Source organism: Narcine bancroftii, chromosome 3 (assembly GCF_036971445.1).
Source record: "Narcine bancroftii isolate sNarBan1 chromosome 3, sNarBan1.hap1, whole genome shotgun sequence".
Classification (NCBI taxonomy): Eukaryota; Metazoa; Chordata; class Chondrichthyes; order Torpediniformes; family Narcinidae; genus Narcine; species Narcine bancroftii.
In genome coordinates, this window is record NC_091471.1 from 54246096 (window position 1) to 54318184 (window position 72089).

General features: G+C 41.2%; 1 long non-coding RNA gene across 1 annotated transcript; it reads right to left on the bottom strand.

The window, feature by feature from the left end:
* Nucleotides 1-29849: 29849 nt before the first annotated feature.
* On the bottom strand, nt 29850-50457 carry LOC138756110 (uncharacterized). Its single transcript, XR_011352752.1, has 4 exons — nt 50330-50457; nt 46293-46398; nt 42043-42117; nt 29850-30765 (listed from the first exon to the last, which is right to left on the bottom strand). It is a non-coding gene; the product is annotated as an uncharacterized lncRNA (long non-coding RNA).
* Between the last annotated feature and the right edge of the window lie 21632 nt (nt 50458-72089).

The window sequence follows — 72089 nt, forward strand, 5'->3', positions numbered from 1 at the left end:
TCCAGCAGTACCTGAGAGATAGGGGCATTGCGACCAGTTGCACTACAAGCTATAATCCCAGCGTGAGCGGACAGGTAGAAAGGGAGAACGCCACCATCTGGAAAAGGGTCCTGCTGACCCTAAAAGCAAACGACCTACCATTGGCAAGGTGGCAAGTTGTGTTATCGGAGGCCATGCACTCCATACACTCGCTATTGTGTAATGCCACTAACATGACACCCCATGACTGTATGTTTTCTTTCTCAAAAAAAGCTATGACAGGCACGGTGCTGCCTAGATGGCTGATAACACCGGGACTGGCGCTCCTCCAGAAGCACTGCAGACGCTACAGGATGGACCCTCTGGTGGAGCCCATGGAAGTGAGGCTTGCGAACCCTCACTATGCATACACTGCATTTTTGGATGGACGGGAAGATTCGGTGGCACCAGAGACCTCGCATCGGCAGGAATCAGGACGATGCAGGAGAGCTGCAGACCTCTACGGACTGGCAGGACAGGGCAGCGGATTTTGCAGGAGAGCCACAGGCCCCGGCAGCACCATGGAAGATGCGGGAGGGTTGCGGACCCCTACGGAGCAGCACGACAAGCGACAGATGAGCACACCCACAATGACCAACACGTGGGTGGAAAGCCCTACACCCCACAACATACCCTCGCCCAGGCTCCAATTCCCTCCACCTCCCCTGCCCCAGCACCCCAAAGATCTAGAAGGAAGAGGAAACCTCGTCAGATATTGGACTTATGAATGCGTGGAAAGAGACGGGGGGGGGTGGGGGATCCCAATTTTTTTAAGGGGAGGTGAATGTGGTGGTATGTTATTACACCACTAGGTGGCTCACCTGGTGACCTTGCATATATAAACCAATGGAGACCTATTCCCCCCTCATTCTGGCCTCGGCTTGTATATATTAGCCTATTAAAACTAGCGTTTTACCTGCACTCTTCTTTGTGTGATTTGATGCTAGTCGCCTTCAATAATGGAGGGTAGGGTCTTAAGGGCTCAGAGTTAAGGAGGGAAACAAGGATTATATATGGGTAGATGGGAGCGGAGCTGGAAGGCAGAGCCAGCTATCAGTATAACATGCCACGATTGAATCTTAGTTCACTGCAATTAGTTTCTCCACAATAGTCTTTCGATTGATTGATGTTGCATCACATAAGAAGATAGAAAACACACACTTCTGAATCAGTCCGAATCTGTCTTTTGTCGAGATCTGATTGGAAGTGTGACTGAGTGCCGAGTGCCAAGCTGCTTATATTGAGAGGCAGCCAGATGACCTCACTGACTCAATGGTAAATTGCTCACCACCCCACCCAAGGTCATCCGGGAGGATTGAGATATGTCCTCAGAACTGCCCTGATTTCATTGGGTTGGGAAATCTCTGAAGCCCACATGGAAGCACCCTGTGGCCCACCCACTTGTTAAACTATAGGATGGAAATCAAGAATCTAGTGGTGTGGTGCCAGAACAACAATCTTCCTTTCAATGTCAGCTAAACCAAAGAGCTTATTGTGGACTTTAGGAAGGGGAGGCCAGATTTCAGATTACAAACGTGACATCACATACAATCTTGAAATTATTTTTCCTGTGCCTGAGGCAAAATTACCACTTATTGGTGATGCAAAAACAAATAAGGAAATGTCAACAAACAGACTGTGCAATAGAGGGAGGAAAAAAAAATGAAATGCATAAGTAGGAGACCTTAAATGAGTTATCACAATCATGTTCTTTCATTCATCGGTTGGAGAGTGAGAGTGTCAGGATCACCCATGTGGCAGTGAGCCAATGAGAAGGTCAGAGGAGTTTAACTGTGTGGTGTTTGGGGAGTTGAAGAATGCAATGTTGAATCTAGTGAATAATAAAAGTAATCGCCAGGTCAACACTGGTCTCCATCTTCATGCTGGATGAATCGGGTGAAAAGTTAGTCTACGATATTTCCACAGGAATAATGAGGCAGGAGATTTTTGAGTCTCTTCACAATTTATTGCATCCCGGTAGAAGAGCATCAATCAAATTTTCCACCCACATACCACTTTAACCAATCCCTTACTAATCACAGAGCACCAATGGCATAGAGAATACTTTAGGTGGTATGTGAATGGAAAGAAAAAAGTTGAGAACCATTTTTCTAAACACTCTGAGGCAATTTTCATGTTGTTCAATACTCTATCAAACTTACAAAGGTGTGCTGCGGAAAGTATACCTGACTGGTTGCATTAAGGCCCATTTTGGAAGCGTCAATATCCAGGGTACAGAGGCTGCAAGCCTACCCAAGTCCATCACAGGCACCGGCCTCCCATTCACATCCATCTATGTGAAATGTTGCCTCAAGAAGGCAGCCAGCATCATAAAGAATCTCCAGAACCCTGGTCAAAATCTCTTCTCACTGTTACCCTCAGGCAGAAGATACAGAAGCCTGAGGTCCAGCACTTCTAGGTTTAAGTACAATTTTTATCCATCAGCCATCAGACTCTTGAATCTCCTTGTTGTACTCTAACCTTTCCCATGTATTATTTCGGGACGACTGAATGATTGGACTGCACCACTGAAACATCACACAATTTTTTCTTGTAATAACTGCAACTGTGAAGATATGTTTGTTCTTTCATATTTATAATTTCCTTGCCTGTCTTGGGATGTTATAGTAATGTAATTTTTACAATTATCTTTCTTACGTACCTGTTTGGTTTCAGCAAGTAATAATTTTGGAGCATCTGTACTTTTTATGGGATAATTACCTCACATTTATCATTATCATTAACATTGAAGATGCTTAAAGATTATTAAAATGCTGTGCAGATTTTTTGGCAGGCAAAGCTCCATTTCTAGCTCTGTTGACTTTGAAAAACAAATAATGGAAGTATACTACTCCTCCTCCTTTGTAGAGAGCAAGGACACACAATGCATGTGGAAGAGCATCCAAGACATCACCAAGCCCTGTGCTGGTGACGCCTCCCTCCCAGATGCACTGAACAACTTCTACGCGCAATTTGAGGCGAAAAATGGCGTTACAGCGAAGAAGACCGTCTCTCCTCCAAATGACTAGGTATTGTGTCTTGCAGTGGCCGACATGAAAAGAGAGCCAAGCAAGGTCAACTCGCGGAGAGCTGATGGTCCGGATAACATTCCTGGTAAAGTGCTCAGGGGATGTACGGCTCAGCTTGCGGATGTTCTCACTGACATCTTTAGCATCTCCCTGAGCAGCACCGTGTCCCAACGTGCATCAAAGTCACCACCATTGTCCCCATGCCAAAGAAGTCAGCTGTGTCTTGTCTGAATGACTACTGTCCTGTCTCTCTCATGCCCATCATCATGAAGTGCTTCGAGAGGCTCGTCATGGGCCACATCAAACTCGTGCTGCCCCATCACTAGACCCCCTGTAGTTTGCATACAGACCAAACGCTCTACGGGCGATGCCATCGCCACTGCCCTTCATCTAGCCCTCAACCACCTGGAAAATAAGGACTCATATGTTCAAATGCTGTTTATTGAATTCAGCTCAGCATTCAACACAATCATACCACAGTACCTGATAAAGAAGTTGAACCTGCTGGATCTAAACACCTCCCTCTCCAATTGGATTTCTGACTTCCTGTCAGGGAGACATCAGGAAATCTGGATTGGTAAGAGCACCTCAAAGACACTGAGCAGAGCCCCACCCCCCACCCCCCAAGGTCTGTGTGCTTAGCCCAATGCTGTTCACACTACTGAACCTCAACTATGCAGCTAAACACAGCTCAAACATGTTCATTGACAATACAACTGTGGTGGGCCTGATCAGTAAGAATGACGAGTCAGTGTACAGAGATGAAGTGCAGTCACTAACGGACTGGTGAACAACCAACAACCTGTTTCTGAACGTCAAAAAAGCAAGAGATTTCAGGAGGGCTCAGGGGGTCCACGGTCCACTGATCATTGACATTTCCACTATTGGGATCATCAAGAGTATTAAGTTCCTTGGAGTACACTTAGTGTAGAACCTCACATGGTCCCTTAATACAAGCTCCATAGCCAAGAAAGCCCAGCAGCACCTCTTCTTCCTGAAAAGGCTGAGGAAAGTTCATCTCCCATCCTCCATCCTCACTACATTCTACAGAGGATGTATCGAGAGCATCCTGTGCAACTGCATCACCACCTGGTTTGGAAGCTGTACCTCCTCAGTCTGCAAGACCCTGCAAAGGATATTGAAGTCAGTGGAAAAGATCATTGGAGCCTCTCTTCCTACCATGAAGGACATCTACAACACTCGATGCAGATGAAAGGCAGTAAACATTGTGAAGGACTCCACCCACCCTTCAAGTAAATTATTCTCCCTTCTGCCATTTGGTAGGAGGTACTGCAGAACTTGGACCCTTATGTTCAGATTGGGCAGGAGCTTTTCCCCCAAGCCATCAGACTTCTGAACTTCCAGAACATTTGGGGATTGGTTACTGTGGAATATTAATATATGTCTTAAATATTTTAAATGTGTTGAACTTCTATTCTAACCTATTCTTATGTAAATATGTTCTGTGGTCCTGGAGAAATGCTATGTCATCTTTACTATGCAATCATGGTATGAACAATAAATAAAGGTGACGACTTGATCTTAAGACCAGTCACAATTCACTCTTCTTTGCTGGACACAAGGGTATAGTATACCAATGAGTAAGATCTAGGTATCTGTGGGTGAATGAGGTCCATATATGATGTTTCTTGTCAATGGGCCTGATCTAGGATGACCCAGCCCAATTTTTCTAACAGATAAGAGCACATATTTTCATGTGTTCCATCAAAATACAGCATGGATATTCACTTGGTCCATGTAGAAAGTAACAGATTCAGCATGTTAACTTCTCCAGGTGAATGTTTTATGGAGTCAAGTGTATTTTTGATATTTCCAGAGGCTTCATTTAAAATTCCACATGAGAAGTTAGAAACATATAAAATTATGAAAGGAATATACAAGATATTACACTGATAGATTAAACTAAAACTAAAGGATATAGTCTCAAGATTTAGGGGAGAAAATTTAACACAAAGATGAGGAGGAACTGCTTTTCCCAGAAAGTAGTTAATCTGTAGAATTCTTGGCCCAATGATGCAGTATGCGGTGCCTCATTAAATGGATTTCAGAAACACATAGATTTTTGAATAGTAGGAGAATTGAGGTTTATGGGAACAGGCATGGAAGCAGAGCTAAATCCATTTCCAGATCAGCCAGAATTTTATTGAATGATGGGATCAGACTTGGTGACTTTGTGGGCAAGATGTCATATTGCTGTTCCTATTTCCTGCGGTTGTAAGTATGCAAAACTAAAACACAAGGGATGGGGTAATAAATTGCCATTGATTGAGAATTAAGAAACAGAGAATGGCATACAGGGATGTGTGGATATTATAGGGTTGAATGCATGCTATTCAAAATTGGGTGTTTGGGTTGAGAGTAGGAGGGACATGAATTGTGGATAACATGGAGATGTTGAATGGCTCCAATGTGGTTTCATCAATTATGTTGAGTGAATAATTGCATGGAAGGTGCAGTTTGGCATACATAAATGTTGCTTCTAAAACCAGAGAGGCCACAGATTGGAAGAAGAGAAGGTGCAATAAGACCTGGATATCTTTGTCTACCTACTACTGACAGGAAGTTTTCAGGTGCGTTAAACAGTCAGCGAGGCAACTGATATGAAGCAAAGATGGTTTGCTGCTGCTGTATAAAGTCTTGGTGAGACCCTGCATGGAGTATTATGTGCTGATGGGTCTCCTTGGCTTTGGAAGGAAGTTCCTGCCATGGAGGAAGTGTGGCAAAGTTTTACTAAATTGATTCCTGAGTTTGACGTATGGGGTAAGATTGGGTTGGTTACACTTATATTGAGATCTAAGAGTACAGGTAGAGAATTCCTTGAATGTGTCTAATCATGTTGGAATGTTCCATGAGATCCCCTTGCATTCTTCTGTATTTTAGAAAATATATTGTTAGAGAAATTTATATTTTACAGAAATAGGCCCTTAAGCCCCACTAGTCCATGCCACCTGAGTTCTCTTCCCATTTGCCTTTGTTTGACCCATATCTCTCAAGCATTTCCCATCCATATGCATTAAACATTATAATTGTAGCTGCCTCCACCACTTCCGCTGGCAGCTCATTCAATGTACCTACTACCCTATGTGTGAAAAAATTGTCTCTCCACATCTTTTTAAATCTTTCCCCTTTCACCTTAAATCTATACACTCTAATTTTAGACATCTCTACCCTGGAATCTCTACACCACGATTTTATATATCTCTGTAAGGTCATCCCTCAGTCTCCTATGCTCTGGGAAAAATATCCCAGCCTCTTAAGTTCTCTACTCCCAGTAACATCCTTATGATTGTTTCCAGATTCTTTCGAGTTTAATAACATCTTCACAATAGCTGGGTGACCAGAACTGTGTGGTCTCATCTGGCCAGCTGTGACATGATATCCTTCTCGTGTATGCAATGCCATGACCATTGACAGAAAGCATTCTGAACACTTTTATCACCACACTTAGAGAATCGTTTGAGGTTCTACCATTGCCATTTCTCCAGATCACAAAACATTTTGGGTGGTGGAGTATGACCTAGTAAGGGCTGTCGTAAACAGGCTGAAGTAGTCGACAAACAAAAAATGTTGAATGAACACACGTGTGCAGTGTTGTAAATCCTCTGACACTGCAGGTGAATCGTGGCGTAGGTGTTGGTCTGAGCAATCTCATGCTTTCCCATAGATGGTCAACATAATTTGATAGATCATACAGTTACCATACCTGGATCAACAAATTTGCCAGGCAGAGTCAACATGGTGCCATGTAATGTTTCTGCCACTGAACAACCAAGGTTAGCTTTTACGGCAGTATGCACAACAAGGAGGACCGTGGGCAAACATGTGCTTCATAGAGATGCATCACAACCCACTGTCAATGCTGCTTTTGATTGGTGATGGGAGCGCTCAATGAGGCCATTGGCCTGTGGATGACAGTCCATAATTTGAATGCAGGTGGTGCCCAAAAGATCAGTGAGAGCTTGAAACAACACTTACTCAAACTGAGACACTTTGTCCATTGAAATAGTGCCAAGGACACCGAAAGGTGGTACACAATGATCAATGAAAGCCTGAGTGACAATTTTCACAGAGATATTGGTGATAGGAATGGCCTCCAGCCACCTAGTAGCCTGGTCATCACACGAGCAAATAAGTATCTTCTTGATGGTGGAAGCGGACCAAACAAGTCCAGGTGCATGAGAATCTATAACAGTAAAATCTCCAAATGTGGATTTTGTGTGTCTGGAGATTTGGAACGTTGATATGTAACAGGTCCTTGTCCATAATCCAACATCCCACTTAATTTGAGGCCAGGTAAACTGTTCCATAATCAGCTTGTTTGATGCTCTCCTGCCTAAATGAGATAGGTTATGTAGGGCATTGAAAACCTCCCGCCACATTAGCATGGTCACCTGAGTTATCCAGTCTTTTAAATGGAGATCTATGTTGATCTGGTACCGGATGAGATTGGGATCGATGTGTTGTGCATGAGCCATGGCAGTCAAATCAATGATAGTCATTGTATGTAAGGCCTCTATGTCACTTCTGGCCTTGGCTCAGATGAGCTGTTATGTCCAGGGAAAATTGTAAGATGAAATCCAAGTGCCGAATTTCAAGTGGTGAGTAGTGGAGTGTGTTTGTTCATGTGGTATGCATAAGAGATTGGTGGTCTGTCTCACTGGTAAAAGGGTGACCACCCACCAGAAAATGGAAATGCTTCACCGTGAAGTAGATGGCTAGGAGTTTTCACCAGAACGTGTTGCATTTCCACTGAGCCAGTGACAGCTTGGCTGAAAGAATGCCAGAGACTCCAATCTCCAACCAATTCTCTACTATAACACCTCTCCCACAGCACTCACAGCGGCATCCGTGGTTAGAGAGAGCAAGGCGTTGGGCTTCTGGTGCATAAGCATCATAGCATTGTTGAAAGTATGAACAGCATCGTCACCCAAACTCAATGGTTTTTTTTTGGAAGCTGAATTATTGGATCTCTTCAATTAGTCAGTAAGGGGTAAGAGAGATGCAGCTGGATTTGGCAGGAAATGGTAGTAGAAATTCATCACCCCTAAAAAAATGCTGGCACTGGCTGAACGTAATGGGAGTTAGAAAATCTTGAATTTCTTGCACCTTCGTTTCATCTGGTAAGATAGTGTCCCTGGTAAATTTATGTACCAAATTGTAAGTTTTGCGGACCCAAAGACGCATTCAGCTGGATTGATTACAATGCCAAATTCATTGAGTTTCTGGAACAGTGTTTTAAGATGGTCCTTGTGTTTCTCTTCATCTACACTTGCCACAAGTATATCATCAAGGCTGGAGAGTATGTGGTCCATAAACTGCTGGAAGGTTTTAGCTGTATTTTGCAAACTGAAAGGCTTTGAAGAGGATCTGAAATAACTGTTTCCTGCTGACTTGGCAACATCAGAAGGTTCCACCGGAATCTGATAATCGCACGCACCAGGTCTATTTTTGCAAATACCCATTTGCCTTGAAGATCAAGAACCATTCTGGCATTTTGTTGGAAAAAAATGCAGGGGGGGGTGACCTTAAGCTTTACCTCCCCAACTGCCCCATAACCAGTTTATCCTCCTCACTTTCCGTTTTACTTAGAAGGTGTTAGAATTCTTGGGGTCACCACTTGTAGGAACTGTAAGTTATATGATACACACACAAAAGAAAATACTCACTCATTCTTCAGCACAAAAATGGTGTTGACAGTCTTTATTCTTCACTCCAGACACAACTATTCTTCTTCCCATAAAACACTACTCAGCAAAGACCCCCCCCACCCCACCTTTTTCATTTGCTCTCTGCAGGTGACCACATGCACGTGGTCAATCACGGTGTACACACTCCCCCATTCTAACCCGCGCATGTGCATTAGTGCATTACCTCTCTCGCACATGGGCCTGGATATGTCAAGAATGGTGACCAGCTCTCATACTGACCCACATAAGTACACAACCACGACAGACTGAAGAGCCTGTTTCTCTATTGTAAATCCCCCTGACTATATATTTTTTTTAAGTACAGAACAATGAGAGGGGATCTCATAGAACATTCCAACATGACAACACAGAGCAAACAGAGGAAATATGTTCCTGATGGCTGGTGAGCTTAGCTCATGGCTATGTACGTTGTACAATGGATATGAAAATAAATTCATTATCATTATATCTTATTATCTCATGGATATGTAATGCAGAACCAATATCAGGAGAAATCGCATCATCCAGAGGGTGGTGAGCTATTAGAATTCTCTACTCTAGAAGGCTTTGGACTCGTTAAAATATTCAGGTGCTGGATATACTTCCTTGTGCTAATAGGATCAAGATATACAAGGAAAAGATAGCTGAGGCTTCTGAAGTGAAATGCCCTGATTTTGTTGATTGGTTGAGAACTGAGTTAGCCTATTCCTTTCCTATTTTCTACATTTTCCATTGCAAGTTTTTCAGGGAAGAACTGGTGCTTGAACCAGTCAGTGTGTTGGGTACCCAATGAAAGTTTGTTCTACGACAATCCACAATTCCTTGACTGATTTTGCTGGAGGGCTTATAAAACGAGGGCTTTTCCCTTTTCTGTGTGCAAGAAACAGGAATGCATTTTTACAAGGAAAAGAAGAGGGGCATGAAAACTGGGATGTAGCTGTCCTGGTAAATAAGGGTGTCATGGTAAAAATAAATATTTGTATATTTTCAGATTTCGGCCCATGAACCTGTGCTACCCAATTACACCCAATTAACTTCAACGCTAGTACATTTTGAAGGGTGGGAGGAAACTGAGTACCTGGAGGAAACCCATGCAGACACAGGAGAATGTACAACCTCCTTACAGACAGCGTCAGATTTGAACCCTCGTCGCTGACGCTGCATCAACGTTGCACTCTCTGCTACACTAACCGTGCTTCCCTTGGATGTTAAATAAAGGAGAATCAAAGGGAGAAGGAACAGGCAAACAATGAACATGATTACAAAATATGGAAATCAAATCAGCAAGATGGAAAGAATACAAAGGCAGGAATGTAGCTCTACTTAGAAAGCATGAAAAAAATAAAAAAATCAATAAGACCAAAGGAAGCAAAAGACAAGGAGAGGCATTTCTTGTCTTGCATTTCTCCTTCACTATTACATCTGTTCATAAGTGTTGGCATGCACTGTGCAGTATGTGGATGGTAATCATCTCACTGTGCACTCTTGGGATCTCCTGAACGCTTGTGTGCATGCTTCCTTTATCAAGAAAAATAGTGAAATGATTAGTTAAATTGCATTTTGGCATAGAAATCTTGCAAAGATGAAGCAACGTGCTAAAACACATCAAACTTGGAAAAGAATACTTAGAGTGCAGTGGTCACCTTTACAAAACCTACTCCATCACTGTGAGACAGTCTGCACTTTGAAATTTACATTTCTGATAGGTAAGCAACATTGCAACTGAGGTGAGAATGTTAACTACAGACGTACTTAGAATTTGGAAATGTATTGGGTTTCCACTGCCATCATTCCATCCTGTGATAGCACAAAATGTACCCTGTGAAAATGGGACAAACTTAAGTACAGTAGATGTTCATGACTACTGATGTTTCCATCCAGTACGGTTCTGCATGTGAATGCACAAAATATTAATCCCATTGTGATTTACAGAATTTCTATTCGAAGACGTTTTCTGAATATACCACCATTTATTTATATTGAAGTACCTCAAAAATATTTGTAAAATTGAAGTTGAGACGGTTATTTCTTTTTCATTTAAAATCATTCTTAATTGAATATTTATTTACTGAAATATTCGCATTATTTTTCAAAATTAACAAGACTATTCCTTTAAAGGTTGCTCAAAGTGTAATGCACAATAGAGAGAGCAGACATAAAGGCAGAATTTGGGTAGGCAATATTTTCTTGAGGGGTAAAGGAGAAGACAACATTTGATTTGTCGTGAGGACGGTGCATATTACAGGCTTTAAAGGGATGTGAGAATCTTTTTTTTCTTTATATTCATTTTCACATCATTATTACTATTTACAATTCTAAGACTCCTATTCTGAGGAGCAACAGGGAAGAAGAGGGTATTAAGGTTCCAAGCATGTTCAAATGGTTCGAGATTAATAAATTATTTTAATTCCATTAATTTGCCTTTGCTCCATATTTCATGTGCTAACCTGACCATAATCTATTGGTCTCAGATTTTAAATTATCTCTAGACTTTAGCTCAATATCTTTCTGAGAGAGAGAATCTCATTACTCTTCAATAAATAAATGTTTTCTCACATTAGCCCTGAGCATCCTTACATTAATTTAAAGTTTTGCTTTCTTCTTCTGCACTTATTAAACAGTGGAAATAGTTTATCTCCATTGAAATGAATGCAAATAGTTTATCTCCATCTAAACCAATGGTTCCCAACCTTTTACTTTCCATTCACATACCACTTTAAGTATTCCCTATGAAAGTGTTCTGTGATTAGTAAGTGATTGCTTAAGGTGGGATGTGAGTATGTGAAGGGAAGGTTGAGAATCACTGCTCTAGACCCAATTATGACTGAAATATTTTGCTTGAGAAAAATTGTCATTGGCCCATTTCCTTTGGAGTTATGAAACTGTGCATATAATGAGTCAATTAGGTACGATTAAAACAGTGGTTTTCAAACTTTTTCTTTCCACCCACATACCACCTTTAGTAATCCTTTATTAATCGCAGAACACTTATGGCATAGGGAATACTTAAAGTGGTATGTGAGTGGAAAATAAAAGGTTGGGAACCACTGATCTAAACTAAAGCAGGTTCTCCTTATTTTAAATTTAAGTAACTTGATGAGAACACATTTTACACTCAAGGATACTTAAACTGAGTTTATTTTCCTTTTCTCCCCCCAATTACTTAACCCCTTTGATGCTGATATCAGTTCAATAAATCCCAGTGAAGTATACATACCCTTCATAAGCAGCAGAGCCTAGAACTACAATTCTAAGTTGATTCCAGTAAGAACTGTTTGTCTTACAACTCTCAAGAGATAAGGTCAAGACACTTTAAGCCTGGTTAAATAATATTTTGTAACTCTCTATGTCATGTAGGTGACCTTTCATAATACATTAGTGGAGCTTTTCTGTCAAATCTTCTGCTTGTGATTCTCTACCCATCTTCTAGACCTGATGTAGGCTATCATTTTTTTGACATGTCAAGATCAAAGCAATCTGTTATCATATTATTTATCACACGATTCAGTAGAGGAACATTCTAAAGTTTTGCTTTGCTGGATTGTTATAATGTCATGGCAGAACCTCAGGGATTTATTTCAAAATGCAAGGAAGCCAGCAAAACTTTTGAGCTCCTGTGACTTCTTGATTCTCAGATTAACTTTCACACATATATCAATCGACTAGAGCGGGTATATAGTGTAATAAATCCCTCTGGAATGTTTCATTATGAGCTGGTCTTATTATAAGGCTTTTGAATTTGATATATTTATAAAGATATTTTTTTCAGCATTATGTTTAGATTAAAATGTACAATTTTAGGGCAGTGAGAAAACTGAACATGTATTGGGATTGGAAGGATTCTGGAAGTTCTTGTTCAGTAAATTTAATCATGGTTTAAGCAAATCAAAGTGAGGAAATTGAGTGAAGTAAATGGACTCCACCCAATCAAAAAGAAATTTATTCAAAATATGATTTTATGATTAATAACTTGCTAAATATTTACATGTCAATTTCCATCTTACAAAATTATTTAGAGCATAGCCATCACTTTGCTGCCCATAAAATATTGCTTAAGTCTTCAACATGGAAAATTAGTTCTGCATCTCTCCGCACAGATGCTGCTTGGCCGGCTGAATATTTCCAGCATTCTGTACTTTTTGTTCGGATGGGCAGCAACTGCCATTCAGTGTCTTCCTGCAGATTGAGTCATATTGTGATTCTCACTCTTTCAATCTGAAATATCCTGGGAAATCTCACGAGCAGGGGGGTCTCCTAAGGAAGTGGCCTTGATTATTTATGGCTATTTCTCTGGAAAATTGTTACAATATTGGATCAGGAGGGGGAAAGAAACAGTAATTTAGGAACTTGATCTAAGCTGCAAAAATGTTAGATCAGTGGAAGAGAAACTTAGATTATTAGAATCAGATTCAGAATCAGGTTTATCCGTCATAAAATTTATTGCTTTGCAGCAGCAGTATTGTGCAGATCAAGCTGCAAAATTACTATAAATTACAATTCCGTAAATACAAGATTTAAAAAAAATAATTCATGCAAAAAAAATAAGTAAAAAAGTGAGGTAAAGTTCATAGGTTCATTGTCCATTCAGAAATTGATGGTGAAGGGGGAAAAGCTGTTTTTGTAATGTCGAGTGTGTGTCTTCAGGCTCCTCTACTTCCTTCCTATGGTAGCAATGAGTCAAGGACATGGCCTGGGCATTGAGCGTACTTGATGAATGAGGCTGGATTCTTGAGACACTGCCTCTTAAATATGTCTTTAATGGAGTGAAGGCTAATGCCCATGATGGCGTCGGCCTGGTTTAATACCCTCTGTAGCTGTCCATTGAATTGGCACCTCCATGCCAGGTGGATGCAACCAGTCAGAATGCTTTCCATGGTAGACCTGTAGAAATTTGCAAGTCTTCGGTGACATACCAACTCTCCTCAAAATTCTGATGAAACATAGCTGCTGACATGCCCTCTTCATGACTGCATTGACATGATGGTTCCAGGATAGATCTTGACACTCAGGAATTTGAAATTTCTTACCCTCTGCATTGCTGACCCCTCAATGCGGACTGATATGTCCCCTCCTGATTTCCTCTTCCTGAAGTCCACAATCAATTCCTGAGTTGTTACACCACTCATCCAGCTGATCTATCTCATTCCTGTACACTTTCTCATTTCCATGTGTGATTCTGCCCTCAACCGTGGTGTCATTTGCAAATTTGTAGAAAGAATTTGAATACTGCCTAGCCACACAGACATGGGTGTAGAGGGAATAGAGTAGTAAGCTAAGCACTTATGTTTACAAAACGGCACCAAGAATTTCTGCAAACACTTCTAATATAATGCATTCTGCACACTTTTTTGGCAGAAGGGAAATTTCAGCATCTTTTACAAGTCTCCAGAACAAGGAGATCATGACATTAATTACCATGTAATACTGATTAGAAAATAAAAATGTCACTCAGGAGCTCAATGCTTCTGCCATTGCACAATTGACTGCTCATTGAATATTGTAAAGAATTGCGATACCTCCAGTTTTACATGAAGAGGTCATCAGTCTGGGCGTTACTAAAATTTTCTTCTTAGTTCTGTTTTTTGATATTTTTCCCATTTCAATTTTCAAAATTTGGCAAGTGGTATGTCAAGTTCCAGCATGATTTTTTATTATTATTTCAATGTTCTTGGATAAAGCAAGTTATTTTGGATATGGGACAAATTGAAAACTCTCCTCTTGTTTAGGAGAGCAAGTAGAATCTAGGTAAACAAGGACCACTTAAAAGGGGGGGGGAGGGGGAGAGAGAGAGAGAGAGAGAGAGAGAGAGAGAGAGAGAGAGAGAGAGAGAAAGAGAGAGAAATAGAGAGATAGAGGAGAGAGGGAGAGAGAGAAACAGACAGACAGAGAGAGAGTGAGAGAGAGGGCAGAGGAAGGAGAGAGAGAGAGTTGTAACTGGTGGTTCTACCCTACACCAACAGGTATTGATGGAACTCGTCACACATGAAGGAAGACTCCTGGTCACTATGGATATAACTCTGGTACTTGAATAGGTTAAAAATGTTGTGCAGTGCCTTTATGACTGTGGTTGTGGTCATTTCCGGGCAGGGGATGACAAATAGGAACTGAGAATACTCATCATCGATATTGAAGCAGTATACATTTTGGTTCAGGAAGGGCAGAAGCCACTTGAAATCCACGCTCAGGCATTCAAAGGGGCAGGTAGCCTTGATCAGGTGTGATTTGTTGGGCTGATAGAAGTGTGGCTTGGACTCAGCACAGACGTGGCAGTTCCTGGTCAGTGTCCTGACATCGTCAATGGAGTAAGGAAGGTTTCAGGCTTTGACAAAGTGAAAAAGCCTAGTGATCCCAGGGTGACAGAAGTCATTGTGGAGGGCTTGGAGACAGTTGGACTACGCGTTGGTGCATGTCCCCTGGGTCAGGGCATCTGGAGGCTTGTTGAGCTTCCCAGGCCAGTACAAGTTATCATAGTTATAGGTGGAGAGTTCAATTCTCCACCTCAGAATCTTTTTATTCTTCATTTTACCGGAGGCATCTATCTCCATCTGGAACAGGGTGGATTCATCCATGGCATGCATCGTGGCCTTGGTGATGTCTCCTTTGATATGGGTGAAGATCGCCGAAGCCTCTGCCGACAGAGGGAAGGAGGTGGCTTTCACCAAGGGTCCGGCCTTGTCCACATAGTTGGGGATTCACGGAGCATAATACAATAGCTGTCATCGGCGGTGGTGATGTTAAAAGGTTCCACATGGTGGGCTGTAGCTTCTAGGGAGCAAACCCCTTCCATGATCCTGATGAGGGAGGCATTGTTCTTGTGAGACAAGGGCTGAGACTCCTCCAGCACTGACTCTAGGATCCCACTACCTGCCTCACTTGCAGTCACACCCTCTTGTCCCTGACCACAAGCCAAATTTGAGGCAGCTATTCTAATGGGTGTGACTGCCTCCTGAAATACAGTGTCCAGGTACCTCTCCTCCTCCCTGAGCTATTGCAATGCTTGAAGCTCAGATTCCAGGTCATTAGTTTTGAGCCTGAATTCTTTTCAGCAACCAACACTTGCTGCAGATGTGTCATCAGGAACACAATAGGGTCCACCAGCTTCCATATTATGCAATTACAAAGCAACACTTGATCCTGCATGCCTACTTTATTTAATTCAGTTACTTTTATATAACAATTCCAAAAGCCTTACCTGCTCCTCACCTGTGCCTCTTTGCCGAAGCTTTGAGCCAAACCTACACGACCCATGTTCCCATTCCTACACTACCCATTCCCACAATGGCTGCTCTGCTCTGTCCCTGCTTTACTTTTATTCGCTCCTGCCCGTGTGTAGCTCTCTCATTCAGTGAGTTGATTAGACCCACTTCAATGCACCTGTAAATAAAGCCCAGCTCCCAACACTTACCAGTTCCTGTGACTTGGACACATTCCAACTGTATGCCTAAAAACCCTTAAATTGTCCATCAAGCAATCATCTTACATCTTAATTTCCAGCATCTGGCACATAGTAACCAGTATGATGTCTGAGTCCTTTCTCAATGTTACAAATGTCTCTTCCTCTGGTAGTGAATATCAGATTTTAGCCAAATGCTGGGTGAAGGAATTCTTCCTCAATACCTCTCTGAAACTCCTAACTCTTATATTAACATTATGCCCTCTGGTCTTTGCATGACATCACTGGCCACCTGCTTCAAATAGCAAGAACAACGTTGACATCAACATCTGCCTCCTGTTGCCAAGCTAAATGCAGATATCAATGAAAAGTCCCATGGGGTTTTACCATATAGGCTAGTTTCCCATGTGTGTCCATGCCATGCCAAAACTGAAGTCCATCTGGATATCAACCACACTGTGCTCATAGACACTTTCTTTAGTTAATCATATTGGTCAGACAGGATCTCCTCTGAATAAAAGCAGGCAAATAGTCCTTGTTGTATCCCTGCCTCACCAAACATTAATCCTAACTCTCAGAATGTTTCAATTGTCTCCTTTCCCCTGATATCAAATGTGTAGTTAACTGCCTTATCGCTGCTGTTCTTGTATAAAGGAACGGACCATGCCAGTATCTATTCATTTCTGAAAGATCATTAGTATGGCTTCCACAATCTGTACCGTTACTTCTTTCAGAACCCGAAAGTGCAATCCAATTAGTCAGAGAGACTTATACACCCTTAGACCATTCAGCTTTCTGAGCACCTTCTCCCTTGAAAAAGTAACCGTATTCAATACCCTTCCCTGATACCCTTTAACACCTGGCACCCTGCTAAAATTTTCCACAGTGAAGACCAATAAAAAATACTCATCTAATTCCTCTGCATCTCCTTGTCTCCCATCATTAATTCTCCAGTGTTATTTTCTAGTGGTCCTATATCTACTCTCAACACTTTTATTCTTTATATAATTGAAGAAGCTCTTTGATATTATTTGCAAGCTTACTTTCATACCTCATCTTTGCCCTCCATTTTAGTTACCTTCTGAAAGTTTTTAAAAACTTTTCAATCTTCTGACTAATTTTTGTTCACTTGTATAATCTTGAAAACTGACGTCCTTCACCATCTCTTCAGCCATACATTTGTTTGCACCATCTTCCTGTTCTGACCTTCCCTAGCTCATGGCATTGGGAGTAATACTGAGATTACCATCTTGGAGGTCCTGCTCTTTCTTAATTCCCTAAACTTACTTTACAGGACCTCTACCCACTCCTGCCTATGCCATTGGTACCACTATATACCAAGAACTCTGGCTGCTCACCCCCGAAAGAAGTATAAGTGCCACTAGATTCACATCACCAGGTTCAGGAACAGCTACTACCCCTCCACCATCAGACTCCTCATCGACAAACTCAATCAGGGACTCATTTAAGGACTTTATTTTTGCACTTTATTGTTTTTTTCTCCACTCTGTATCGGACAATCAATTTTTTTACATTTGTTTATTTGTTTACATGTGAATATTGTGTACAGTTTTTTTTTGCACTACTCTTAAATGGTAATTCTGCGTAGCCCACAGGAAAAAGAATCTTTGGGCTGTATGTGATGTCATGTATGTACTCTGACAATAAATTTGAAATCTGAAATCTAGTCTTTTGCACACAATTCCTTTAATGAACTGAGGACGCAGGAGATGGGAGTTGATGCTCTACAGCATGTTCCCCAGCACAGGATATTTGTGAGCAATATAATTGGAAGAGAATTACTCTGACTTCATTCCACGGACCTCAATCAGTAAAGCAGTGATAATGCCTGCTTCCTCAATCACAACTTTAATGCTTCTGTGTTCAGGTGGAAATTCCAAAATTGCTCATAGTTCCACCAAAAAAAAATGTGGTTAATTACATTATGAATGCCCAGCATTTCTCCCAAAAAAATCTTGGCCAGAATTTGAAATGCCATCACAGATTCTGCCCCATCTGCTAAATATGTGATGAAGAGTTTCCGCTCAAAGAATCAGCCATTCTTTTTTTCTCTTGCTGGTGTTGCTTAACCTGTTGAATTCCTTCAGAATATTATTATTGGGTGCTAAATATTTCAGCATTTTTCTGTTTATGAGACATCCTAATCGACTATTCGTCTCACCTAATGTGTGGAAGACTTTCTTGTGTGCAGAGTGATTGTTTATAAAGCAACACTATCATGAGCTGTATCTTTCAGAATGTGAGAGATGAGTAAAACTGATATAAAAATATGAAGATGAGGAAACTAATATAGATATATGGGTAAATGAAGAAAGCCAGTATGAACAGGATAAGACATGGATATTAGAATGTAGGAAGCAGAATCAGTCTGAGTAAGATAAGAATCTCCTAGCCTTTAGACAGAATCAGCAAGTTCACCTTATGAATGAGATAAGGATAGACAATAGATAATAGAATAGGAAGTAGAGTTAGTCTGAATAAGATAAGGGTCTTCTAGCCCTAGATAGAATTAGAGCAGGTTTGCATATGTAATTAGTAAGCCTTAGACAGTATTAGCCAGTTCTACATATGAAGAGGTCACAGCCCTGAGGGTCGGGAAGGTGTAAATTAGAACAAAGACAGGGTTGTGAATAAGGACAATGAGGATAATGACATGATGAGACACCGACAGGATACCCCCTTGGTCCTCCATGTTCAAACAGAAACAGCACGTAGGCACGCAGGATTGCCTAATGCCAAACCTATCCAGGAGGCAGAAGAATATAAGGGGGAGGGTATTCCTATACTGAAATCAACTGTATAAAAGTTGGGTGAGCCCCAGTGTATGTGTGTATTCCCAGGGTAAGGGGAAGCACCCAACTTTGCATTGTTGTATAATAAATGTTCTTTGTTCTCAATTTTTGTCTCGAGCAATTTCTGTGAAGGTACTTCTGTTTCTAACAAATGGGGCTCGTCCGGGATCCCACTCCATCCACTGACAGAGTGCCCGATGATGGGGGTAGGTGCACCCCAGCTGATTCTGCTGGACTCACGGACGAAGGGTGACTGGTCAGTGGATGAAGCGAGTGATATCCAAGAAGAGGCATTGAGAACAAACAATGAGAGGACGTTAAGGAAGCGCGTTAGAACTAGCTACTGGACCTCGGTGAGAGAAATTTTACTTAACTGTTAGTATGGGAGGTGTGAGTAGTAAGGAAGAGAGTCCTAGTGAAGGATGGCAGGATCAGATAACCAAGCAAAGTTCATTAGGATTAATGTTATCTGATTGGGGTGCGGGGAGAACCCGTGGGAAGGACAAACTGACCATGGTCAGGTATTGTTGTTTGGAATGGGTTAAAAGCCCGATTAAAGGGAGCTCCGTATATTGGCCAAAGCTCGGATCTGAGGATGACTGGATGTGTCAAGCATTGAACATCTGGCTCTATCAAAACTAAAGAGATAACCTTGAGAGCAGGGAATATGCAGCCTGCTGGCTCAGGGGATCATTTGATCAACTGGTTTTGAATGAAAAGGAATGCAAGGACAAGAGAGATGAGGAACCTTTTGTCCCTGAACCACAAGGATGGGATGTGTTACATTCCCTTCCTCCACCTTATGTTCCTCCTATGCCGGCTCCTATCTTTCCCACCCCCCTCCTATGCTCTACCCTTCTGTACCTTCCCCTCCTCCCCCACAGCTAGAGAAAAGAGAAGAAAGTAGGAGTGGTATGATGACCCGTTCACAAAGTACTCGATTACCACCTCTATTGACAAGAGAGAGAGGCGACTTTAATTCAGAACAGTGTGAGACCCTCCAGGAAGAAAGGGCAGAACCCTTTGATTCATTTCCCAGAGAGCAGGAACCTAGACCTAATAAGCCAGAAACTAACTGGAAGTGACCTCTGCGGGAAGTTCCCGTGGGAGAGGGTCTCGGTTTTGTAAATGTGCCCCTGACTAGTACAGAGGTGTGTAACTTTAAGAGAGAAATTATCTCCCTGATAGAAGATCCTCAAGGATGTGCTGAACAATTAGATCAATTTTTGGGACCAAATACATATACCTGGGATGAGTTAACATCTATCTTTAAAACACTGTTTACTTTGGATGAGCGTGGAATGATTCGCCAGGCAGGGATTAGAGTCTGGGATAAGGAACACCAAAGGGAACCAGAGGCAATACTTGGAGAAGCTAAATTTCCCCTGGCGAAACCAAATTGGGATAAGAATACTAATGATGCTCGCACATTAATGGAAGAATATAGGGTTAATTTGATAAAAGGAATCAAGGAATCTGTTCCAAAGGGACAGAATTTTAAGAAAGCATTTGAGGTTCCCCAGGGTCCCGAGGAGACCCCGTCTGCATTTCTGAATAGATTGCGTACGGCCATACAGCAATATGGGGGTCTGGACATAGAATCCCCAGCAGGTGAACAACTAGTATTAACGGGTTTTGTTACGAACTCAGCCCCAGAGATTAGAAGGAAATTACAGAAGACTGAGAATTGGCATGAGCAAGAAATAACCCAGCTTCTACAGATCGCACAAAAAGCATTTGTCCAGAGGTCTGAGGATAAGCAGAAAGGAAAGGCTAAGATTTTGATGCAGGCAGTCAAGGGAGTAGTGGAGGAACAACAAGGAAAGGGTAGGGACTGTGTGCCAGCTCCTGGACGTTGGGAGGGGAGCCAGGGGTGGGGAAGTTGGGACCAGAGTAGATGGAGGAGTAGAGGAGGATTCCGGGGACGACGACCATTCCCGGGACCCTGTAGAGACCCAGGTAGAAATTGGGAAGCAGGAGCATTAGTTTGTTATCATTGTAAAAAGGAGGGACACTTTAAGAAAGAATGCCCAATGCGAGCCAGGGAGACACGATCCTACGCCCTGATGGAAGTAGATTATGAATAGGGGAGTCACGGTTCTCAGTCAATACACACCGTGGGGCTGCACGGAGAACCATTAGTAAATTTAAGCATAGGACCCCACAGTGAAAAGATGGTAGTTTTAGTAGATTCTGGGGCAGCCCGGTCTAGTATTTTACAACCACCCGAGGGTGTTAGGATAGAAGGGACAGTGATAGTTTCGGGAGTAGGAGGAAGAGACTTTACAGTCCCTGTATTAAGAGATGTAAGAATACAAATGGGAGAAAAGGTAATAACAGAGGATATTTTACTAGTTCCCCAAGCTGGAGTTTGTTTGTTAGGATGAGATTTACAGGACCAATTGGCCATCGGCACCAGACCACAGGAATCAGGTATCGGTGTTCAATTGTATGTATTAAGCGAGGAAGATCGAGAACTAATAAATCCTGGAGTATGGGCAGAAAAAGGCAATAGAGGAGTGTTAGATATTCCTCCCCTGCAAGCTACTTTAAAAGATTCTGAACAAGTAATTAGGCGAAAACAGTATCCAATTCCGATAGCCGGCCGAAAGGGGCTGCAGCCAGTAATTGACCAGTTGGTGAAAGATGGTATACTCGAACCTTGTATGTCACCTTTTAATACCCCAATTTTACCTGTTGAAAAACCAGACGGTACCTATCGATTAGTGCCAGGACTTGAGGGAGCTGAACAAAATTATTCTCATCCGTCACCCGGTTGTACCTAATCCCTATACAAAAAGGGTAAAATCGATCCCCATAATAAATGGTTTAGTGTGATTGACCTCAAAGATGCTTTCTGGACCTGTCCATTAGCAACAGAGAGCAGAGACATGTTTGCCTTTGAATGGGAAAATCCTTTTACTGGGCGTAAGAATCAATTCCGGTGGACTGTCCTTGCCCAGGGCTTTACAGAATCACCAAATTTATTCGGTCAGGTCTTAGAACAAATACTAGATGAGGCTCCTCGGAGAGAGAATTGTCAGTTGATACAATTTGTTGATGATTTGTTAATTACGGGAAAAACGTATGAATTAGCTAAACAGTATACTGTTGAACTTTTAAATTTTCTGGAGATTAAGGGTGTTAGGGTGAGCGAATCCAAATTACAATTTGTTCAATCAGAAGTTAAATACTTAGGTCATCTGGTAAGTCAGGGAACTAGGAAAATAAGTCCAGAAAGGATACATGGTATTCTACAGATTCCCCCTCCCAAGAATGCCCAAGAACTTAGGAAATTCCTTGGTTTAGTGGGATACTGTAGAATCTGGATTGAAAATTATTCTATCCTGGTCAGATTTCTCTATGATAAACTTGCGATTGTAGGGGGCGAAGCTGTTGTCTGGACAGAGGAAGAGATTAAAGATTTTAACTTGCTGAAACAGAGCCTTATTAGTGCCCCAGTGTTGGCATTACCCGACTTAAATAGGCCATTTGACCTATATACCAATGCGAAAGGAGGTGTAGCCACCGGAGTACTAACACAAGGGAGGGCAGGCTCTAGACAGCCAGTTGCTTTTCTGTCAAAAGTTTTAGACCCCATTTGTCACGGTTGGCCAGAATGTGTGCAAGCCATCGCAGCCACTGCTATTTTAGTTGAGGATGGATGAAAGATTACATTTGGTACCCCGATGATGGTTCACACCCCTCACACAGTCCGTAATATTCTCTTACAACGTGCTGGAAGGTGGCTCACAGACTCTAGAATTTTAAAGTATGAAGCGATCCTAATGGATAGGGATGATTTGACCCTGAATAAAGAACACAATCCAGCAGCCTTCTTGGTTTCTCCAAATTCTGACAATACCATAAATGAATTAGAGCATGTGTGTTTAGAGGTAATAGATTTACAGACCAAAATTAGAGAGGATTTAAGTGATGAGCCTTTACAGGAGGGTGAAAGGTGGTTTATTGATGGATCTTCCCGTTGCATTGATGGCACTCGCTATAGCGGGTATAGTGTAGTGGATGGGAAAGAAGAAGTGGTGATTGAAGCCGGTTGCCTCCCTGGTCATTGGTCAGCACAATCTTGTGAATTGTATGCCCTCTGTAGAGCACTCCAGGGTCTAGAGAGCAAGGTGGGCACTATTTACACGGACTCTAAGTACACTTTTGGTGCACACCTTTGGGAAGATCTGGAAAGAACGGGGAATGATAACTGGAAAAGGACAGAAGTTGATCCATGAAAACTTAATTGTCCAATCCCTGGATGCTCTTACACTACCTGAGGAAATAGCTGTAGTACATGTACGAAGCCATCAAAGTGGTGACAGTCTCGAAGCCCAGAGGAACAGACAGGCAGATGCAGCTGCCAAACAGGCTGCACTAGCAGAGAAAATAGACATGCACCTGTTACTGCCCACCCCACTAGAGGTTAAAAAGACTCCCATCTTTTCACGGCAAGAGGAGGTTTCTATGAAAGACCAGGAAATGCGCCAAACTGCCGATGGGTTGTGGTGGATGGCAGAAGGACGTCAAGTACTGAACAAAGCCTTGGCTCGGCAAATTGTAGATCAGATACACCAACAGACACATTGGGGAACACAGGCACTTGTGGATACATTTGTACGATCCTTTTATTGCTCAGGCATATGTACAATAGCCAAACAAAGTACTCGGGGTTGTCCAATCTGTCAGAAAGTAAATAAGAAATCTATGCGCCAGGTAATGCCTGGCGGTCGCGATATAGCCGTACGCCCATTTCAACGGATACAAATTGACTTTACAGAACTACCTAAGATAGGAATTTACAAATACCTCCTGGTGATGGTAGATCATTTCACACGATGGGTTGAGGCTTTCCCAACCCCTAATGATCGTGCCAGCACCGTTATCAGGATACTAATGGAATCTGTGATTCCATGATATGGTATGATTCAAACCATTGACTCGGATCGAGGTACACATTTAACCTCTCAGGTACTCCAGGGTGTGTGCAAAAGACTGGGAATAAACTGGCAGCTACATACCCCGTGGCACCCCCAGAGCTCAGGCCGTGTTGAACGAATGAATCAAACCTTGAAAAATCAGCTCACTCGACTTCATGAGAAAACTGGCCTCTCGTAAGGACCTTGCAGTCTCACCATATGAAATGATGTTTGGTCTTCCTTACATGGGATTCCACAGTGATACCCCTATCCCTGAGGCTAATGACCAATATATATCTAAATTTTTACAGGGACTTTCTACTTCTCTCCATGACTTAAGACAGAAGGGTTTATTAGTTCAAACTCCACCCCTGGAGTATCCTATTCATTCTATTAAACCGGGTGATTGGGTTTATGTCAAAGCATGGCAAGATAACCAACTGAAACCTGTCTGGGATGGCCCCTATTGTGTATTTTTGATTACAGTCACTGCCGTGCGAACAAAAGAAACCAGCTACTGAACCACAGAATAACGACATTGATAATCTACCCTCCACCTTGCATGCAGTCCTTCATCCTTCTGATCTGAAAGTTACACTACACCGGGAAAAAGTGCCGTAATGTTGTTTTTACCATTTACTGTATTGTTTACTTGTTGGTTCCCAATTTCTGGAACATCACTTAATTACTCACAATGTATTAAGTCCTCCTGGAATAGGGGCAGCAGAGGTGACAATTTTTTACCTTTAGAATGTAGACAGGGCATAGATATAATGTACAGTCATAGTGGGATATGGGTTAATAAGGGATTCCAACATGGACCAGGGGAACTGAACAGCTTTAGAGGAATAGATTTAATTTGTATTTTAGCCTACACAGGTATTAAAGAGAGGAGTTTTAAAGGGATAGCACAAAGGAGATAGTGGGACAAAGACAGACAGAATGGTAGTCAGAATTGTACATGTGGCAGAGATAGAATTAATACATATGCTAATGTACACAGACAGGCTTGGACTCACAAGTTCAATGATACTTATGCTAATGTTAGCAGACAAGCTGCAACACACAGGTTAAACGATAAGAAACAACCCTCCCCAACTTGGTGTCTTCTCAAACATCCTTTGGGTCCCTCAGACATTCAGAATGTTAAGCACCACCTCGTTAAGGGGAGTCCCAGTTATAAATGACGTAAGCTGCTACAGAACGCTAAAGCTGCTTGGCATTTAAATCGTTTAATCAGACTCCAGGCAGCCTTGGACATCATCATCGAACAGATAGCAATGGCCCTGAATTTAGGGGCTGAAGAAAAACGACAGATACGAGCCACAGTTCAACAAAACCGCCTGGCTCTCGATTACTCGTTGGCTGCTGAAGGCAGCGTTTGTGAAAGACTGGTTAACGACAATGCTCACAACGGTCAGGCGGTTAAAGACACTTCTTCAGGAGTTCGAAAATCTTCCCATGCCCAGGTTCAGACGTGGCAACCTTGGTCCGGAGTGGGATGCACTAGACTTTTTATTGGTAACTGGAGTCTGATACCCACAGCCCTTATAGCAGCTGGACTCGTTATTCTGGCCATTATGGTGCTCCCCTGCCTAAAGACTTGTGTGCAGTATATAATTCAACGGACCCCTCGCCAGATCACTATAACCCAAAGGATGTATGTTTCCCAACTTCTGTCTGATGATACTGAGACTGCAGTTCGTTTACTGACCAGCTGGGAAAAAGACCAAGTTTGCAAGTAAAACATTTTCAGTTAAGAGATCAGTATCACTGATCTAAAAGAAAAGTGAGGATTGTGAGAGATGATAAAAACTGATATACAAATATGAACATGAAGAAACAAAAATTGATACATGGGTAAATGAATGAAGCCAGTACAAACAGGATGAGACATGGATATTAGAATGCAGGAAGCAAAATCAGTCTGAGTAAGATAAGAATCTCCTAGCCTAACAGACAGCAAGTTCACTGTATGAATGAGATAAGGATAGACAATAGATAGAATGTAGGAAGTAGAGTTAGTCTGAATGAGATAAGGGTCTTCTAGCCCCAGATAGATATTAGCAAGTTTGCATATGTAATTAGTAAGCCTTAGACAGTATTAGCCAGTTCTACATATGAAGAGGTCACAGCCCTGAGGGTCGGGAAGGTGTAAATTAGAACAAAGACAGGGTTGTGAAGGAAAATGAGGATAATGACATGATGAGACACCGACAGGATACCCCCTGGTCCTCCAAGTTCACAGAAACAGCACGTAGGCAGGCAGGATTGCCTAATGCCAAACCTATCCAGGAGGCAGAAGAATGTAAGGGGGAGGGTATTCCTATACTGAAATCAACTGTATAAAAGTTGGGTGAGCCCCAGTGTATGTGTATATTCACAGGGTAAGGGGAAAGCACCCAACTTTGCATTGTTGTATAATAAATGTTCTTTGTTCTCAATTTTTGTCTCAAGCAATTTCTGTGAAGGTACTTCTGTTTCTAACAAGTATGTTGAGTACTATATAATAATCATATAACTTAATAAAATGGAAGCAGAATCTTAAAGAATTCTGAATTAAGTGATGAACAAGATTAATTATATATATATATATATATATATATATATATCTGTGTTCAAAGGTTTTCCATAAAATTGCATGATTGTCCACCTTATATTTTAGAACAATGAAAAACTATGGCAATAATTTACATTATATACCTACATCATAAATCTGATGGTTAAACATAAATATAATTTGAGATCTCAAATATCTATTCATGTCATTGCTATTAGAATTCTACTCCATCCACTGAGAACTTGTAAATTGAACAAATCTGTTCAAATCTGACTCAGAGGAATGAAAAATATTCACTTTCGTTCTTACTATGAACATACACTGGAATAATGTTTGACCATCAAGCTTCACTGAGCAGTTCTGTGCGCATATTGTATGACTGTGCCATCATGACCTGATAACACAACCTGCAGTATATGGTATTTTACATCTTCCTCTCAACCTGTTAAGACTATTTGAATCAGATAACTATGATGAGGCTAATTAGCATGTCAATTTGAATGAACTGATTATTTAAGTTCCATCAACAGTTTTTTTCTCTCATAGCCCGCAATTTAATTCTCTGCATATGCGATTCCAAATGTTCTTTAGTCATTCACAGTTTTTGGAGGTTGTTGCCTACTTTGGCATTTAATGCGCATTCATAATTTTCCTTTTGTTCATAAAAATGAAATAAAATGGCGTTGGGGTGGGATTAGTGTAATTGAGTGCTTGACTTGGTCGGCCAAAGGGTCTGTTTCTGTGATGTAAAACACCATGACTCTTTTATCACACACATATACACACACATATTGGGAGAGGGCAGCTTGTGAGTGCCAAAAGTAAAGCAAAAGTACCAAGGGAATGATCCTCGGACATGTTGGTGTTCAACTCCCACCAGTCCAAATTTGAGATTAGATATTGGCATGTTATAAAACAGAAACATTACACCACAGTACAAGTCCACAGTTATGCTGACCTAATTTATAGGGAAATTGTAGTGGATGGAATGTTCAATATTTTTTTCTCTCTAAAAAGACCAAACTTTGGTTATAATGTCTCTTTTGAATGGAAGAAAGACAGCATAATTAGTTTCCCGGAAATTTGAACAATTCATATATTACCTACAAATGATGTCAGGCCAAATCCAATATGTTCTCTAGTTTCCCACAATCTGTACAAATTGAAAAGCATTTGGCAATGTAAAATTATTTCATAATACTTCAACTTTCATAATGCTATTAATATAATGCTGTTAGTATAATCTATAGTAAAAGCTAAGGGGCTTTGGATAGAATCAGAACATTTATGCATGTAGACACATGGGCCATTGTCAGCTTAATGTTGCACAGAACGGTTAGTGATAGTTTCAGGGAAAGGGGCACTTAATTGTCCTTCATCTTGGCAGCTGCACTCTAGTGCAGCTTTCCATCCCCTGTAATTGCTGGAGAGTTCACAGAGAATTTAGCAGTTCCTTTTTTGCTTTGTTGAGGCATATTTTTAAGATGCCTAATGATGCAGAGAAAATTCACTCTAGATTATCCACTCAAGCACATTTAGACAGGAAGCTGTAAGATTATGAGACAAGCAACAGCCTGGCTCCTCCTTATTTGTCCTCTCCAGCTGGCAGGACAGAACTATCAGAGGTGACATTGAATACAGGTGGGATACATTTGTCAAGGGTGTCCTCTGTATTGGTTACAGACTCTCTTGGCATCAGCTCAAGCATGACCAAGAAAATTTCCTTTGATTATCTTCCATCCTCCTTTGGCCTCCTTCCTGGAGAATGGTTTTTGCAAGCAGTATTGAAAGTAGGAAGGGCATAAAATATACTTTTGGTAAGACTTCAATGTCCATCATATCTAGGAAGCACAACCACTGACCAAGTTTGGAAATCCTGAGGGATACTACTGTCAAGTTGGTCTGTGGCAGCTAGTGAACAAGTTAACATAAAGGATGAACCTTCTTGATCTCATCCTTCCCAATGTATTGCAGATGAATTTATCCATGATAGCACAGGAAAGATTAACATACACTGTCATCACACCGAGGGTATTATTCATTGTATATTGTGTTATGACAAACATGTTAAATGAGACAAATTCAGGACAGATCTGGTCACTTAAAATAGGGCATCCATGAGGTCCTGTGACTCATTACCAACAATAGAAATATACATCACCACAATCCATAACCTCATGGCCCAGCATATCCTTCATTCTTCCATTACTATCATGTCAGAGGAGCAAGTTGAATCAATAAAGAGTGAAGAGTGCAGAAGAGACTGTTGAAGCTCGTGCAGCCTGATCACACCCAATTAACCTACGAAATCTGTATGTTTTGGTGAGTGGGAAGAAACTGGAGCACCTGGCAAAATGTACAGACGCCTTACAGATTGCTTTGGATTAGAACCCAGGTCCCTGGAGCTGTAATAGCGTTGTGCTGCACTGTGGGAGGATCAGTGGCAGAAAAAGAATGGTCCACTTTTTGGGCTCAATTCTTTAATCAGGACAGGTCTGAAGAAGATGTTCGGCTTGAAATATTAACCACACAATAAGCAGAGATGAGAGCTCAAGAACTAAAACAAAAGTAACTGCTGGAGTGTGTTGATACAACCACTACACTGGCTGCACTCCTACCAGCCTACTGCAGGATGCAACCACTGTACCTTCAGCTAGGAAACCTGGGAGGCTGGCCCCACCTGCCAGCTGTCAATCAAGAAAAACTCGAACCAGTCCCTTCAGGGGACAGTTAAGACTGGTGTACAAAGTTTAAGCTAATTAAATCCTGGTGTACAGTCTCAGAATCATTCACACAGCAGCGCTCAGATGGAGGAACTCGGAAGGTCAAGTAGAAAATTCCATCAAAATACTTACAGCCTATTTTCCTTCATGGATGGCTGCCTGACCCATTGACTTTCTTCAGCAGAATTTTGCTTTAGATTCCAGCATCTGTATTCTTTTGGGCCTCCAGAATTAATGGGTCAGCTCAAAGCTCTACAATCTTACCACATTTTCATACAACATACTTAAGAAATATTACTAAGGCAAAAAAAAACATTTGAGGGTGAATTGATGGGAATTGTGTGGATAGGTGTTTCTCGCTGGCATAGACATAGCAGTCCTGTTTCTGTTCTGTATGACTCCAAGTCCCTACATGGTAGACACCACCTTTTTATCAATAGCAAATAGTGATGGGCATTAAATACTATCCAGATGCCATAAATAATAAAAATGGCTCTCTTTTTCATTGTCTATCCCACAGACTCATTTTCCGCCTTATTGTCCTCAGCAGTGCCAAGGAACAATGACCTTCTGATTGTATTAACATATCATTTCCATTATGTTATTTTTGGTCATTATGGGAGATTTACCAGAAGAGTTGCTGAAATTTGAAATCATTAGGCTTCAGATGGAGAACTGAGTATAGTTCTATCGGTGCAACATTTTATTGAATTAACAAAATCCAGAAGATAACACAGAGGAGGTTTATACAATAGCTTGGTTTGACTGGTTTCAGTTAAATTAAGAGATTGGAGCAGGAGGAATTATTCTCCTTTGTGGAGGCAAGGCTTAAGACTTAATAGTGTTATTTAAACTTACGAAGGGTTTTCAGAAACGAATCTGATTTTTTTTGTCATGAACATATCATGAAAATAAGAATTAAGGGGCAGAGGTTTAGAGGTAACATGAGGGGGAACTTCTTTACTCAGAGAGTGGTAGACGTGTGGAATGAGCTTCCGGGAGAAATAGTGGCGGCGGAGTCAATTGTATTATTTAAGAAAAGGTTGGACAGGTATATGGATGAGAAGAAGATGGAGGGTTATGGGCATTGTGCAGGGAGGTGGGACTAGAGAGGGGTATTTGGTTCGGTGCGGACTAGAAGGGCCTAATGGCCTGTTTCCATGCTGTAAATTGTTATGAAATATGTTATGTTAAATTCATAGTTTTGCGGCATCATTTCAGGTTCAATTATTGTTATAAATTGTATTTTAAACAATAAATAAATTAGTCCAAAAAGAAGAGCAAGTGAAGTAGTGTCAGTGGTTCATTGTCCATTCAGAAATCTAATGGCTGAGAATAAGCTGTTTTTGTGCTGGTGGGTGTTCGTCTTCAGGCTCCTGTACCTCTTTACTAATGGTAGAAGTGTGAAGAGAGCATGGCCTGGGTGGTGATGGTCCTTGAGGATAGAGGCAGATTTCTTAAGGTACCACTTTGAAGACTGATGCCCATGAGAGCACTGGCTGAGTCATAGCTCACTGTAAACATTTCCTGTCCTGTGTATTGGCACTTCCATACCAGACAATGATGCAACTGGTCAGAATGGTCTCCATAGTACACCTGTAGAAATATACAAGAGTCATTGGTGACCTCCCAGATCTCCTCAAACTCCTCAGAATTTAATTGTGAGCTTTCATCATGATTGCATCAAAGTTAAAATGAACAATATTTTCATTACAAAAATGGCCAGAAACCTATGTCCTTCCACAAAAGAGTTAATAACCAGCAATTATTGATTTTAAATGATCTTATAACTAACTGAGGTTATTGGGTGCTTCTGGAAAATGAAAAAAAAAATTTGATCCCTATATGCCCTTGAGAAGATGATGGTGAATTTGCCTGCTTGACCCAGTCTTTCCAAGTGTCATTGGGAAGAAATGACCAGGATCAGTGATATAATAGGATATGAAACAGAACATCGATAAGTAAGTTATGATACATATATCACCTGAAAGCTCTGTTAATGACATTTTCTCTGTTGTGCAGAGATTTGAAAGTGCTTGTGCCTGAACCACATAAAGTTAGTTAGCAAATACAGCATAGTCAAGAGGGCAAATGGGATATTGGCCCTTCATTGCTACACGAATTGAATTTAAGAGTAGGGATCCTGCTGTCACTGTATGGAGTTCTGGTGAGGCTGTACCTGGAGAAGTGTGTGCAGTTCTGGACTCCTTGAGGAAGGGGATACTGACTTGGGAGGAAGTACAGAGGACATTCATCAGATTGATTTTTGAAATGATGCAGTCAGCTTATAAGGAGAGACTGAGTAACCTGGGAGGATACTCAATGGACTTTAGAAGAATGCAGGGAGATCTTTGAAACAGATTAAATCATGAAAGGAATAGATAAGATAGAAGCAGCGAGGTTGTTTCCACTGGCAGGTAAGACTAGAATGCTGAAACAGCCTCAAGATTCAAGAGAGGAGATTTAAGTCCGAAAAGGAGAAACTGCTTCTCCCAGAGAGTAGTGAATCTGTAGAATTATCTTCACAAATTAAGCAGTTGAGGCTGCCTCAGTAAATGTATTTAAGACATAAATATGGTTTTGAACAAAAAGGGAATAAAGGTCCATGATCCAGGTAGATAAATTCATAGTGGACCAGCCATGATCTTATTGAATGGTGGAGCAAACTCGATGGGCAAGACTACTGCTCCTTTTTCTTAAGTTGTACAACACCATTGATAACTGAGTGTAGAATGATGGACATAACATTCTGCTCAACATTTAAGCATTAGATAATGTTTGGGCAATTTTTTCACATTGTTGTGAGTGGATTGATTGAACGCTGTGATTAGTTGAGAATGCAGGATCCTCCATTCCCCTTCCCTTCCCCCTTCCTCCTCCCCGACACCAACCAATTGGCAACAAATTAGTTTTGAGATAAGCATTTTTTCTTTTACTAAGTCATTCTTCCAAATTGGGCTTTACTGAACATTGACCTCCTCTGTTTTGGAGGTATATTAACATTTAAAATGATCAGTGAGACCAGAAAGAGGAATTTCCTTCAGTAGCATAATCCTGGAGAGCACAAAAAAATCTGTTGGAATATTGAGCAAGCAAAAAACAAAAATGCTGAAGGAACTCAACAGATCAGACTGCGTCCATGGTTATAAATGGTGAGTCAATGTGTCAAGTTGAAACCTTTATCAAGCTTAAGATAGACTGTGTAAAATTACATTTATTTAGGGGATAAAAGCTTGGAGAGGGGACCAGAGGTGATGAAAAACAAGAAAGGTGAAATGGGAAGTGCTGAGACAGTGGAGAGACAGGTGGAAGGAAAAACTATAAAGAAGGGAGGGAAAAAAATCAGAGAGAGAAAGATATAAAATAAGTTGAGAGTAGGTAAGGAAGAGATGGAATAGGTGGAATCAGATAGGGATGTTGGTTACATAAAATGAGAAGATTCAATGTTTATGTTGTTTGTTTTCAGGGTGTCTAGGAAATATATGATGTTTTGTTCCTCAAGTTTAAATTTAGCCTCAGATTGACAATGGATGAGACCACGAACTGACATACCAACCATTTTAACTCCCTCAACCATACCTATGGACACTGCCTGCCCTGCTGAGTGCCACCTTAATTCTTTGTTTGCACCATATACTTGGAGATTTGTGGTAAGGTTGCAAAGAAGTGACCATTGCATTTTTTAAGGAACATTTAGATCATTGATTCTCAACCTTTTTCTTTCCACTCACATACCACTTTAAGTAATCCCTATGCCATCACTGCTCTGTGATTAGTAAAGGATTTCTTAAGGTGGTATGTGAGTGGGAAGGGAAGATTGAGAATCATTGCTCTAGACCCAATTGTTACTGGAATATTTTGATTGAGAAAAATTGTCATTGGCCCATTTCCTATGGAGTTTTGAAACCATGCACATAATGAATCAATTAGGTACAATTAAAACATTGGTTTTCAATTTTTTTTCTTTCCACTCACATACCACCTTAAACAATCCCTTACTAATCACAGAGCACCTAAGACATAGGGAATACTTAAAATGATTTGTGAGTGGAAAGAAAAAAGGTTGAGAACCACTGAAAGATAAATATTTGAAATGGGTGAAGGGGCAAAGCCAAAATGAAACACCAGGAAAATATGACCAAATATTAAAATCAGGCTTTAGGACTGAGATTCAAGAGGATGCCAAGTATAGGATGGGCTCCCGCAGGGGTCCTGGAATGTGACAGATTCTTGATTATATCTGGGAGCTTGGGTTCAGGGGCTCAAGCTTTACTAATGGATTGAACAGAAAGCTGTGTGGCTGAAAAGGCAACAGGAGTGCTGGAGGCAAATCCACAGACACTCAATGCTCTAAACAGACTCTATTGCTTCTCTTTCTCTTCATGTTGGCGATGTTAACCAAGGCTAATGGTGCATTTTTGTGTTCCTTTGTGGCAGGCAAAAGTTGCAGGGTACATGGAAATGTAAAATTAAACAGTGCAGGAGCATCATCTTTTATCATTGAGATGTCCATTCAAGAGAATGATAATAGCAAGAAAGAAACTGTATTTGCATGTGTAGGTTTGTGTTTTCAAGCAGATTTATTTTCTGCCCAACAGACAGTGGGAAAAAGAGTGTGACTAGGGTGGGGTGAGACTTTTCATACATTGGCAGCATTCCTGGGGCAATGTGGAGAACGAGTCGATGGTTAGTTTGTGTGATGGCCTGAGCTGTATTCACTCCTTGACAGTTTCTTGTGGTGTTGGACAGAATAGTTCCCATACCAAACTGTGTTGCACTGGGGCAGGATGCTTTCTACAGTGAATCCATAAAAATTAAGTGCCTTGGCATCAGGCACTTTGTAGCTATATCTCCTTGATCACCATACTCCCATAAGGTCTTGGAGAATGGTCTGATTGAATAAATGCCTTGATTCAGCATCTCTGTGCACTTCTGATAAAATGGAATTACATTTAAGGCACATTGAGCTTCACATAAAATATTCTCTCTATGGAGTTATTCTTTGAAAGTGTTATCAGATGGTTGAGAAATATTATACTTCCTGCATGACCTGCTAAGAATAGGGAAGAAAGGGCAGAGGGAGGAAAACAGACCAACAGACAAAAACCAGAAGACATGGGTTAAGAGTGAAAAAGGAAACGTTTAGGGGGAACCTTCACACAGAGTGTGGTAGGAGTGTGGAACGAACTGCCAGTTGAAGTAGTGAATGCAGGCTCAGTTTTAACATTTAAGAAGAATTTGGAGGGCTATGGACTGGGTGCAGTTCTGTGGGACTGGGTAAAAAAAAGGTTCACCACAGTCTAAAAGGGCCAAGGGGACCTATTTCTGTGCTGTAATATTCTCCTGGTTCTATGGTAATTATTGCATATGAATAGGAGGACAGGAGAGGAAAGGTGATAATTATTCAAGGAGGGATGGCTCTGTGAATGCAGATCTGGAGGAAAGGAGACAGAAAGAAATGGAAAGAGACAAAGACAGAGATGGAGAAAAGGATAAATGAAGATAGATGTGGGGGGATGGGTGGTGTAGCTAACGTAAACTGGAGAAGTCAATGCTATCCAGTTGGAGGATGCCCATATGGATATGAGGTGTTGCTTCAATTTGCAGGCGGTCTCAGTCAAGACGTCTGTGAGTCCATGAACAGATATGTCAGCATGTGAATGGTGCAGGTAATTGAAATGGGTTTCCACTGGGAGATCCCTGTTATTGAAATGAGCAGAGCTGGGGTGCTCAATGAAGCAATTTCATAATCTAAGCCCAGTCTCTCCAATGTAGAGAAAACCACTACAAGAGTAAAAAGACAGAAATGCTGGAGGAACTCAGCAGGTCATGTGGCATCCATAGGTGGTAAAGGCATATTACCTAGATTTTGAGCCTGAGCCCTTCCTCAAGATGTGAGCAAAAAGGAGGTAGGTGCATATATTAAGAAAATGGAGTAGAACAGACCAACAGACAAAAGGTTTTAAGGGTGGATATGATAAGAGGACAGGAGAGAGGAAAGGTGAGAATTGATTGATGGAGGGGGATAGTTTTTGGTTCTGTGAAAGGAGACAGAGAGAAAAGGGAAGAGAGAGAGAGAGAGAGAGAGAGAGAGAGAGACAGAACTAGAGGAAAGGTGACAAGGAAAAGATAGGGGTGGGGGCTAATTGAAACTGGAGAAGTTGATTAATGCCATCCATTTGGAGGGTATTCTTGCAGAATATCAGATGTTGTTGCTCTAATTTACAAGTGGTTTCAGTCTGGAAGATCATGAGTTCCTGGACCATGTCAGCAAGGAAATGGGGCAGCTAAATGAAATGAGTTGCTACTGGTAGATCCACTCTATGGCAGTGGACAGAGCCAAGGAACAAAAAAAAAGTGATCTCCCAGTCTGCTTCCAGTCTCTCCAATGTAGAGGAGACCACAACCAGAGCCCTGGATACAATAGATAGCTCCTGCAGATTCACACACGAAGTGCTGCTTCACTTGAAAGGATTGTTTGGGGCCTGGAATTTTGCTGAGGGAAGAAGTGAGGGCACAAATGAAGCACGTCCTGCAGCCTCAGGGGTAGGTCCCAAGGGAGTGATTGATGAGATGGAAGAAGTGGATGAGGGAGTCATGGAGTGATTGGTCCCTGCCCTAGATGGAGAGAGGAGGAGAAGGAAGATGTGACTGGTGGTGGTAACATGTAATAGGTGGTCGAAATGGTGGAGGACAGGAGAAAGAAAATGTGAAAAATGGTGGATGCAGAAACTGGTGGAACAATAGGCAAAGACAAAGGGAAGCATGTCCTTGTTCTGTGTGGGGGCAGAGGGGACCAGGGCAGACGATTGAGTAATGGAGGATACATGGGTGAGGGCCGAGTTGAGGGTGGTGAAGCTGAAGGCTCATTGTTCGAAGAAGGAAGACATCTCTGAAAATCTGGCATGGAAGATCTCATCCTAGGAGCTGATGTGACAGAGAAGATGGAATTCAGAGAAAGGAATGAAATCCTTACAGGGGACAGGGTGTGATGAGGTGTAGCCAAGGTAGCTGCACAGGTTGATGGATTTGTAGAAGACATTTGTCAAGAGTTTGTCTCCTAAGCTGGAGATAGAGAGATTGAGAAATAGGACAGTGTTGCTAGAGATGGGCCAAGTGAATTTGAGGTCGGGTTGGAAGTTGGCAGCTAAGTGGATGAAGTGGATGAGCTCATCATGGGTGCAAAGTAGTCATTGATGTAATGGAGGAAAAGTTGAGGAGCCTTGCCTGTGTAGGCTTATAGCATGGATTGCATATAGCCAACACAAAGGCAGGTGTAGCTGAGGCCCATGCAGGTACCACTGTTTTCACAGAGCCAAAAACACCCCCTCCCAATCAATTCTCCCCTTTCCTCTCTCCCGACCTCCTATCCAGATCCAATTGACACCATTTGTTTGTTGGTCTGTACACCTCCACTTTCCCAGTTTTCCCTTCTCTCGATTATCTTTAATTCAGACATCTGCCTGTTTTTTACTCATATCTTGAAGAAGGGCACAGGACCCAAACGTCAGTTACAGTATATATTTTTGCTTCCTTTGCTTTCCCCACAATTACAGTGTCTGCAGACTTTCGGTGTTTCACTTAGAAAGTTGTGAACTAGCTTTCTCTAGATTGAAGGGCTTGGACTGTGCTCTAATGTGTTCTTGTCTCTGCTCTGAGCTGTTCATTGATTTTTTTTTTAGCAGCTTTCCTAATGATCTGGTTTTACTCATTAGTTCAATGAACAAAAACTGGTCCCAAATGCGAGAGTTGTGGAAAGTTCAAAATCAGACACTCGATGCCAGAGGCAGCAAACTTGTTAATTAGGCCATTGACTCAATGCCACTTACCTGTCCAGTCCCCTCATCTCTGGATATCCAAAAATATATATTGCCCCTGTCTTTAAGGCAAACCATGACAAACTATCTACAATTCTGCTGGATAGACAATTATAAAGATTCACCATCCTGTGGCTGATGGACCTTCCCCTTATTTCAGTCCTGAATCAACACCTTATTTTGAGGTTGGGATCTCTGGCTCTAGACACATCAGCCAAGGGAAATATCTCACATTTATTCTGTCAAGCCCCTGTAGCATTTTTTAAAATATTTTAGTGAGATCACCTATCAGTCTTCTAAACTCAAGGGATTAAAGCTTGCTTTAATTCTGCTCATCATCTCAGGAATCAATCTGGTGAACCTGGATTAAACTCACACTAATGCCAACATATTCTTCCTTATGTGGGAAGACTGCTTTCCTGGTATAACCTCCCCAGGGTCCTGTAGAAATGCAGTAATATATTTTTTTTTATTACTGGACTCAAATATTCTTGTGATAAAGACTAACATGACATCTGCTTTCCCAATTGATCTTTACACCAGTGAGTTTCAAAGAACGAAACCCAGATCCTTGAAGAATTTTTTTTTAGTCTCCTATCACTTAAAAAAATACACAGCTTTCCTTTTTTTCCACCCAAAGTGGACGAACTCATATTTTTCTTACATAAATTCCATCTTCTCTGTTTTTAACCATTCACTTGTCCATGTTTCCCTGAATCCCTTCTGCCCCTCCATCATAACCCAGATCATCACACAGTTTTCAACATCAGCAAACACACTTGATCCTTTTATCAAAATACAAGAAATAGTTTAATTTTATTTACCACATCAAATCTTGGATTTCTACCTAATTTTCTTTCACCTGAGGTATGCAACATATCCTGATAATTGAACAATCTGCAACTGGATCCTTGACTTTCTCATTGCAAGACAACAGTTAGAACGAATTGGAAACAATTTCACCTCCTCACTGATCATCAACATAGGTGCACCCCAAGGATGCATGCTTAGCCCATTGTTCTACTTGTTAATATACCAATGACTGTGTGGGCAGGCACAATTCCAATGCCATCTACAAGTTTACCAATGACATCACACTTGTTGGCAGAATCATAAACGGCAATGAGGAGATAGATCAGCTCATTGAATAGTCTAATGACAACAACCTTTCGTTCAACGTCAGCAAAACCAAGGAGATCATTGTGGACTTCAGGTGGAAGTCAGGGGAACACAACCCAGTCCTCATTCAGGTCTCAGCAGTGAAGAGGTTCAAATTCCTGGGTGTCAACATCTCTGAAGTTCTGTCCTGGGGCCTCCACATTGATGCAATCACAAAGAAGGCTCGCCAGCAACTATACTTTGTGAGGTGTCTAAGGTGGTTTGGCATGTCACCGAAGACTCTCATGAACTTCTACAGGTATACCGTCAAGAACATTTTGGGTGGTTGCATCACTGATTGGTATGGAGGTGCCAACTCTCAGGACAAGAAAAATCTCCAGAGGTTTGTTAACTCAGCCTGTGACATCATGGGCATCAGACTTCACTCCATCAAGGATATCGACATGAGGTGGTGTCTTAAAAAAGGAGACTCTATCCTCAAATCCTCTACCCCCACCACCCAAGCCATAGCCTCTTCACTTGGCTACCATCAGGGGAAAGGTACAACAGCCTAAAGACAAGCACTCAATGGCACAAGGACAGCTTCTTCTGCACTGCCATTAGATTCCTGAATAATAAACCAAAGACACTACCTTACTTTTCAAGCACTAATATTGTTATATTATTTTATTTTATTTTTATAGTAATGCCGCGAAACACCAAATTTCATGACTTGTTCATGACAATAAATCCTGATTCTGAATCTGTGATGAATTATTCTCAGTCAATTTATCCAGGTCAGATACACTGTCAAGCACTGCCCTAATGAGGGACCAGATCACATGCATAAATTCATTATTCCAGGTACTCCCCAACTTACAACCGTAATTGGAACCAAAGGATCTGTCATATCTTGAAATGACCGAGCAATCATATTAGGAATTTTGCCTGTGCGTGTGGAATACTGAAGTCTTAAAGCAAATGTTTTTTTTTAATTTTATTTAATAAATCATGATTAAACATACAATAATGGATACAGCTTAGAAAATCAAAATACATACATGATATTTTTAATGTAAATAATAACCCCTACAAACCTCAAATCCGCTACCCTAACTTACCCACCCCCTCTAATCTACCCCGGAAAGAAAGAAGAAAGAAAGAAAGTGGAGATCTCATAACATAAAATTCATCAATTAATTACCATGGTTTGGAGCAACACCCCTAACATGTGGAAAAGGGATTTAATAATTCAACATCATATAATCCAAATATGGGCTCCATTTTAGCAAAAAAGGAATAATTATTACATAAATTATATGTAATATTTTCCAATGAAATACAAGATCTCATGTCCAAATGCCATTGTTGAATATTCAAATTAGTCTAATTTTTCCAAGTAATTGCCAAACATTTTCTAGCCACAGCTAAAGCTGATCTCAAAAAAAAACAATTTGAAATTTATTTAATTTTAATTCTAAATTCAATTTTTAATATTACCCAACAAAAATACTAAAGAATCTAATGGAAGTTTCAATTTAAAAATAGCTTCTAAGAGTTCCTTAAATCTATTCAAAAAGAGTTTCACTGTATCACATGACCAAGTAGAATTTAAAAAAGAGCCTACTTCCTCGTGATATCTAAAACATAAATCTGAAGAAATAAACTTATATTTCCTTAATTTTTCCTGAGTTAAATATAATTGATGAATAAAATTATAATGAACTAATCGAAACCTTACATTTACAATTTTACAATTTTAGTTACACTATCACTACATAAATTCATCCAATCATCCTGAGAAATAGATACAGCTAAATCTTTTCCCCATTTTAATCTAGATTTATGAATATCCGGCTTAAGCATTTTATTCTGTAATAAAGCATACATCTCAGACATTAATCCCTTCTTTCCACCTTCAGTAAGTAAAATTTCAAACTTAGATTATCTAGGTAACCATAAAGTACACCCAAAATTATCCAACAATAAGGCTTTGATTTGATAATAAGAAAAAAAGAGTATTCGAAGATATAACATATTTCTCTTTCATTCTTTGAAAAGAAAAGAAAATATCCTGCTTCATAACAATCTTACAGCAATTTAATACCTTTTTGATCCCGTAACTTTAAAAAGTTGATTATTAAGTATAAAATAAAAAGCTTATTTTGATACAAAGGAATTTTAACTGAAATTTTAACTTGAGTACCTATAACTTCATTTTTTATACCATAAATCCATTAAATGTTTCAAAACAGGTAAATTATTATTACTCAATCATTTAGGAATCCATCTATAAATTAACTGATCTTTCTTCTCACCAATTTGAGATAGTTCAATATTAACCCACATCAAAGGTTTATCCAATTCAAACATCCTATTAATAAATTTCAGTTGTGCTAATTCATAATAATTTTGAAAGTTAGGGAGTTTCAAGCCTCCTAATTCATATTTCCAAGTTAATTTATGTTATGATACCCTTACCATTTTATCTTTCCACAAAACTTTCCTCACCAAAGCATTTAAATCAGTTTTGGCTTCATCCTCCAATACTTCAGAAGTATTCAATTTTTCATAAGATTTTTGAAATAGATCAATAATTTCCTGAGGTTTATATGTAATCATTAAATCATATCTAATAGCATTTATTGTTCTAGAAGCTTGTTCCATTTTTAAATGCCAAGCTAAAACTTGGTGAGCTCTTTCACCCAATTCATAATACCTCTGTCTAGTATTTGTAATAATTTCTCAAATTTATATGTTTGCAATGAATTATATCATAACTTCATATTAACTAAACATACTTTCTTAGCTTCTGTCAATTTTTGTTGTAAGTCCTTTTCCAAAATCTCTATCTCCTCCTCCAATCTACTTACTTTGGCTTCATGCTGTTTCTTAATTTTAGCAGTATAATTAATAATTTGTCCCCTTAAATAAGCTTTTAAAACAAATCTACTATTAATTGAATCCATATTTATTTTCAAAAAAAGCTGTATTTGATCCCTTATAAATTTACAGAATTCAGCATTTTTCAACAGCAAAGAATTAAATCTCCAATGATAAACATTCTCTATTCTCTCCAAATCAGTGCATGTTATTAATAGCAAAGAATGATCAGACAAAATCCTACTCTTATATTCAGCCTTCAATACCTGGCCTTGTAACTGATACTAAAAATAAATCTATTCTGGAATAAAAATCATGTTGAAATGAATAAAATGTAAAATCTTTCTCTTTAGGGCTTAACCTTCTCCATATATCTACTAAATTAATATCTTTCATTAACGCCATCAATTGTTTAGCCATTTTAGTCCTAATTACTGATTTTGGAGATTTATCTAATAATGGATCCAAACAACAATTAAAATCACCCCCTACCATAATTTTATCACATGCCTGATTTAAATTAGGAAGAGAATCCAACATAAATTTCTTATCATCTATATTAGGAGAATAAACATTCATTAAAGTCCAACATTCAGAATAAACAATTACAATTAGCAATCAAAAGCCTACCAGCTGACTCAATAAATGATACAAATTTAAAGGATAACTTTTTATTAATCAAAATAGCCTCTCCTCTTGCTTTTGAATTTAAAGGAGATACAGTAACTTGTCCAACCCAATCTCTTTTTAATTTCAGATGTTTCTTCTCAGTCAAATGTGTCTCTTGCAAAAAAAAACATCAATCTCAATTTTTAAATATACGCCAACACTCTTTTTCTCTTAATCGGATTATTAAGCCCATTAACATTAAAAGTAGCTAAATTTAAATTAGCCATCAGTATAAAAACATTTCAATAACCACATCACCACACATGGTGAAGCACCTCCCCATGGCAACCACACAAAAATGACCAAAAGATCACCTCAAAGATAAAAGAAATGAAAGAAAATCCATATGTCTAAAAGAAAACCCCAAACAAACAAAACAAAAATACTGTACTACAGTAATACTCACCTTAATTATATGGGAGTGACCAGTGCCACAAAGTGGCTGACGACTTCAGAAGGATCTGTAGATAAACCACCACCTCTGGAACAGAGCAAAAAGAAAATACAAGCAAATCATTTCAACTGTGAAATGCTTCCTCCAGATCTCTATTAACTTGATCATCATCAATATCAATATCAATCAACTGTTGAGATTCCTTTTCTTGCCTTTTATTCTTCCTCTTCGGAACTAGAACAGGCTTTTGAAGAAACCTTTCTTGACTTTGCACCTGTTTATTATCCAGTAAAAAATTCACAAATGTAAGAGCTTCGGCGTCATCACTAAAGAAATGAGATTGAAAATCTCCATAAAACAAAACTTTAAGTACCGCTGGATATTGGAAAGCAAACTTATATCCTTTCTTCCACAGAATAGCTTTAGCTGAATTAAATTCTTTACGACATTTAATAACAGCTTGACTCAAATCAGCATAAAAAAGACTTATTTTTTACTACTAATGGGCCCTAATTTCTTCTCACATTCCACATTCTGAACAGCAACTCTTAAAATCAACACTCTATCTTGATAAAGTAAACATCTAATCAGGATAGAACATGGAGCTTAACAAGGAAGAGGTTTCCTTCTTATTGCTCTATGAGCTTTGTCCAATTCCAGATCATTCTGAAAATATTCCTTTCCCAAAACTTCAGGAATCCACTTCTGAAAAAATTGAACCGGGTCTGAACCTTCAAAATTTTCTGGAAGATCAACAATTTTAACATTATTCCTTCAACTTTCATTCTCCAAAGCATCAATTTTCTTCAGCAAATCACTTCTCTGAATTTCCCAACAAGTAAATTAATCCTCCAGCTGTCCCATCTTTTCTTTACATTGTTCTACATCATCTTTACAATCAAGAAAATCTTCTTAAATTTATCTTGCACCTTGTCCACCACTTTCACTTTTCCACATCCAACTTAATAGAAGATATTTCCCCTTCATGTCAGCAAGCTGTTTCTTTGCAGATGAAAAATCTTGACCCATCCGAATTGCCAAATTTTTAATGTTTAGATAAATCAATTTGTCAAGTTGAATCTGAATGATGAGGATCAAATGTAAACTTTAAAGCCTGTTTAACTATGGGCCTACCCTTATATATAACAGTTTCTTCCTCCTCCATACCTTGATCTTCTTCTTCTTCCAGTCCTCCAGTGTCTTCTTCCTCCTCCTCCATTGATGCTGAAACCACTTCAGCTCGACTATGAGTGTAGAATCCGCCTCCCATCAGCCCAGGATTACTGGGCCAAGAGAGGCCGGGTCCCCCCTGCATCCTGGGCCACACTCAGTGTAAAGCGTGTGCACGGTTGTTCCTCCTGGTCTGGAGGAGGATAAAGTCAGGTGTCGGTGCCATCTTCTGCTGCACTGCGCGAAGCCGGCACCAGTGTAGAATTAATCGTACCAGAAGACTGGCACTGTGGACGAGGATGAGGAAGAATCTACTCCAGAGGCTCCAGTTCAAAGGTAGGCCCAAATTCTTTGGTGTTTGATAACTGTTTACGATCATTGTCTTTGCTGTTTATGCTTTTGTTTTCTTCATAGTTACCTCTAGGATATTTCAGCAATATGTTCAATACTTTCTAAAAAAAAAATTAAAACTTTAAAAATGTGTTCTTAATAGTTCGGCAGGGAGAGGTGTCTCTCCACATCTTCTCCCTACACCATCACACCACACCCTCCCTTAAAGCAAACTTTTTAATCAAATCTTTTTTCCATTTGTAGATTTGATTATAACAACTTAAAGCTTCCTGAATTTGTCGATCAGCCTTGGTTAATCTGTCCACATTCTGGTCCAAATTTACATTGATAGTCGTTGTTCCAGGGTCCTGGGGTCCTTAGGCTGGGGGCAGTCATCTTGATTCTTGTGCGCATGCACAAGTCATCGGTTGGCACATGGGTGGTGCGTGCATGGCAAGTACACATATTGGAGTTTGGTTGGCATGCACACATGAGTTAAGCATCCTGACGATATTGAATTTGTTCTCTTAACTCTCGCACAGGCGCAACCTCAACTCCAATACTTGAACCCATCATGCATGTGTCAACCAAGGACTTGTGCCTACGCACCCAGCCTAAGGACCCTGGGATGCCGACTAAAAACGTAAGTACACTAATTTTAGCTCTTACATGCCACATATCTCTGCTACAGTTTGTCAAATATAACATAAACCACGTAATTTTTGTTTTTGTTTATTTGTCAGTCGTATAGGTCACAAGTCAGGGAGTACCTGCATTCCATCCCTTTGAGATAAAGGTCATCAATCTACCAGCATGTTAAATTACTTTTGTACCTGTCCTCATGCTTGAAAATAAATGATATGAGGAGCATAGAGAAGGAATAGAGAAGTACAACTAATTAGATAGACTTTCAAAAGTGCTCTGCGTTTTTGTCATTTGAGGTAAGAATGTGGTTGAATGAATCCTGCACTATGCCTATGTTCCTGTGAGCCAAAAACAAAAAGTTATCTGAAAATGGAACACATCACAGTTGAGATGAATCAGAGACAAAAATTCAAATGATCTTTCTTTTCAGATTCAGAGCATGCTGACCCAGTGCAGAATTAAGCCCCTGCAGAATTTAAGACTCAGCATCCTTCTAAGATATCAAGACTGAAATTGTCCTAATTGGTGCACTATTTCAGCAAATGGATGTGATGGAACAGAACATTTCTAGTTCATCATGTGGAGAAGCAGAGACCAATAAAATATTTGTAATAAATATTTCCTTTTCTGCTTGGCACAGGCTTGTAAAAATGCTGAAGAAAAAAATTCAAGATATTTGAGAATAATTAATGAGATGGAAAATACAAAATTGGATGGAAAGATTTTATCCCAACATGACCTGACCAAAACCTCCAAAGTCTAGGCATTCCAGGAGTTTATCTGTCTTATCTTACCTACTGCTCTCGCAGTACCATATGACTCAGGCTGACGAATCATTTCAGGATAAAAGAACTCCCGTTTTCTATCCAGACTGGAAGCTCTATCTGACAGCTTGCCATTCCTGCAGGAGTCATGGTGTAAAGCAATCCTATGGCACAATCTGTAATTGCCATAGCCCTGATACTCTGACCACAGTGACATGTGAAGTTATAGAGCATTACATCACAGAAACAGGCCCTTCTGCTCAACTCATCCATGCCAAGCAGATTTTATACCAGAGTAGAGAAACTCAAAATTGCACATACAGAATATTTGCTGGAGGGAGTCAGTTTGGGACCCTAAATAAATATCAACTGACCATTTCTTTTCATGCAAACTCCCTGACCCGTTAAGTTCCTTCCACCTTTATTTCTCTTCCAGAACTAGTTCGACTTTCCTGAATTTGGCCCACATTCCTCTAAACTTTTCTTATCTATGTGCTTGTCCAAATGTCTTTTAAGCATTGTAAGGATGCCTGCTTCTTCGACTTCATCCGGTAGTTTGTTTCATGTACCACCTTGTGTGTGTAAAAAGTTGTTCCTTAGCTCTCTTCTAAATCTTTACCCCTCTCATCTATCCTGGGTGGGGGGGGGGGGGGAACACATCCCCATTTACCTTCTCTGTGCCCTTCATGATTTTACATCTCAATAAAGCCACCCTTCAGCCTCCTAATCTCCAGGTAACAATATCTTACCTATCTAGTCTCTCCTTATAACTCAAGCCTTCCAATCCTTGTAAATATTTCTGTACCCTTTCCACTTTAATGACATTCTTCTTTTACCTTGTCAATTAGAACTGCACATGATGTCATCTCATCAATAACTTATACTGTTGTAACATGACGTCCCAACTATTATTCACATGTCCTGACTGAAAAAGGCAAGCAAGCCTTTTTCACCACCTTGTTTACCTGTGTTGCCACCTGCTATGGTACCTGTAAGTGGCACCATTGAACTTTAGTGGAATGGAAGTATGTCCATTGAAAAGGTAGCAGGAACCAATGGTGGATTACCCATTAGGCTGAATAGGCTGAAACCTAGAGGCCTGGAAGGTAAGGAGGCCATTCCATGACTTGCTTTATCACCTGAAAATCCAATGAAGCACTGGCATCTGTGCAGAGGGCATGATGTACAGCCAATGAATTTAGACGTTTGGGGGTGGAGGGATGCAGCTGATGATGCAAATAGAGATTGGTAGCAACTGCTATCTTGAGAATAAACGCCATAGTCGTGGTAGCTGTGGAGACTGTTACCTTTCAACAGCTCAGGCCACAGCCGCATCCTCCACTCTGTGCTTACCATGTAAAAATAGCAGGTGATTCTGGCTGGGTCTCATCAGCCCACTTGAAGGCCTGACTCGCAGCTGCAATCTCTCTACATTACCGGCCGCTTCTAGTTCCAGAGACTGTGGATTAGAGCACAGGGGTGGTGTGTAACAATAACATAACATAACATAACAATTACAGCACGGAAACAGGCCATTAGGCCCTTCTAGTCCGCACCGAACCAAACACCCCTTTCTAGTCCCACCTCCCTGCACAATGCCCATAACCCTCCATCTTCTTCTCATCCATATACCTGTCCAACCTTTTCTTAAATAATACAATTGACTCCGCCGCCACTATTTCTCCCGGAAGATCATTCCACACAGCTACCACTCTCTGAGTAAAGAAGTTCCCCCTCATGTTACCTCTAAACCTCTGCCCCTTAATTCTTAACTCATGTCCTCTTGTTTTAAACTTTCCACCTCTTAACGGAAATAGTCTATCCACATCCATTCTGTCTATCCCTTTCATAATCTTAAATACTTCTATCAAATCCCCTCTCAACCTTCTACGCTCCAAAGAATAAAGACCCAATCTGTCCAATCTCTCCCCATACTCCAGATGCTTAAACCCAGGCAACATTCTGGTAAACCTTCTCTGCACTCTCTCCACTCTGTTTATATCCTTGCTATAATTAGGCGACCAGAACTGCACACAGAACTCCAAATTAGGCCGCACCAACGTCTTATACAATCTCAACATCACCTCCCAACTCCTATATTCCATGCAATGATTGATAAAGGCCAGCATACTAAAAGCCTTCTTCACCACCCTATTCACGTGAGTTTCTACCTTCAGGGAACGATGTACCGTTACTCCTAAATCTTTCTGCTCTTCTGTATTCCTCAATGCTCTCCCATTTACCACATATGTCCTATTCTGATTCTTCTTACCAAAATGAAGCACCTCACACTTATCAGCATTAAATTCCATCTGCCATTTTTCAGCCCACTTTTCTAAGCAGCCCAAATCACTCTGCAATCCTTGAAAACCTTCTTCATTATCCACTATTCCACCTATCTTAGTATCGTCTGCATATTTACTAATCCAATTCACCACCCCATCATCTAGATAATTAATGTATATAACGAACAACAATGGGCCCAATACAGATCCTTGAGGCACACCACTGGTCACCGGCCTCCAACCTGACAGACAATTATCCACTACCACTCTCTGGCCTCTCCCTTTCAGCCAATGTTCAATCCATTTGACTATCTCAAAATTTATACCTAAAGACTGCACCTTCCTAACTAACCTTCCATGTGGTACCTTATCGAAGGCCTTACTGAAGTCCATATAGACAACATCCACTGCGCTACCCTCATCCACATTCCTAGTCACCTCTTCAAAAAATTCAATCAGATTGGTCAAACAATGGGGGAGAGGTGTCACAGGGGATGAGGCCAGTGGGACAGGGGATGGGGACTTTCCCTTACCAGTGGGACGGAGGCAGGGACTTCTCACTGCCAAGCAGGATAGGGGATGGGGCAAGGGGGCGGTGACCTCTCTCTGCCCAGCGGGACGGGGTATGGGCCCACCACTTTAACATTTTGTTGAAATTGGCAGGGTTTGCAAAAATAGGTTGTGCATTAAATTAATTGTTGGATTTATATAATATTAAACTAAAATAGTGATTTTGCTTCAAACAGATACAACCAAAGGTGAAAGTTATTTGTTTGTACTTTAATATGTCTATGTTTATAATCATCCTTGTACTGTGATTTTGCATAATCAAGCTTTATTAATAAATGAAACCCTAATTTTTTCCTTCACTGCAGGGATATTTGGTCCATTATTATTCGTGCGACAATTGTAGAAATCACGTAATGCATAAAATGTTTTGAATGAAATCTCAACAAAGCGAAAGGGAGAAGCTGAACTCATGTTTGTAACTTGAGTTGTAAAACCACAATGCTGGAGGATCTCAACAGGTCTCACAGTGTGCGTGCGAGGTAAAGATGTATTACCAACATTTCGGGCCTGAGCCCTTCTTCAAAGTATCTTTACCTTCTGTGGATGCTATTAGACCAGCTGAGTTCCTCCAGCATTTCTATGTTTTTTCCACAATCATAGCGTCGGATGAAGGGTGGGGGCCATGGGGTAAGGTCAGGGAGGGGCTTACTAAAGCTTCGCCTAAAGCCCAGATAGTAGTTAATCTGCCACTGGCAGGAACACTTCAGAAATTAGGAATAATATGTATAAAGCATAGCATAATTTGTGTATGGGGGCCCGCAACACCAACCTCCAACCTGCTACTGGGGACCCATCTAAATTTCTGGTCAATAATGACTTCTGACTAATAGCACCATTGTTTGCTCTGAGCCTCAGAAGGGAAGGGTGAAGTCAGGTAGAGCGATGTGCAGGTAATAAGGGCCTTGATGGTCAGGGAAACAGATAGGAGATTCTGTGGCTGAAAATGAAACTTCAGGATAACATGTTGCCTCCTCGGTGCTTGAGTCCAGGATGTTTCTGAGTGGGTGCCGAATATTCTTAAGGAGTGGGGTGAACAGCCAGAGGTCGTGGTAGATATTGGTACCTATGACATAAGCAGGAAAGGGGTAAAGTTCCTTCAAAACAAGTTTAAGGAGTTAGGAAAGAGGCTGAAGAGTTGGACCTCCTGTGCCATGAGCTAGGAAAGGTCAGAATGGGAAGATAGTGCATACAAATGTATGGCTGATGCAGGGCCAGGGTTTCAAGTTCTTGGATCATTGGAACTTTTTCTGGGGAAGGGGTGATCTGTGAAAGTGGGAAGGGTTGCACCTGAACTGGAGGGGAATCAATATCCTGGCAAAGATGTTTGCAATGCTTTTGGGGTGGTTAAAAATCACAATATGATTGAGTTCAATTAGAGATTTCACAAGGAGGAACTAAAGTCAGATGTGTCAGTATTTCGGTGAAGTAAAGGGAATTATATGGGCATGTGAGAGTAACTGGCCAAAGTAGACCAGATGAGGCCACAAGTCGGGGAGATGGCTGAGCAGAAAAGGATGGGATTTCTGGAAGAAATGAGGAAGGTGGCATCATGATAAATATATAGTAAAAAAAGGAAATATTCAAATGGAAAAATGTCACAACTATGGCTGACAAGGGAAGCAAAAGCCAATGTAAAAGCAAAAGAGAGGGCATACAAGTAAGCAAAAATAAAGTGAAGATAGAAGATTAGGAAATTTTTAAAAACTTGTAGAAGGTAACTAAAAAACTGATAAGGAGGGAAAAGATAAAGTATGACAGTAGGCTAGCAAATAATATCAAAGAGGATACAAAAAGCTTTATCAAGTACATAAAGAGTAAAAAGATGTTGAGAATAGATAGAGGACCATTAGAAAATGACACTGGAGAAATAATAATGGGAAACAACGAGATGGAAGAGGAACTAAATTAGTATTTTGCATCACTATTCACTGTAAAAGGCATTAGTAATGTGGATAATAGACAATAGGTGCTGGAGCAGGCTATTCAACCCATCGAGCCAGCACCGCCATTCACTTAGATCATAGCTGATCTTCCACTATCAGTACCCTTTCCCTGCCTTCTTCCCATAACCCTCAATTCCCTTGCCTTGAAGTTATCCAAAGGACCTGCCTCTACCACCCTCTATGGCAAAGCATTCCACAGACCAACAACTCTCTGGGTTAAAAAAAAATGTTCTCATCTCAGTTCTAAAGCGCCTTCACTATGTTCTTAAACTGTGATCTCCCCCCACATCGAGAACATGTAATCAGTTTCTATTGTTACAAGATCAAACCAGCAACCACAAAGAAGGCATATCACACAGGGGTAAAGATGAACAATTACTTTATTAACAAAAATTTACCTTAAAACTTTATTTCAAAATCCCCCCCTTTTATAACAATGCCCACAGGTTACTATGCAAATTTCTATAACAGTGTAAAATTAATAAATTCCCCAGCCTAAACATAATATATGTAATTAAAGTCTAAGTTATATTTCCAACCAGCCCACAGAAAAACATAGACACAAAACAAACACAAAACACACAAGACTCACAAAACTTCAATCTCCACCGAAGCAAAGATCATAAACAAAATTCAGTTTGTTTGGTAAATTGAAGCCAAAAGATCTTTGAGAGAGAGAGAGCACAAAATTCAAAGTTGTCTTCTTGTGTTGCTTGCAGAGAGAGGAACAATAGCTTGGTCTGGATCCTTCTGGCTGCCTTCGGAATGATCATCCCTTTTAAAATGCCCAACATTCTAAACTGCCTCCCAGACAATGACTCATGTCTTGGGCCTCCTTCCACTACACAGCCACACCCATCTTGTTGTTTGTCTTCCAAGACCAGAAATTTCTAGATAATCTTCTGCACATGTCCAGTCCATCTCCCCCTCTCTCAGCAGTCCATCTTCACCTTGGCTCTTAAAGGCAAACTGTCACTTTCCAACACAAAACCACATAATACATAGGCCAATACACAACACAGAAATCTGTAACACTATCATGTCCATTCCCTTAGTAATCAGATACCCTTCAAGCCAAGTGAGTGCAGTTAATATTTCAAGGGAGAAGACATACAGAAGGTTGATTGGTCTCAAGATGGATAAGTCTCCCGGACCAGATGGATTGCATCCTTGGTTTCAGAAAGAAGTAGTGATAGAGATTGAGGAGACATTGGTAATGATCAATACATGTATCAATAGATTCTGGAATTGTCCTGAAGGACTGGAAAATCACAAATGTCACCCGACTATTTAAAAATGAAGGGAGGCAGCAGAAAGGAAATTGTAGACCAGTTAGCTTGACATCAGTGGTTAGGGAGATATTGAATTTGATTGTCAAGGATGAATTTATGAAGTACTTGGAGATACATGATAAGATAGGTCAAAGCCAGCATGGTTTCATTAAGGGAAATTCTTCATGAACAAACTTATTAGAATTCTTTGAAAAAGTGACAAACAGGCTGGATAAAGGACTGGATAGTGTGCATTTGGATTTTCAGAAAGGCTTTGACAAGGGACCACACATGAGGCCACTTAACAAAATAAAAGCTCATGAAATAACAGGAAATATACTCTCATAGGTAGAGCATTGGCCGATTTGCAGGAAGTCCGAATATAGGGATTATATTCTGTTTGCCTGCAAGTTGCTACTGGTGTTCCACAGGGGGCAGCATTGCGGTCTCTTTTTATGTTAGATATTAATGATTTGGATAATGGAATGAATGGCTTTGTTGCCAAGTTTGCATTTTATTTGAAGGTAGGTGGAGGATCAGGTAGCATGGAGGAATCATGGTGTTACGAACTAATAAACTCTTATTAATACTAACAAGGAAACAGCAATGAAAAATTAACCAATGTTAAATTTAAAATAATTTAAATTTAATAGTTTAATAGTTTTTATTAAACTATTAGTAACATAACATTTCTTACTTATCTCTAAACTTAACTCTAAATGTAACCCCACTATGAGCAAATTTGTGTGTATTAAAGTCCAAAACCATTAGCTTAACTTGATTCTGAAAAAGTTACTTTTAAAGGTCCAGTTTCAAACATCTTGTTGACTTCAGGATCTTTTTAGTTCAGAAGTAATTACGAAGCACTTTTAAACATTTTATTTTCAGATCTTTTTCAATTCCTGATACTCTTGATATTCTTCAAAAAGGAATGACAATTTTCTAGTCACAAATAAGAAGTGGTCTTACTTATTTAAAAGCTATTTATGTTGTTTCTCCTGTGAATAGGGTAATACAAGTCCTGTCTTTCCAGGAGGCCAGGTTTTCAGATCTTCTGTTTTCTGTCTTCAGTTTGCTTTCACGATAAGGCTACACTATTTTCAAAAAAGCAGTCGGGAAGTGGTCTCCCTTTTGAAAACAACTTTTCTGTATTCCCCTTTTATTAGGAGTAACACATAACAGCACCTATCCAGTTACTGCAATTCAACCCTGTCTTTCACTTGGTTCCAACTCTTATGTGTGTCACAGGGTGTTGTTTTGGAGGATTTAAATCATGTTTTTTGCTCTTGCAAGGCTGAGAATCAGTAACCTGCTTGAGACTCAGCAGACATAAGCTAAATTCCACCATGGGGCCCAGAGATGCAGTTATCTGACAAAAAGACATCTGTGTACCGAGAACATTTAATCTTCCTGCTTGTTTTGGTCACAGTCTTTCAGGCAGAGACCTAACCTTGACGCAAAATAAACCATTGTATGCAAAGTGATAAGCTGAAAGCTGTGATATTTTATGGAAGCCTAGGCATGTTAGCTTGCTCACTTATCTTTCTTTTTGTGCTGGGAATAGGTGCTTGGGTAAGCAGTTTTTGGATAATATAAGCCATGATCCCGCTGCTGAAGTTTGAGACTCTCCAAGAGGTGGCAACAACTCTCAGCAAGAAGAATAACTTCTAGAATCCAGCCAACAACCCGGTTGGGGGAGGTGGAGAAGCTGCTACCGGCGCCCCGACAACCTACTACAAGTGTGCAGTCATTGCCTCGCCTCGGCAGTTGGGACCAGTCGAGGCGTTGATAAGTATAATTGGGAAGGGCTTGCATATTGTAGTTTTAAATCAGATTTAGATTTAGTAATAAAGATTTGTATAAACTGAAATGCTCTCGGCGTGTGTGTCTATTTTCTTTCAGTAGCTCAAGCACTGTGACCAATCTAAAACAAACAAAGTGAGAGGTACAAGTTTACCCAGAACAGGTGTTGACTTCTGAACTGATTCAAAATGTCTGAATTTGTCAATATATTTCTCAAAATCATGTGACATTACATCATCAATGGGACAATCTCAATTCTTAGAAACCATGTACTGGAATCTTTAACAGTTTTAGTTTAATTTCTGCCAAACTTCTTGCCTTATCCAAAACACTCCATATCCATAACAATCTCTGACCTCATCTCTGTTCAAGAGGCTTAATTGCTTTTAAGAACCACACCTGGTACTTGAGATTCAATTAAGAACACCTCTTGTTCCATTATGCTTCTGCTTTCCAGATGCATCAGCTCCGAGAATGAACTCTCAATGTTTTCTGTAAATGTGCAGTGACCTGTGTGTGACCCTGTAGCAGTCCACAACTAACTTACAAAAAATACATATAAAATATTTTAACTCCATAACTTACTTTATGAAGACATTTTATTATGAAATATAGCTTAACATTAACCTAACTATTAATATTAACAGAGATTCATTATATGGAGGCTGTAGAAAAACAGACGGGTTAGGAGAATGGGAAGAGAAGTGGCAAATGAAATATAATGTTGCAAAATGTATGGTCACACACTTTGGTAGAAAAACAATTGACAGACTATTTTCTAAATGGGAAGAAAATTGAAATTACCCAGGTGCAAAGGGAGTCCTCATGCAGGATAGCCTGAAGATAAACTTGCACAGCAGTAAAGAAGGCAAGTGCAATTCTAGCATTCATTTCAAGAGGAATAGAATATAGGAACAGGGATGACATGTTGAGGCTTTATAAGGTAGTGTTGAAACCTCACTTTGAGTATTGTGACCAGTTCTGGGCTCCTCATTTAAGAAAGGATGTGCTGACATTGGTGAGGATTCAGAGGAGGTTAACAAGGATGATTCTAGGAATGAAAGGGTTATGTTATGAGAAGCATTTGACAGCTCTTGGCTTTTACTCATTGGAATTTAGGAGAATGGGGTGTGTGTGTGTGCTGGGGGGGGGGTGGGGGCGGGTGATCTCATTGAAATATTTTGAATGTTGAAAGACGAGGACAGAGTAGATGTAGAAAAGTTATTTCCCAAGGTGGTAAAGTCTAGGACAAGAGGGCACAACTTCAGGATTGAAGGGTGTCCACTTAGAACAAGGATGCAAAGGGATTTCTTCAGCCAGAGGGTTGTAAATCTGTGGAATTTGTTGCCACAGGTAGTTGTGGAGGCCAGGTCATTTGATGTATTTAAGACAGGGATTGTTTTTTTCTTGATTGCCCAGGGCCTCAAATGTTATGTGGAGAAGGTCAGGCTTTGGACTGAATGAGAAAATAGATCAGCTCATGATTAAGTGGCAGGGCTGATTTGATGGGCTGAATAGTCTATTTCTGCTTTTCTGTCTTATGGTCTTTTCGTCTTCTGAATTATTGATAGGGTAATGTTATGACTAATGTCAAGGTCATTGCCTGGTTCTATTCTGACATAAGTGATACTTTGTATATTGCCTTCCATTGCCATTGCCTCTGTGTTCATTTCTGATGTGTGCATGGACTGCATCATTACATGAGGATCTGAATACTGAACAGTCATCAATGGTTATTGTGCAATCCAAACTGAGCCTCGGGGAATAAGTTATCAGTGATTCAGTGCCTCTTACCAGCTTTGTCAATGGCATCTTAATTTTAACTTGCTGATTACTGAGAATACTGTGAGGACAGTAATTGATTAGATTGACTTTGCCCTGCTTTTGTGGGCAGGATGTTTCCTACCCACTTTTATCATTGAAGTGCCCAGTTATGAGGCACGGCTAATTTTGGAACACAATGTCTTCACTCTTCGTCAGGATGAATAGTGCTGATTATATCCAAATCACTGATCAAATATTTGATATAAAACATAGCATATAAATTGGTTCTGGTGGTGTGGATATCGATAGGTGACAAGGATTAGTGTATGGTAATTCCCAGATCTGATTGCTTTCCCAACTCTATCCCTTGCTGTACTTTTTCTATCTCAGCTGATTTTCTCCTCTCTGAAGTTGAATAACTTTCAGAGCAGAGAGCTTGCTTTCATCCCCATCACAATAAATTCCAAGCCTGATAAGATATTGATGTACTCTTCTGCTTCCTTAGTCTCTGTGCCCATTTCTTTGGCCATGAACTTCACCCAATTCTGTGGACCCTCTCACCCAATTTCAGAATTCCTGATCTGCCACATCATCGAGAAGCATGGAACGATAGAACACTATAGTACAGTAACAGGTCCTTCAGCCATTTTGCTGAAGTATTTTTCTACCTAGTTTCACTGACCTGCATCCGGACCTTAGCCCGACCATACCCCTGACATCCATGTAGATAAATTCTTGTTAAATGTCAAAATTGAGCATGTATTTCCCAATTTCAGCTGGCAACTCATTCTGCACTTCCACTGTGTGAAGAAATTTCCCCTAATGATCCTTTTAAACTTTCTCCTTTACACCTTTAACCGATGTCCTCTAGTTTTTATCTCACCTAACTTCAGTGGAAAAAAACCTGCTTGCATTTACTCTACCTATACCAATCTTGATTTTGTACACCTCTAGCAAATCTCCCTCATTGTTCTGCACTTCAGAGAATAAATTCCTAACCTATTTAACCTTTCCCTGTAACTCAGCTCTTCAAATCCTGGCAATATCCTAGTAAATCTTCTCTCCAGTCTTTCAATCTTATTGATATCCTTCCCATACTCAGGTGACCAAAACAGTACACACTTTCTGTGGAGAGATTCTCTGCTATTTGCTCATGAGATATTGTGTATCACTTTTGTTTTTCCACTGACGTTACTCATTCCATCTTAGGCTAGGCACAATTCAAATGCCATCTACAAATTTGCCAATGACATCATGGTTCTCAGCCGAATCACAGACAACAATGAGGAATTATATAGAAGAGAAATAGATCAGCTAGTTGAGTGGTGCAACAACAACAAATTGGACTCAATATTAGCAAAATCAAAGACTTTGAGAGGGGGAAATCATTAGAACACAAACCAGTTCTCTGAGGAGTCAGCAGTGGAAAGGGTTAAGAACTTCAAATTCCTTGGTGCCAACATTTCTGAAGGTCTGTTTTGGGGCCTCCATGTCAATGCAATCATGAAGAAGGCTCACCAATGGCTAAACTTCATAAGGAGTTTGAGGTCATTTGGTATGTCACCAAAGACTTGCAAATTTCAACATGGAGAGCATTCTGACCAGTTGCATCACCTTGTGGCATGGAGGTGCCAATGCACAGAGAGTTGTGAACTCGGCCAGCACCATCATGGCATCAGTCTTCACTCCATTGAGGACATAGACAGTACAAGAGGTGGTATCTTCTGAAAGAAGTCTCTATCCTCACCACCCAGGCCATGCCCTCTTCATACTGCTACCATCGGAAAAGAGGTGCAGGAGCCTGAAGATTAACACCCAATGGTACAAGGATATCTTCTTCCCCTCTGCAATCAGATTTCTGAATGGACAATGAACCACACTCACTACTTCATTTATTTATTTTTAAATGTAAGTTATTGCAATATTTGCACTGTAATGCTACCACAAAATAACACATTTCGTGACATGTTCATGACAATAAATTCTGATCCTGACTCTATTCCCTCTGAATTTGTACCTTCCACTCATTAAAGACTAACCTGAACATTGTCATTCAACCTGCCCACAAGGGTAGTACTGTTGTTTATTAAACGGTGGTTACCAGCTCTCTGACATTATTTCAGACCTCATTCTGGATCAGGGTCCTCTATTATCAGACCATTGACTTCTGGACATTTACTGACAGTATATCTTCAGATCTTCCCTCAATTGTCTCGAACTCTGATCAACTCAGTTCTTCCCCCTGTCCAAAATCCAAAAGCAAGACACCGTGTGTCAGTCTGCTCTTCTCCCACAGATTATATGTATTCCTTCCTGAACTCAATTCTTTTTCACTTTATCCAGTCTCTTCCCACAAATATCCATGATATCAATTACTGTATTTAGTGTCGTCCCTTGCTATCACACGCAGAATGTGAAAATCCCATCATCTTTGCTGCTAATTTCCACTCGATTCTCACTTTCACGCTTTCATTTCCCCAAAGTCTCTTGCAATGATCTTAACAGTATCACCTTTCTCTTTGCTTCCTGCAAGGACTGCATTCCTTGCTCCCAATCTTCCTGATTAATTCTGGTGATGTTTTGTTTGGTGGCTTCCTCTCCACTGTCATTATCTCAGCTCCCAACCACACCTGCTCCATTTACTCTACTTCATTCTCACCCCATCCAAACTAAGGATAGGTTTCCCAATTAACCTCCACGTTCAAAGGAACAACCTCTTAGATTTCTGAAAGATGTTACCACCAGGCACATCTTCCTCTCCCATCAACAAGGGACCATTCTTCCATGAATCATTGGTTCAATCCTCCATCTGCAGCAATGCCCCTTCACATTCTCATGTAATCAGCTGCCCTTTTATCTTCCATTGAAGTGGTCTTCTCTAAGTAAATAGAGATCACGATGTGCTCTTTGCAGAACGCATGATCAGACTATGAGCAAGAAACTACCCTTCCAAATGCCTGTCACTTTAATTCTCCATCCCAAACCTATCTGTTCTCTTTATCCTTTGCCTTATGCAGTCTTCGATTAAAGCTCAATATAACTACAATCTTTCATTCAGGCATGCTAACCCCCACTGGATATAAATTAATTCAATTATTCAAGATAATCAGCTTGTCCAATTTGTATCAAAACGAGCCAGTTCTGGTGTAAGAGTAGGGACTACTGGAAACACATAGCAACTCAGTTTATATTTGTGGGAAAAGGGACAGAGATGGTAGTTAAAGTGCATGACTCCAATGGTGGGTTGTGGCCTGGGGCCTTAGCTCTGTTTCTCTGGCCATGGAAGCTGTCTGGCCAGCTGAGTATTTCCAACATTTTCTGTTTTTATAACAGATTTTCATCATTTGTGCTTGCTTTTCTTTTGGTGATAAATCATTTTCTTCTGTAAATGTGTTTAGACACTCCAAACTTTGCTTCTGCAATGATATGCTGGGTCCCAATATCATAACGTTTGAGTTTGATCACAGAAGCTCCTCTCTCATCAAGAAGAAACCCAACATCATAAAGATCCCCTTCACCCTTGTCACCACCTCTTCTCATTGCTTCCTTTGGGAGAAGGTCAATACCTCTCAGTTGAAGAATAGTTCTTTCCAACAGCTATCAGGCCCTTGTCAAACTTAACAGGGACAGTTCAGATATCACAAAAAGACTGAGCTCTATACTAATTCACTTTTTTTTTAAGCACGTGGATAACTGTGAATATTTATTAACTATTTATATTTTGTATTGATTAAGTATATCATTGTAATTTTTTTTGTATTTGTAACAAAATACCTATTCTACTGCAGCAAGTAATAAAGTTGGTGCATATGTACATTATACAACGTTTATGAAAATAAACTCACTATCATTATCCCCATTTGTTTAATTGTAATCTGTGGTTTTGTGGGATCACTCAGCCACTCAGCTGTCTAGTTCTAGGGTGGCAATTCCAAAGGAGGACATGGTCGTACACAGTGTGCTTGCATTTGTTATTTTTGCAATATCATTTAAATCTTTTTTTTTTAATTTTAAACCTTGCATGTGTGTGCATGGTAGTATATGGTATGAGAGAATGAGAGAATTGTTTGGCCATGAGCTGAAAGTAATTCAGTTTGGAAACTGGCCCTTTGGTCTCCTGAACCCATGCTGACCACCAAGAAAGAACATGCATGAATTCCATAGCAATGGTTGGAAGACTTGGAAGGGCAGCACGGATGGTGTAGCAGTTAGTGCAACGCCTTTACAGCACAAGCAATCGGGACCAGAACTCGATTTGAATCCCATGCTGTCTGCAAGGAGTTTGTACATTTTCACTATTTCTGTGTGGGTTTTCTCTGGTGGCTCAGGTTTTCTCCCACCATTCAAAATGTATCAGGGGTGTAGGTTAATAGGGTGTAAATTGGGAGCCATGGACTCGTTGGGGCGAATTGGCCTGTTACAGTTTTGTATGTCTAAATTTTTAAAAAAATTATATTTAAATCAACCCAGATTCCAGCACTCATTCAACAGCGTCAATTAGCCTAACCAACCCGCGCAACCTTGGGGTGTGGGAGGAAACCCGAGCACATGGAGGAAACTCAGATGGTCACAGGCTGAGCATGCAAACTCCACATCTATCGCGATTAAACCTGGGTTGCTGAAGATATGAGGCACCAACATCTCTGTCAGCTGCACTACTGCGCCACCACCTCCACGCCACCACGAGATTACTAATTGTGGTTGGATGTAAATGTGCTGCTGCTCTAATGAAGATAAATCAGGTCAAAAACAGCCCAACTTCAAAATGTTACATCTGTTCTATATCAAGCTAGTTTCACCACACAACCCAATGGAGGGAGACCTGAGTGTAATGATCAGAGCCAGTCTCGACAAAGACTTGGTATGTTTGCCCATTCACCATTCTATCAATGTCTTTTAGTAATTTTATGAACCATTTTTAAATATTTCCAACATTTAAAATTTTGTGATAATAGCCAAAGTAGCAAAAGAAATTGACTGTTCTGTCAACCAATAAAAAAGCAAAACCAAGATTAACTACCATCAATGGATTTTTTAAAATTATATTTTATTTAATTTTTAAGTAAATATTATGTGTTTAACATAAAAATACCAATATACAAAAAAAAGAAAATTAAATATAAAATATTTAATAAATAGACTAAACTATCAGGACATTTAAATAATTTAAATAGGGCTGCCAAATATCTATGAACATTTTATATTCATTTCTAAGATTATAAGTAATTTTCTCCAGGAATATACAACTTTGCATTTCCATATTCCAACGATCAATATGTAAGAGGGAATTGGATACATTTCATGGCTATTTCCAAAGCAATTTTCATAAATTTGGATTTACTTATGGGGAAGTTAATATTCATGACATTCAAATTCCCCAAAAGGAACAATTTCAAATCAAGAAGGAAATTCACCCCCATAATTTTCATTAATATTTCCCCAAAATTTATCCAAAAATGTCTTAATTTCATGCATAACCAGGCAGAATATATAAAAGTACCATTATCTATGCCACACCTAAAACACATATTTGAACTTACTTATCTCCCCTTGCTGTGGAAAATTGAGGACCTATATAAATGGATGAATCTGCCAATCACATTATATTAAAATGAAAATAATTCTGTGACTTCAATATCTTTTTTAATCATTTCCCCTCCCATTGCCTACAAATTTTTAAAACATTTTAAATGGACATGTTCATTTATTTTTTTGGTCAGGCAAGATATCTAGAATCTCCATGGAAAAATTAACCTGGGATTACAAATTGGGAGAGTTAAAACTACCTGATTTTAAGTAAGAAATTGTGGTGGCTCGTAATTGCGGAGATCAGGCCAGCATATCGCGTGGCAGCAGACGCGGACAGAGATCGCTAAAGCGACTCCTAAGATTACGAACCGGAGGGGGTAAAAGCTGGAGCTGTACAAGACCAGCAACTCTAAAATGGTGCAGGCAAAGCTGCCCAGCTAACAGATCAATAACAGGCTGAGGAAGAAGGGTATTCACATGCAAGAAATGTTCCCACCCGCTCTTGTTATTCATGCGGCTGATCTCAGCCAATCAAACAAACGGCAGGAACTCCAACTGCATAAAAGGAGCCTTTCCAGCCTTAATAAATCTCAGAGCTTAACCTCCCACACTGCGAGTGTGTATGTTTCGTGTTTCTTTGCAGCAGTCGGCTACAATTGGTGACCTTGACGGTTTAGAAGGAATCTAAAGCTAGTGATGGAGAACAAAGCAGCATTCAGCACAGTCGGCCTGAAGCTCTTGACCTTCTGGACAGTTCGACCCGGCATGTGGTTCATCCAGGTGGAGGCTCAGTTCCAGATCCGGGGCATCACAGCAGAGATCACCCGGTACTACCATGTGGTCAACGCCGTGGATCCGTAGACTGCAGACAGAGTGGCCAACTGTATCCACAGGCAACCATCGGAAGGCACTTACACTGCCTTCAAAGAGCTATTAACCAAGACGTTCAGACTCTCATGGCGAGAGCGAGGAGTACGTTTGCTCCACCTGGATGAGCTTGGAGACAGATCTCTGTTGGCACTCATCAATGAGATGCTGACCCTCCTGGGAGATGAGCAACCCCGGATCATGTTCGAGCAGGCATTCCTGGAACAGATGCCTGAAGACATCCAACTGCTCCTGGCGGATGCGGATTTCACCGACCACCAGAAAGTTGCAGCACGGGCAGACATTCTGTGGAAACAGAAACAGAAGTGCTCGGCTACCGTGGGGCTCATAAAGAAGTCCCGCAATCAGACCAGAGCAGTCCCAAGCAAGGAACAGCAGACGAGAGGCAGGAGCGAGTCCAGCGACGGATAGTGCTTCTACCACCGGAAATGGGGCACTGAGGCCCGCCGATGCCAGTCCCCCTGCGAGTTCCAGGGAAATGAAAAAGCCCAGCCATCGCTGATGGCCACAACAGCTGGCCACCAAGGGAGCCTCCTGTACATCAAGGACCGCCTGTCCAGCCGATGCTTCCTGGTGGATACAGGAGCAGAGGTCAGCGTGATACCCCCGACAGGGTTGGACACTATGCTCAGGCTTGCGGGTCCCATGTTGAGGGCTGCCAACAACAGCAGCATATGGACGTATGGCACTCGTAGGGCTGAGCTGCAGTTCGGGGGCAGTCATTTCTCGTGGGAGTTCATGCTGGCCTCAGTGGAACAACCACTCCTCGGAGCAGATTTCTTGCAAGCCCACAGCCTCCTAGTGGACCTTAAGGGTAAGCGACTGTCTTGGGTAAACTTATACCTCTCATTTTGTTCGTTTTAGATTGGTCACAGTGTTTGAGCTACCGAAAGAAAATAGACACACACACACCGAGAGCAGTTCAGATTATACAAATGTTTATTACAAATTCAAAAGCTGATTTTACATTACAATATGCAAGCCCTTCCCAACTATACTTATCAACGCTTGGACAGGTCCCAATTGCTGAAGTGAGGCAATGACTGCACACTTGTAGTAGGTTGTCAGGGCGCCGGTAGCAGCTTCTCCACCTCCCCTGACCGGGACGTTGGCTGGACTCCAGAAGTTCTCCTTCTTGCTGAGAGATGTTGCCACCTCTCGGAGAGTCTCAAACTTCAGCAGTGGGACCATGGCTTATATTACCCTAAAACTGCTTACCCAAGCACCTATTCCCAGCACAGCAAGAAAGATAAGCAAGCAAGCTAGCATGCTAGGCTTCTAACGAATAACTTAATTTTCAGCTTATCACTTTGAATACAATGGTTTATTTTGCATCAAGGCTAGGCCTCTGACAGTCTGTGACCAAAACAAGCAGGAAGATTAAATGTTCTTGGTACACAGATGTCCTTTCTTCAGATACCAGCATCTCTGGCCCCTAGTTGGAATTTTGTTTATGTCTGCTGATTCTAAAAACAATTAGATTCTCAGCCTTGCAGAACCAAGAGCTGCAAATTAAGAAAAAACAGGTTAAAAAATAGGTTAGAATCTTCCATTACAGCGACTCATCCACACCGAGACCTACCAGACCATCACACTGAGGGGCGTTAGGTTTCCAAAAATGCAGCTGGACTTTGTCCACAGCTCAGAGGATGAGTTCTCCAAGGTGCTAGCGGGATTCCAGGCAATCCTTTCCCCTCAGTTCACAGCACAGATGCCTCGACGCACCATCAGACATCACATCCTGACCGAGGGCCCAACTCTCCATGCAATGACGAGACGACTTCCCCCAGAGAAGCTCTGACTTGCCAAGGAGGAGTTTGCAAGCTCGAGGAGTCGGGTGTTGTTCAATGGTCGAACTGCCCATGGGCCCCTCCCCTGCACATGGTGCCTAAAGCAATTGGGGGTTGGAGACCAAGTGGCGTCTTCAATGGGGCCACCAACCGTTACCCCATGCCACACATCCAGGATTTTGCAGCAAACCTGCATGGGGCAACAATATTCTCAAAAGTGGACCTTGTGCGAGGATATCACCAGATCGCGGTGCATCCTGATGACATTCTAAGACAGCCATCATCACTCCATTTGGGCTGTTCGAGTTCCTGAGGATGCCATTCAGGCTCAAAAATGCAGCACAGACATTCCAGCGACTGATGGATGCAGTGGGCTGAGAGCTGGACGGCACTTTCATCTACCCGACAATATCCTCGTGGCAAGTAGAACCCGACAGGAACACCTTCAGCACCTCCGAAATCTTTGTAGTCATCTGCATGAGTTCAGCCTCACCATCAACCTGACCAAATGCTAGTTTGGCCTGAACACTATCGATTTTCTGGGCTACAGGATTATAAAGGACGGGGCCACACCACTGCCCGACAAGGTAGAGGTCATCCACAGTTTCCCAAAGCCCAGTACGGCCAAAGGTCTGCAAGAGTTTGTGGGGATAATAAACTTTTATCACAGGTTTATCCCAGCAGCTGCTCGAGTGATCCGCCCTCTGTTTATCCTGATGTCCGGGAAGGAGAAGGACCTGACCTGCGACAACGAATCCGCAAGTGCGTTTGTGGAACCCAAGGAAGCCCTGGCCAAAGCTGCACTCCTGACCCACCCCAGACCAGATGCACTCACGGCCCTCACAGTTAATGCCTCATGAACAGCAATTTGTGGAGTTCTGGAGCAGCAGATCGAAGGAAGTTGGTACCCACTAGCTTTCTTCAGCAAACATCTGCGGCCCTCTGAACTAAAGTACAGTACATTCGATAGAGAGCTGCTGGCGTTGTACTTAACCATCCACCACTTCCGGTACTTTCTTGAGGGAAGGGCTTTCACGGACCACAAACCACTGACTTTCACCATGGCTAAAATTTCTGATCCCTGGTCAGCCTGCCAACAGAGACAGTTGCCTTACATCTCGGAGTACACCACCGACGTCAGGCACATCTCAGGCATAGACAACGCGGATGCCTTGTCAAGACGCAGCATCTACTCCCTGGTCAACGGTCTTGACTTCGCAGCACTGGCAGACTCACAGCAGCAGGACGACGAGATCCCACAGTACAGGACTGCTGTCATAGGCCTTCGGCTTCAGGACATTCCAGTCAGCACAAGTACTACCACCCTCCTGTGCGACGTGGCCACCGGGCCGGTTCGATTTATTTTCCCAACTGCATGGAGGTGACAAGTTTTTGAATCCATCCACGGCATGGCACACCCATCCATCAGGACTACGGTCCAGCTGGTGGGTAGCAAGTACATGTGGCATGATGGCAGAAACAAGTCCGAGTTAGGCCAAGGCATGTACACAGTGCCAAACAGCCAAAGTGCAGCAACACACCAAGATCCCCCCACAGCCTTTCGAGGCAATGGAACGCAGGTTTGACCACATTCACGTGGACATACTGGGACCCTTGTCAGTCTCTCAGGGTTTCCGCTACCTGTTCACAGTGGTCCACCGCTTCACCTGGTGGCCAGAAGCAATCCCCCTGGTCGACACATCCACCAGGTTCTGTGCCAAAGCCCTCCTCTCGTCCTGGATTGCAAGATTCAGACTGCCACAGCACATCACTTCTGATCGAGGTGCACAGTTCACCTTCAGTTTGTGGACCAACATTGCCAACCTGTGGGGGGCTCAGCTACACCATATGACAGACGGCATTCCACCCGTAAGCCAACGTCATGGTGGAGCATTTCCACAGGCACCTCAAGACCGCCCCCATGACCAGACTCAAGGGCCCCAACTGGGTGGACGAGCTACCATGGCTACCATAGCTACTACTGGGCATCCAAACAGTGCCAAAAGAAGACCTCCACGCATCCTCCGCTGAACTCATCTACGGAGCCCCACTCACGGTTCTTGGGGATTTTGTTCCACAGGCCAGAGGACAGCAGGAAGAGACAACCACCTTCCTGGACAGGCTGAGTGAAAAGATCAGTAACCTGACTCTGATCCCACCCTCCAGACATGGACAAGCCAAGTCTAACATCCCCAAAGAACTCAAGGACTGTGAATACATGTTTGTATGCAGAGGACCCCTCCGTTCACCACTGCAGAAGTTATACGAAGGTCCCTTTCAAATCATCTGGGACAACGGAGCCACCTTCGAGCTGGACATTGGTGATAATCTAGATGTCTTCACTACAAATAGACTCAAGTCTGCCCATACAGCCCCAGCAGAACCTGTGGAGACACCAACACCTTGACACAGAGGCAGACTACAAAAGACTTTGGGGACTATACCTACGGAAACAATAGATTGTAACGCCGGTTCTGGGGCGGGGGGGTCATGTGGCAGCCTGCAATTGCAGAGATCGGGCCGGCGCATCGCACAGCAGCAGACATGGACAGAGATCGCTAAAGCGACTCCCAAGACAATGGACCGGAGGGGGTAAAAGCTGGAGCAGTACAAAACCAGCAGCCCTAAAATGGTTCTGGCCAAGCTGCCCAGCCAACAGATCAATAACAGGCTGGGGAAGGAGGGTATTCACATGCAAGAATGTTCCCACCTGTTATTGTTATTCCTACGGCTGATCTCAGCCAATCAAACAAACAGCAGGAACTCCAACTGTATTAAAGGAGTCTTTCCAGCCTCAATAAATCTCAGAGCTTAACTTCCCACATTGCGAGTGTGTGTGTTTCTTTGTAGCAGAAGGGCTACAAAATATTATTTAGCTGCATACACTGGATTTGTTGCTTCCTTTTTTAATCAGATGGCCATTCCTTTGTGGGTTGCACAAGGTAGGAGAAGAGATGGCAGAAGAATTTGTATGCAAATGGAACTCTAAATTAATCAGAGAATAAAACAAATGAGGCATCTATTTTATGTCTGGGACAAGATCAAACAATTTACGGCACTAAAAGAGGGATTATCCTCAAAGACGCCTTTATTTCAAAATAATATAATACCCATGACTTTGGGGAAATAAATTTTTAAACACCTGGTACCAAAATGGTTTCAGGTGTTTTGAGGATTGTTACAATCAAACGAGGCAATTCATGCCTTTTGAGAAACTAAAAAAATAATTTGACTAATAGAACATTCTTCTGCCATCTCCAATTACGATCTTTTTAAAGAGATAAGTTGGGAACGTCATTGGCCCTACCAATGTGCATGGACATGGAGATTCTAATCCGAAAGAGGAATGCAACTAAATTTATTTCTACTATTTATTTCCTGCTCCAAAACCAAAGCTCAAAAATTGGGTTATGTAGATCTTGGGAGAGATAGGAATCAGATTCGGGCATTGTAATTGATCAACAATGCTGGTCAAATTTATGCTTAGATAGTATGACAGCTCTTGTTAATTCAAGATATAGAATGATGCATTTCAAGCCTTTACATCAACTATATCTCACACCTCAAAAATTGAATAATAGTAAATCGGAAACTTTCTTTCTTGGGGAACATGCTGTAACTCAAATTCACATATTTGAGTATAATGCAAAAAAAATTCCCCCCTTTTCCCCTCAAAAATAGGGGGCCGCATTATACATGAGAGTAAAATTGTAAAAAAATATTTCTGCAACCTGCAGCGCGACTTGGGCAGCCGGGTGGGCGGGCATGCAAGCGGTAGATGCCAGCGTGACTCAGGTGGGTGAGGGAAGAGGGGTTCGTGAGGGACGGCAACGTGACTCAGGCAGGTGAGGGGGGGTTGTATTATCCATGGGGGTAAAAATTTTCCCCTCAAAAATGGGGGGGGTTGCATTATATGTGGAACACATTATACATAAATATTTACGGTAATCACAATTGAAATTCAAAGTAAATTTGTGAAATGCGTTTAAGATTTCCTCAGCTATACAATAAAATACTTTGTAAAATTTCCAAAAAAACCTTTACCTCATTCTTCTATGGCCTTAACACATGTGACACCAGCTTATTCTTGTGAAACTGGAGAGCATAAGGCCTATTGACAAGGCTGGAATTAAAATCGCATGAGAATTTGCTCCTGTCATCGGGAATCAACACAGCCACCTAAAAATGACCCCCAAACCTGAAACTAAATAAAAATAGTCTTACCCGTGTGCATTATTGCCACGGGGCAGAATTGGGTTAAAATCACTATCATTTTTGCTTTCTTCCTTTGACTTTTGATAAGTGAATTTATCCTCTGTGATAGCAGAAAAAAAAACACACAGATAAGACAATTTCTGTCTTTCTTACAATAGTACCAGATAGTACATGAATTCTCCCCACCTAAAGTTATTTAACACAACAAACAATGATTTCAGTTTGCCAACAGCCAAAAGTGCAGTCTTCTCTTGAGATCTCACTTAATCAGCCTCTCAGATGTTGCTCCATGACAATCTTGCTGGTTAATGAGAGGGCATGATAATAGCTGCATCTGTTTTGCTTATTGCATTTGTTTTAAAGAATAGACAAAGATGGAGACCCTGAGTAATAATTAATGTTCAAACCTGTTTTTTAAAAATATTTTATTTTATATTTTAAAACCACAATACATTTAATTAAAAGAATTACGCACATAAAACAATATCCTTGGTGGAAGTGTTAGAATTTTACAGTTCTGGTAATATTAAAAAAATGCATCTCAAAGGGCAAGTGTTTATTTTGTCTTCAAACACTCGATGTGATACAACCTCAAACCATGAGCTGCCAACTAGTCCAACAGTGCTCGCTCATGCTTATCAACAGCAGCAAAATTGATTCTGCTCCTGCCTGTAGTCAGTGTTTCCTTCACACATTTAATGATCAGAACCGTGGAATAAAACTGTCATCCTGATGTTGTTGAGGTGCCTGAGATAGCAGTTGGATAAACATGATCGGAATTTATAAAAATCAACTTAATGCTACCACTTCAAAGACTGAAAAGACTACTTCAAAACAGTAACAAGTGAAAAAAGTGAACAAGAGATTTGTTATCCAGAATTCAAGCAACTGGCAGCCTCAGACAACCAGCAAAAAGAAAATCCAAGAAAATAAATAGGTGATAAATATGGAAGTTTAAAATTGGGGCACGTCTTCTTTATTTCGCTAATCCATGCCACACACAATCTCAAGCAACTAGAGAATTCACTTATCTGGCATCTCTACTGGATACCAGAAGTTTTACTGTATTTGAAAAATCTGATGATTGTAGGTGGTGAAGGTAAAGGTTCCACAATTAGCAGGGGCTGGGAGGAGATGCTCTGGGATACATGGTGGAGGAGGAATGGAATCATGTCACAGAAAAGATCCTTTGGCCCAACTCATCCATGCTGACTCAGTTGGCATTCTGTGTTAGACCAGTCTGTTTGCATTCAGTCCATATCCTTCTAAGCCTGTCCCATCTATATAAAAAAACTATTCCTATCCATATGTAGGATATTTCTAGCTATTAATGAGTATGGGGAGGGTTAGAGCAATGCTTACAATCTACTCAAGGGGCTCTGCTTTTAACATGATGGAAAGAAACAACAGAGAAACAGAAATGCAAAGCTCTTTCTCTAGTTGCAATATTTGTAAAGGATGATGTTGTCCTGAAATTAAACATCAGAACAAGAAACAGAACAGGCCATGCTCCCAGCACTAAAACCAGAGCTGAACCTATAAATCAAACTTATTCTCCCATCAAACTGAAATGTCCTCTGCCCAAGATCCAAAAAAATCTCTCAAACTTCAGTCTTTAATTTACTTAATGTCACAGTCTCCATGAATCTCTTGGAAGTTGTGGGGGGTGGGGGGGGGGGGGGGGAGGGGTTTAGAAATCCAAAGAATTATGACCTGTTGAGAAATTCTTTTCATTTCACTTTGCGATGACCACTCCTTTACCCTGAAACCCCTTGGTTTGAGGCTTTTTATCCTGGAAAAACAACTTTCCAGCATTTGTTCTGTCAATTCCTCTGTGAATATAATATTTAAATAAGTAAGGAATAAGACAGTTATTATTTCATTGATGGAATTGTACTCTCAGCTGCCCAATAATTAGTGGAATTTAAGAACGAATATGTGGAGAAATCACAGATAGCTGCAGGAATAATAGGATTGTAATTGTAGGTGATTTTAATTTGTGTAATATTGACAGGAACTGCCATCATGCCAAAAGATTAAATAGGGCAGAATTTGTTAAATGTATGCACGAGCATTTTCTGAGCAAGATGTAAACATCTCAACAAGAGAAGGGTTATTTATCAACCTCCTGTGAGGCAATGCTACAGTGTTAGTTGTTGTTGGGGGACTTGGGTGGGGGGTGGGGGGGGGAATGGGGGAAGTTGGGGAACTGGAACCTGAGACCCTAACTTTATTAGTTTCAAGACTGTTGTAGAAAAAAGATAATACGGATCTTCAAGTTAAAATCTCAAGTTAGGGGAACAGTGATTTCAATGGTAATGGACAGGAATTAACCGAGAGACTGCTTGCAGGTAAAATAATGTTGGGAAAGTGGGAGACTTTTAAAAGTGAGATCGAGTGCTCACTTTCCTGATGGCATGAAGAACAGGGCTGGCAAGATGAGGGAACAAAGGGTGAGAATAAATAATGATGCCCTGGTCAGATAAAAGGGCCACCTGCTCCAGCTCCCTCAACAGCCCCTAAGGCTAGAGCTGGATGAGGTTCCCACCCTGGATGAGACATATAAGGCAATCGAACAACTGAAAAGTGGCAAAGCAGCAGGTATGGATGGAATCCCCCCAGAAGTCTGGAAGGCTGGCGGCAAAACTCTGCATGCCAAACTGCATGAGTTTTTCAAGCTTTGTTGGGACCAAGGTAAACTGCCTCAGGATCTTCGTGATGCCACCATCATCACCCTGTACAAAAACAAAGGCGAGAAATCAGACTGCTCAAACTACAGGGGAATCACGTTGCTCTCCATTGCAGGCAAAATCTTCGCTAGGATTCTACTAAATAGAATAATACCTAGTGTCGCCGAGAATATTCTCCCAGAATCACAGTGTGGCTTTCGCGCAAACAGAGGAACCACTGACATGGTCTTTGCCCTCAGACAGCTCCAAGAAAAGTGCAGAGAACAAAACAAAGGACTCTACATCACCTTTGTTGACCTCACCAAAGCCTTCGACACCGTGAGCAGGAAAGGGCTTTGGCAAATACTAGAGCGCATCGGATGTCCCCCAAAGTTCCTCAACATGATTATCCAACTGCACGAAAACCAACAAGGTCGGGTCAGATACAGCAATGAGCTCTCTGAACCCTTCTCCATTAACAATGGCGTGAAGCAAGGCTGTGTTCTGGCACCAACCCTCTTTTCAATCTTCTTCAGCATGATGCTGAACCAAGCCATGAAAGACCCCAACAATGAAGACGCTGTTTACATCCGGTACCGCACGGATGGCAGTCTCTTCAATCTGAGGCGCCTGCAAGCTCACACCAAGACACAAGAGAAACTTGTCCGTGAACTACTCTTTGCAGATGATGCTGCTTTAGTTGCCCATTCAGAGCCAGCTCTTCAGCGCTTGACGTCCTGCTTTGCGGAAACTGCCAAAATGTTTGGCCTGGAAGTCAGCCTGAAGAAAACTGAGGTCCTCCATCAGCCAGCTCCCCACCATGACTACCAGCCCCCCCACATCTCCATCGGGCACACAAAACTCAAAACGGTCAACCAGTTTACCTATCTCGGCTGCACCATTTCATCAGATGCAAGGATCGACAATGAGATAGACAACAGACTCGCCAAGGCAAATAGCGCCTTTGGAAGACTACACAAAAGAGTCTGGAAAAACAACCAACTGAAAAACCTCACAAAGATAAGCGTATACAGAGCCGTTGTCATACCCACACTCCTGTTCGGCTCCGAATCATGGGTCATCTACCGGCACCACCTACGGCTCCTAGAACGCTTCCACCAGCGTTGTCTCCGCTCCATCCTCAACATCCATTGGAGCGCTTACACCCCTAACGTCGAAGTACTCGAGATGGCAGAGGTCGACAGCATCGAGTCCACGCTGTTGAAGATCCAGCTGCGCTGGATGGGTCACGTCTCCAGAATTGAGGACCATCGCCTTCCCAAGATCCTGTTATATGGCGAGCTCTCCACTGGCCACCGTGACAGAGGTGCACCAAAGAAAAGGTACAAGGACTGCCTAAAGAAATCTCTTGGTGCCTGCCACATTGACCACCGCCAGTGGGCTGATAACGCCTCAAACCGTGCATCTTGGCGCCTCACAGTTTGGCGGGCAGCAACCTCCTTTGAAGAAGACCGCAGAGCCCACCTCACGAACAAAAGGCAAAGGAGGAAAAACCCAACACCCAACCCCAACCAACCAATTTTCCCTTGCAACCGCTGCAATCGTGTCTGCCTGTCCCGCATCGGACTTGTCAGCCACAAACGAGCCTGCAGCTGACGTGGACTTTTTACCCCCTCCATAAATCTTCGTCCGCGAAGCCAAGCCAAAGAAAGAAAGAGATCAAATATAGGCAGGTGAGATCAATCAAGTCCTTTGAGGAGTTAAAGGGGTATTGTAGTAAATTTAGGAAGGAAATTAGGAGGAAAAAGGGGACTATGGGATATTCCTGGCAGATAAGATAACACAAATCCTAAAAGACTCTTTGGGAGATGGTAGATCCTCTTATGGATCAGTGTGGTAATCAATATGTGCAGCCACGAGAAATCCGTAAGACTCAACTGAATATTTCTCATTTGTATTTAATGTGGAAAACTAGGGAATTCAGTAAAGTGAACAATGATATCCTCATTACAAAGGAGGAGATATTGTACATCTTGAAATGTATGAATCGCCAAGGTGTATTCTAGGATGTTATCGATAAGGTGTATTCTAGGATGTTATGGGTAGCAAGGGAGCAGATTACAAGGGGCTTGGCAGAGATTTGAACATCTGGTGAGGTACCTGAAGACTGGAAGATGGCTATTATGGTGCCCTTATTTAAGAAAGGCAGCAGAGATAATTGGAGAAACTACTGGCTAGTGAGCCTTACATCAGTTGAAAGAAAGCTATTGGAAGAGATTCTGAAGAACAGTATAATTTTCATTTGGAAAGGCAAAATCTGATCAAGGAAAGTCAGCATGGCTTTGAGTGTGGGACATCATGTCTCATGAATTTGATTGAGTTTTATGAAGAGGTAACGTAGAGAATTGATGAGAGCAAGATGGTAGATGAGGTTTATAAAGACTTTATTACGGTTTATAAAG